The sequence below is a fragment of the Ziziphus jujuba genome, chromosome 4, assembly GCF_031755915.1.
Source record: "Ziziphus jujuba cultivar Dongzao chromosome 4, ASM3175591v1".
Classification (NCBI taxonomy): Eukaryota; Viridiplantae; Streptophyta; class Magnoliopsida; order Rosales; family Rhamnaceae; genus Ziziphus; species Ziziphus jujuba.
The window spans coordinates 6,798,786-6,865,127 of NC_083382.1; the positions used below are offsets into that span (position 1 = coordinate 6,798,786).

Genomic DNA, 66,342 nt, shown 5'->3' on the forward strand with positions numbered 1-66,342 from the left:
CACTTTTAACAAACTCTCTTTAGGACGGTACCCACATCTTTCGTATTGAAAACAAATAAATCTCCATCCGTATTTTTCAAACCCAATTAAAAATAAAAGAAAAACCAAGAAGGAGCGTGAGGAAGACGCGCTGGGAAGTAAAGAGTAGGGAAAATGAGGGAGTAGAATATTCGTTACACACGACGACCAGTTGACAATAACATGAAGATGAAACACTTTGCAGCATACAATCATAATAAAAAAAAAAATTAAAAAAAAATTATGAAAAAAAAATTATAAAAAAAAAAAAAAAAAAAGAAGAAGAAGAAGAAGAAGAAGAGGGTTGTGAAGGTCGTAGAGTGAGCGAGTGCGTAAGGTCATTTTAGCGTTTGGCTATGGGCTCTCATACGTCGCTTTCAGTCATAAATTAGGGGAAAGCAAAGTGCTGCTGTTTGCTGCTGAAAAACCGAAAACAAAAAAACAAAAAAAACGTAAAAAATAAAAAAAAATAAAAGAGCGAGCGGGAAAATAATGGGAAAACCCCAACAAGAATAATAAAAAAACAAACACATATATACTCTCTCTCTCTCTCTCTCTCTCTCTGTCTATCTCTTCTATCTATTTCTCTTTCTCTTTCTATCCTCTATCTCTCTCTCTCTCTCTCTCTCTATAACATGATTTTCCTTTCTCTTCCTCCTCCACCACCAGCATAGGGAGAGAAGAGAGGAAATCACCCTCTCTTCCTCATCTTCTTTCTTCCCCCAATTCCTTTCAAAACACCCTCACTCTCTTTGTCTGCTTTAGCTCTCTTTGGGAGAATAGCCTGGAGTTTTTCTTTCTTTTCTTTTTTTATTATTTATTTTTCGTTTTCTCTCTTTCGATGGTTTTTCTCGTCGGGAGGTAGTTGATTTTTAGTTACTGATTCTAACAACTCTTTCTGTAAGCTCTCTCTTTTCGCTTTCGCTAAGCAAGAGATATATATATATATAGAGAGAGAGAGAGAGATAGAGAGAGAACCACCATGGCGGTTGCTTTTGAGGGATTTTCGATCCGGTAAAAAAAGCTTTCTGACTACTGAAAATAAGAAATGTTTAGCTTTTTTGGTTTCATCTTGTGGAATTTTCTGTATTTTTTTTTTGTGTGATTTTGTTTTTGTTTTTTGGCAGAGAGTACGCGGCGAAGATGAGGAGCGTCGACGTGGTGAAATGCTGGCCGTTCTCGGAAGAGTTGTTGAAGAAGAGAGAAGCGGTAGAGGAATTGCTGCCTCCGATCGCCGTCGCCAAGTACAAGTGGTGGTCCCACGAGCTCAAACTCTTGCGATCCGACCAGACCAACATCGACGACAAGGAAAGCTCCAGAAATGAGAAATTGGTGGTGGTTGTGGAGGGAAAACAAGCTGGTGAGAAACTGGAGGAGAAATCCGAGATGGTTTGCCCGGTTTGCCGGGTTTTCGTGGCGGCGACGGTGAACGCTGTGAATGCTCACATCGATGATTGTCTCGCTCAGGCTTCGAAAGAAGAAAGGAGACAGATGAAGAAAGCCATGAAAGCCAAATCCAAAGCTCCCAAGAAGAGATCCATAACTGAGATTTTCGCTGTCGCGCCTCAGATCGATACAATTGAAGAGGATTTCAGCGATGGGAATGAAGGAAGTGAAGAAGGAGCAAATGAGAAAGATGAAGATGAAGATGCTAATAATGATGATGAACTGGCTGATGATTTCAACGTGCTGAGTGTGAGCACGAGTAGTAATGCTGCTTCTCAAATTATGAAGAACAAGAAGAAAACTACGAAGAAGAAGAAGAAGGAGAACAAAAGGGCATATGAGGAAATCAACAACAGGAAGTTGAACAGCAAGAAGAAGAAGATGAAGATGATGATGAAGAAGAAGAAAAGGAAGAACAATGTTGGGTCTATCACAAAGAAGGTATGCAATTTATACCATAAAATATTGATGAAATCTTGGTAGTTTTTTTTTTTTTTTCTCTCTATTTTCTCATGATGCACAATCGTAAAATCTGTTGTTGATTTTACTGTTGCCTTGTGATATTCTGAGAGAGTTTTTGATTTTTGCAACAATAATATTCTCCAATCTTCAATGGGTTTCTTTTTTACACTTTTTGTGCATAAAATTACTAGTGAAAAAGCTGATAAAAGACTGCAATAAGGGGGTTTAAGGACGACGGGGGTGGGGAGAGGGGTGGCCATTGTGTACGTTGTTTGTGTGAACAACGCGGCAATGAGGTTTCAGCATAAAGGGGGAAAAGTTAAAACAGTAAGGAGATTACGGGGTTGTTCATTTTTGGGACGGGAAGATTTTCAGCAGGCTGTTGGAAGAGAGAGAGAGAGAGAGAGAGAGAGAGAGAGGGGTTGGGGTTGTGTGGGGTGGTGCTCCAGCTGTACTGTACGGATTGGGCTGAAAAAAGCGGGTTCTATAAGGGGTGGGAGGTGTTTTTTGTCCTTGGTTTAGCGGAATGCATCCTAGGCTAATGATGCTGTCTTTTTCTCACTGTTTCAGTATATATTACTTTAGGGGAGAAGATCATAGTCATTTTAGGCAAAAATTTCGGGGCCTCTCTAATTTTTTTGATCAGATGGCTAGTATTTATCATATATTTGATCAAACTTGATCCTTAGAGATAAAAGTTCTAAAAGTTTCATTGTTTGTATTACTGGTGGTGATGTCCAAAAGCATCCATTTGGAAGGAGTGTGTGTATGTATATAAAAATGTACGAGGTTAACTTAGAATTGTGGACTACAAGTTTAGTGTGAGTTAGAATGGTTAATATTCTGGACATGCATGTAGGGGGATTGAACATATCGAACTAGCATGGAAATTGAAAAGTTTAAAAACGTCATTATCACATGTAAATTTTATGGCAAATGGAGTTTATTTCAGCTTCTTTGTTTTATACAGTGAAATGGGAGGATTAGTTTTTTAGGATCTTATTGATATTGTTCGATAGAGAGAAAAGTGAGTGGGAGTGAATTATTGGTGCTTGTCTTTCATTTTGGGGCTTTAGGCGACGTGGGAATGTCTGGATCTTGCCTGAATCGGAGACCTACCTTATGGCTTGTAGGAGAAAAGTGAAGACTAGCTATCATCATTCTCAAATTTTGTACTATGGTAGCTTGTATTTTTCAGTAATCTTAGCAACATATATTATAAATATCTGTTGTTACATATATCTAATTAGGATGACAAAGTTGGTCTGAATGTTTGGTATTGTGGGGCCGCGATTTGAAGCTCTTATCAACCAAAAGATAATAATATTTCATTCGTATATGTTTGGGAGGTTTATTGATTACGTTGTGTGGATGGTTTTCATTGAGAAATGATACTGTTCCTTTTGTGGTACTGTATCAATAATTTATGGATGTAATTTTTTTGGCCCCGTGGGGTCTGTGGGGTGCTATATGATTGTTAGGATATGATTTAGATTATATGAGGGTCGGTTGTGTGTGTGTGTGTGTGTGTGTGTGTGTGTGTGTTTGTGTATATATATATATATATATAGGTTGGTGGAACATGACTACTGGATATGGACATCAGAGAACCAATGTTTAATAACCAGTGGGATTTATATTATATGAAAAAGTAATTAATCTTTTAGAAGGACTATTGACATGGTATGGAGGGTTTGTTGACAAATTCTGTTGAAACTGGTTAGCCTTCGGATCATTTGAAATTTCAATGCCAGAAATGAAGAAAACTGGCATACTTCTGTGTTGGAGCCATTGAAATGCTAGGACTTAAAATAATAACCATCTTTATCATATGGACATTTATTATTGGAAAACAAATTTATGTTGCCTTCATAAACTGTTTGCGAAGGTATATAATCAATTTCTATGATCTTATTGGTATTATGTCTAAATGGAAAGTGGGTTCACGCAATTTGAAACTAGCATCTTCTTTATGTGACTTCATGCAGGCTGCCCTGATATTTTGGGAGATCTTTTTCCTTGAATACAAATATTTATATTGGAAGGAAGGATGCAACGTTAATATTGAAATGTTTTTATTTTTCTTGGGTGATTGATACATAAAAAATTTAAAGCTGGTGCATATATGGGATTAACAATTAGCTATAGATTTTCACTTAAGTCCACATTTCAGTTTTGCATGGTGTTATTTCTTTTGTTAAGGACATTACTCATCTAGAGAGATAGACATCAATTTTTATGGACTTAGTTTTTTGACTGTGTGCCTGAAGACTTCAATGTTTTGATTTTAGGCATGCAATTTGGAGGATGAAATTATCTTTGAAACTAGCTTCTGGTTGCTTTTGATGTGAAATTGATTCATCAGTGTTAAGTAGTGGGTGCTACCTATTAATGACTTTTAGTTTTACACTTTAGGTTGACTGACAATCTCAGTGAATAACATTAGTTTGTTAGTGTAGGTTTCATTTGAAGAGGAAATTTTGTGAGGTTATTTGCAAAGCTTGATTCAATCTGCATTGCATGAAAACAATGAATTATCATCCTAAATTACATTGACTAGGTTTGGAAAAAAAAAAAAAAAAAAAAGAAAAGAAAGCGCTGATGTTTGATCAGACAATTAATAAGAAAAAAATCTATGAAACCTGTCTTTCACTATGCTATTTGTATGCTAGTTTATATATTTTTTTAATTTTAATCATCACTTGTATGCTAGTTTGCAGTCACTTCATCTGGTGCTTTTTCCAAAGTCGGAAAGTCCTACCTTAAATTATTTTGTGAAGAAATAATTAATATTTATCAACTGTGATCATTTCATTCTCTTTACTATAGACTAAAAATATAAGTACCAAATTTGACCACTTGAAAAAAAATTACCAAGCCAATCCCTAATTCTTGATTAATGAAAGCACACTTGATCATGAAATAAAGTTGTGTCTGTCACCTCAATAAAGAAGATTTAAAATTAATATTTTAGATTAGAGAGGAAAGAAAGGAATACAAGATACCTGAAATTACTCACAACGAGCAGCTTAAAATACCTACAAAGTTACAATTATTGTGTCTACTACTTTTATATATCTTTAAATATGATTAGACTTTGTTCAGTGGGATAAATTAATAGCTTGGATGTCATAGGTCTCAGGTGTTTATTGTAAATACATAAACTTATAGGTTTGTTGTAATTGAACTAAGCAAAGAAAAGCAGAAGTTAAAATTTGTCGAAGCAAAATATTCTGACAAGTTATTAGTAACATTAGTTGTTCCCAATATTTTAAATACTTCTCTTTATGAATTATTATGATCATTTGTAAAGAAATCATCATTAATCATCCATCAATAATCCTTTGATATTGATCATCTCTCCTCAACCTCCCTATCCCTTCTCCCAATTATTTATGGGAAGTAAACAAAAGAGGTGAACAGTGATAAGCCTGATGATAAAATGGATTCTTTTTTGTCTTCTTAATTAATATGTCTCTGGGATGCTGTGGATTATTGAACTGCTGTTCGATATAATTTACTAGGCTTGAGCTGTATAATGCAAGTAGAAGGATTGATTCTCTAGTTCACACGGTAGCAACTTTATGTAAAATTGCTTAGTTCTAGGTTTCTATCTTAAACTTCCTTCTTATTTAGGATGCCATGTTAATTGTGATCAACACAAAGTATGGTATTTCTAATATTTATCACTGGGTGAAAAGCAAATTGACATTTTAGTTGACCTTATGCATGCTATTTTAGATAGAACTTATCAGATGCACCTGACCTTTCTAAATTGAAACTTATTATTAACCCTCTATATATGTATATATATGTAAATTTAAATATTTCTGATATACATGGTAATCCCAAGACGAATATTAAGTTGTGTTTGGTATGTTTTTATTGCCTCGTCAAGTATTTGTACATCTGAAATGTTAATTACTTAGAGATTTCCACATTCTTTCTAGTCTGTAAACCTAATATACTGTGTTAAATTATTATTATTACTGAGTTACATTAGTTTCGAAATTTTCTTAAATCAATGGGGAGAGAGGCTAAGTTCATGCTTCGGGTATATGGGTTCCATTTCTAACACTCTATAGTATTGAATTTCTAATGTCTTTCCACTTATCAACAGTTTTTTTCTATACATAATCCAAAACTAATCCCACTTGCCAGGCATAAAAGCAGTTAATATAGGTGTGGGAAATGGCAAGAAATACAATGAGAGAGTTATAACGTATACTTCTCATTTTGTAGTAGGCATGTTTAGCCATTTGAAAACATTTATGAAACTAAATATTTTTAACAGCTGAAGCAGCGAAAATGAGAGGATGAATTTTACTTGACATTTTCCCTTTGTCATGGTCTTTTCCTTTCAGCAATGAAGCAAAGTCCACGGTGTAACTGCATATATATGTTTCTTATTGTTTAGTTGCATGTATGCTTTTCTCCCATTTTAGTTAGCATGTAGTACAATTTTCTAATTTTTTGGCACTGAAACAAGCAATGAGAAAAGGATGTTTTACTTGAAACAAACTCCATGCCATGAGTCCATGAATTTACCAGTCCAATTAGATAATAACATATTTAGATATTGGGTGTATACCCCAACTATCGTACACATTTAATCCTACTTAAGACTTTATCACGTGAGTGTGAAATGTACACTTGATCCATGTAACATCATTTTGCACCAATGAAAATTTTAACCAGATTACATTGACAAACATCTGTGCTCATTGGTAATTGTAATTTGATGTCTTTCCTTGATCCACAGGTGAATTTTACGTCTAATACTTTGTAGGCTATTACTTGTTGTTCTATGCTGGATTTCTTCTACACTAAAATCTAGGATTTAGTCAATGTCTAGAAATTGCTCGTTTGACATGTCAGCTGTGTGAATATGCTCTATTTGAAGATGTATATGAGATGGTTTATTGTTCTCTGTTTCAGGGTGATACTCATATTTTCAAACTTCAAAATCCAGTCAACTTTGCCAAAAAGCTAACTAAGAGGTTTGCAGTGGATATCTTAAAGACTGCTCCAGTTTGTGAAAATAAACATACTTTGAAATGCTTATCTAAACACAAGATGCAAAAAGCTGTTGAAACATCCAAGTTGGTCAAACAGAGCCAAGAACCAGTCTTTCCTATTCGCAGCATTCTCAAGAATCATGCAATTTGTGGGCAGAACACCAATATGCAGTGTGATACTCAAGCAAATTCTTGTTGTATTCAACAATCAGAAAGGCATGTGAGGTTTTCAGGCAAGGATGACATACTCAGTCCAAGGAAGAAAGACTTTTTTCCATCTGAGCAGAGCACTGACAACTCACTTTCAGATGCCTTTGCTACTTCATCGGAAAAGGTACAATGCACTGATAAAACAGTAGCAGCTATGGAGGTAAATGGAAGTGATGATGATGTTTCCATTCGCATGGATTACGAGACTCAGATTCACACTGTGACTGGAAGGAAACAACCTGATATTTCTGAGGATGTTGATATACCAAGTTCTTTGAGGCCACATGTAACCAATCAAGGAAAAGTGAAGCATTTTGCTAAGAAAACTGTAGCCCAAAGTCAGGGTCCAATTGATGATAATAATTTTCAAAGGTATGATCAAGGTTGCCCTATTGCTTCTCATAGATCTGGATTTACCGGCATTCCTGGTTTCCTTTCTGAATTGGAGGGACCCTGCATAAATACTCAAGTAGGTAGCAATATCTCCAGAACTTTCAATTCCAGGGGAAAGCTGGCTAATCATGTCCTAGATCCTAGCCATAGAGTTTCTGAAATTGCTTCAATTGTGAATACAAGGGCATTTCCTGAGCCTTCATCTTGCTTCACTTTAAATGAAAATGCAAACTGCCAGAGGCTTCAGTTGCAGTCACAGTCAGCTGTGGAAAAAATTAATGGTCAAACTTTGCAGTACCAGCCATTTCGTTGCCCGTCTCCTAATGATCAATCTTTCCAGTACCAACCATTTCGTTGCCCGTCTCCAATGGACTTGATGGGTGGCATATCTCCATTTCCCGAGTGGAAACATAATACATTTTCCTGGAGAGAGAAGTGTATGGATCAAGACTTTTTTGGTTTACCTCTCAATTCACAAGGTGAGTTGATCCAGTCAAGTTCAAGGGGTAAAGGTGCAGTTAACCAGCTGAGGGAGACAAATACAGTTGCTGGGTCTCCCAGTAGCTTTCCTGCATGCGGTATTTCCCAACACAGAAGTACCAGGGATTATTTAAGTCTGAATAACAAACATTTTGTGGTAAGAGAACTTCCAATTATGGTAAGAGAACTTCCAAATGATCACTTAAATCTGTTTCCTGTGCAGAATTATGTTCATGAGAATCCTACTTTACATATACCAGCTAGGTTAGGTGTTACTTATTTGGAAAGTACAGGGAGAGCTGATAATCATCAGCTCGATTATGAGAGAGGAAGCGACCGGACTTTTCAACCAGTTGGTTCAGACCTGAACCTGATGAATATGTCTTTCAGTGGAAGCAGGCAATATGACCTGATGGAGAAGCAAAAGCCAAATGGAACACTTCATCCGAAGGAAACATCATCTAAGATGGTATCTAATACCAGCCAACCAACAATGCGTCTGATGGGTAAAGATGTTGCAATTGGTAAAAGTAGCAAAGAGATGCAAGGTTATGAGGATGAAAAGGTTTGGACTGATAAGGAAATGATTACAGAACATTGTCAATCTAACACTAGCCTGGATAATTCCTCATTGAACAGAACTTTTCAACACGAGTGGTTTCCTCAAACTGTGTCAGGAAAGTCAAAAGAAAGTATAGCCCCATGTTTGGAACTTAGCAGTGGACAAGCCCCGCAAAGTAATATACTGATGACATCTCCAGGGACAAGTTTTCCTCACCCTTACCTCAATTGGCAAACAAATGCATCATTTCCAAGCAGTAGCCTTGCTTCCACTGCTAGTCCTAGTTCTAATTTGCTCCCGTTTACTCAAATTCCTACTTCTCACACGATGTTAAATCAGGCATCGAATTTACAGGAGCTCTTCATATCTGGGGCTGAATCTATACGACTTGGTTCTCAATTACCAGTACTAGCTACTCCACAAGATACCTGCGAGCATGTGCATTGGAGACCATCTGAACTTCCTTACAAGCAGAATCTTCCTCATTTTACAAAACCAGGGTTTGACTTTCCATTCGTAGATCCAGATTCTAGAGTCAACGCCCAATCATCATGGTTTCAGAGCTGCACGAAAAGCCTGCCTTCTTGGTTGTTACATGCAACACAACAGGGGAATACACCTATTATCTCCTCTCAATCATTTTCCAGTGTGGGAAGCAAACACCATCAGCACATTTCCTCCGGAACAAACATTCTCAATAACCCATCTGTTTATCATCAAGCAGAAGGAAGTTATTCTCACAATTCCGTGCCTTCACATTCACAAGGGAAGAGCGCACTTGGTCCGTCACCTATAGTTCTCCCCCCACTTGTTCCGGTCATTCCTGGGGCAAAACAGGCTTCTTCAATCAATGTTGCCTATAGAAACAGAATGAAGGTCAAAGACAGATTGAAATCGAAAGCTTTAGGTGTCAAAGACCTTTATCCTTGCAAGAAAAGCAAGAAGAGACAGGCACATAAAGCACTTGATTCGATAAAATCCTCCAGAATACTTGACCAAGAAGCAAATTTGAGTGCAAGGAGCGGGTCCATAATAGAGAATCTTAGCAATGAAATGCAATACAATTGGAGAGCACATGACCCTGATTCAAACAGGAGCAGAGGAAGTATCAATGGAATCATAACCTCTGACAATGAGTCTCCTAAAGTGGATTATATGGCAAGATCAGGTCCTATTAAACTAAGTGCAGGAGCAAAGCATATCCTGAAGCCAAACCAAAATATGGATCAGGACAATTCCAGGCCAATCCATTCTACCATCCCTTTTGCTTCAGTAACTAATGGTAGTAGGGCACCGGAGTACCAGAACAAAGCAACTAAGATCTACAGGTTTTAGAAGTAAGTCTTATCTGCTACTTTCTTCAGTCTTTTTAGCCCTCTACTGTGCTCACGCTTAATAAACGCTATGTGTTATAAACATAACAGGAACAAACATCCTTGATATGGGAGAGACTCTTCATATCTGACCATTTGAGCTACTGGCTTCAAACAAAATCAAGCTCTCTGCACCTTTCAATACGAGGTTCAAACATATGGGTAATATATATGACCATGAAATGGTTTAGAGTCTATTAAAATATTGCCCAATTGTTTGTTCACTTGTTAGCGTTTGATTCCCGGCACCAGCTTTTGCAAGATGTAGCATTTGTAATGCTATGATAGTTGAATAGTGGCTTTAGCTTTTGTTATGCTTGGCTGACAACATAAGTTGTTCTTTTCTTTTCTTTCAGTTACATTTGATCCTATAATTGTATTGTATCTGAAGTTTGGTGATGGAGTTATAAGGATTATCCTGATTGTAAGAATCTATGAACAAAATATATATTTTCCACTGTAATGCTTAATTATGGGATGGATATGTAATTATTGCCAGTATTGAACATTAGTAATATATATTATCCCTTGAATGTTGCATGATTTACATTTTATCTTTAGAATAAAAAATTTGGTGTATACCTATAGATTTTACAAATGGTTCATGGAAGATGTTTGTGAAATTCAGGTATGGTGAAAAATAAGTATATTGGATGAGAATACAAAAGTCTAGTTTTTATTTTATTTTATTTTTTTTGGATTCCAAAAAGCATCTGAATTTTTATTTTCAGTTAGGTTGACTATGGATGAATCTCTAATTTTGTTGTAGTTGACTATGAAACCATGGTTGAAACTTTAGTTCATAAAGAATTAGATAGGGATTAAAAGTTTTTATTTCTAAAGAAATATTACTTCAAGCCAAAAAAAAAAAAAAATTATTTTGATTAAACCATTTTAACTTTCTTCAAATTGAATAAGAGGGCTAATAACACTACACATTTTCGAAGTTTTCTTTAATTACAATTGAATATCCTAATGTATGTGATAATTGCGAATCAATATCTGCCATTACCATATTGGTGTTAAAGTTGACGAAGGAGGGGCATAATAGTTATTTGATACAATTGTGATTTCTAAAACTTTGCCATTGCCATTCCATATGTCAAATGCTTGGTTAAATTGCAAAAACCAAACCTAGCAGTATGTAGAGTAATTTTGGAGGGAAAAAGGAAGGGATTTCCCTCCATTACTTTGTACACTAATTACATTTTCTTTATTGATGAAAGAAAATTTCTGGGGATTGTTCAAGCATTGGAAATACAGAGGTGATGAATAATATGTTTTTATTTTAACCTTAATGTGCCTCCTTTTTCCTTTCAAAATTACTCTACATACTGTTGGATTCGGTTTTTGCAATTTTACCAAGCATCTAACATATGGAATGGCAATGGTAGAGTTTTAGAGATCACAGTTGTGTCAAATGACTATTATGCATCTTTTTCGTCAACTTTAACACCAATGTGGTAACAGTAAGGATTGATTTACAATTATCACATACATCAGAGTATTCAATTATAATTAAGAAAAATTTTCTGAATAAAATTAAAAAAGATATGACTATTGTCATTTATCATTTTCTACTTTACCTTGGTTACTCTTATGTTGTTTTATTTTATTTTTTTGGGTGTTGATGTTTTTAATTAATTGTCATTTAACTGCAATATTTAGGGGAATTTAAAATTCATAATTTCTAGATCACCTTTGTTTTCCATATGCAATGGATTTCAGATAGAACTCATGAAGCTACATATCAACTTTGTCCAGTTAATGAGGTGAGATTTATTATTTTTCTTGTCTTGCAATTAAAAGACAAAAGTGAAAAGACACTTAATTAACTCTGGTTGGGGTAGGTTAATGTTAACATCGAAATTGGTTTTAGGAAGATCCAAAACTATATATGCTGTAATAATTAATGTGATTGAGATATATAAGCAGTAGGGTTTGGCTCTGTCTCTTTTTTCTTGCTTTCTTTCTTTCTTTATTTATTTATTTTTAAATAATATTATTTATTTTTTCTCGTCTTTATAGACTTCAGCTTTAGGCATCTTGATAGAGATATTTGGTAATAATTTGTATGACCAACTACCATATGCTATCATTCTTCTATTATTTACCACTCCTATTCAATTAATATAACCCTGGATGTGTCACTTTTGGCATGATTCAGGATATATATGTCCATCACCATCATCCCCTCTCACATTTACGAAACCCTACCTTATATATGATTTGTATATATATTGAAAATTCTCATATCCCGCATTTTGGATAAAAATTAAAATACATTAAAATACAAAGCAGTTTAGGTACGCTAAAAAGATGTTAGATTGCATCTTAAGTGTATGTAGATTGTTTTTGGAATTGAACTTTTGTCCAATATTGTGGATAAGGGAATTTCATATATATATATATATATATATTTATGTATACACACACACATATATATATATATATATATATAGAGAGAGAGAGAGAGAGAGAGTTATATATATTGTACTGTTAGCAAAATAACTTTTAGCACTTGCATAGGTTTTCAATTACAATATATTTAAAAGTCTTTATGGATATATCATTGCCACTGTTACTCCTTTATTTTTATTTTTATTTTTATTTTCTGATATTGCTCCTTAGTCAATGTTAATTGTCTTTGTATGTATTAATTAATTTCTAGCTACTCTGTGTACCTAATATATTTTAGTTTAATTACGGCGGAAGCACTGTTATTTGGACTCACCACTCCCAAAAATGGGAAAACAAAAAGAGGGACAACTAAAAGAGTGCACATAAACTGGCAGATTTGTGAAATGGTTAAAATAGATATTTAAATTATATATGTATAATATGCAAGAAGATCGAACCACTGTATTTTCATCTCAAGAACAAAGATTGTCATTTTTCATCATTAATTATAACCACATAAAGCAAATATATATATATATATATATACACACTTTGATCTCTCTTAATAATCATCATCAAATTCAAACAAAAGCACATGGGTATTCTTCCATTCAAGTCCTGGGCATATATGTAGCTCCTCTTAAATATTTCCAAGCAGTTAGCGTGTCTGATATATATATATATATGTATATATTGTCTCTGCATGTACTTCATGGGATTAGTGCTTCTTTGCTTCTCTTTCAGCCTGCAAAATAAAATCTCACAAAATCAGCTTAAAAAGTACCCCAGATCGATGAAAAACATGGAAATAATTAGTTATCATGTTGATAATATTATATAATAATGTCTTTAATTTTTTTATCAACCGTTGAATTTGATCGGTTTGACTGTTTAATTACCGCTTTGATGACGCGTTCGAAAGCATCGGCTCCATATTGATCAATATAACGTCCAACAGACTTTCTTGCATCAAAGCTCATCATCTGGAGGACTTTCTTTTGGCCGTCCGTATAAATACTTGAAGTGCTAGTCACGTATACATTACCAACCTTGACATACTTTCTCACAATATTCTCATAAATATAGGCTGCTCCATTGAATATCGGCAATACCAGCCACATGCAAAACAAGAGCTTTATGTACGGCCATATTGGAACCCTGCACGCATGCAATATTTGCATACCCATTTATAGATAATATCATTATACATATATATATATATATATATATATATATAAATAATTTTGTTCTGAAGGTGATTTTGTGTGACATAAACTAGACGACAAACATCTCACAAAATCTGATAGAGCATGTAAATCTCTACTTTTACATCTTATCAAATTTTATGAGACATTTATCATTTAGTATAAGTTATCCGATGTTGTCCAATAAAATTTTACTATGTATATATATTATATATGTATATATATATATATATGAATGAAATATTTAATTACCACGCAAGAACTTTCCAGCAGGAAAGCTCAAATAGTGTTATGAAAGAGTACAAAACCCAATAGGTCAGCCATTGTTGATCGTCTAGTGTTGAAGGGCTTTCGATTGCTCGCACTGACGCATACCTGTTCATGTTCATCCATATTTATATATATACACACACACAAAAATAATATTTCTATTAATATTTTGTTCTCTTTTGATGGAGTATGAAACCCAGAAAAAAATTTTAAGGTATTAATTCTTCACTTACAAAGGATATACAAGCATAATTGATGGCCTGTGGTCCGAAACAAAAAACAGAAATTCTATGTAAGAGAATATTGATCATCATGAAAATAATAAATAATAGGTATATAAGCGTACATATATATATATTCTTATATCTGTATAAGTCAAAATGTGCAAATGCGTGAATTGAGTAAAATGAATACATGAATTAGGACATGCATATAACAAACATGGAATATTAATCTCTATTCCTTGATAATGAAGATTGAAAAATATAAATTATTTTGGGTGATTTTAGTTTGTAAAGAAATTAATTAATACCCGATTATAGTATCCAAGAGCTTTGCGATGGCTCCAAGAACACCCATGTTGACGAATTCTTGTAATTGTCCTCCTCTCTGGTTGGCTATACAAACTAAAGCCCGAAGATAATATTAATTTCGATCAAGTTGAGATAAGTAGATATGAAAGAGACAATATTATTGAGAGCTATATATATGTATGTATATATATTGATTTGAGTATACTGAAGGCAAAGCAAAGAATTTTTGGCGCAAAAGTTTTCTTTTCTCTTAGGATTAGAGAAAGGAAAAGGAACATTTTTATACATGAAAACAGGAAGGAATAGTGAGTTGGGTTTGATGGATCTTTGTGCTTTTTGGAACATGATGATCACAGGCAGCAAAGGCAAAGGCAAAGGTATAGAATAGAAAAGATACCTTACCTTACTTTCTCTTGAGCCTACCCTTAATTAAATTTCACTTTTATATTTTGTCCTTTTGGTTAAATCTTAATTTTCAGACAGCATCTCATGAAACAAGGAATATTTTGTATATTTTATTTATTTATTTTTTATCGAGGAGTGAAAAAGGATTTGAATTCATATTATTGTGCAAAGAAATATACCATTGTCTCTATAAGAACTGTTCTCTTAAGTTATGAAGTGATGGTCATTTTTTTACTAGCTAATTTTATTTGCAAAAAGTAAACACTTTCTTCTTCTTTTATTTTTATTTTTTATTTTTTTTAGTTCTTTGATGTTAATTGGACTGAACTTATTTTTCAAAAGCATGCAAATCCAACAACCATGAAAGAGGTAATATATATGTATATATAACTAGTTTCACATGTGGTCGACTTTAGATTTGCCACCAAGGTTTTATAGGATTTTTTTATTAGTTTTTAAATTGTTTTAAAAGCTAAAATTTATTATTATATTTATAATTTGTTAGAATCTTACAAAATTTATTTTATCTAAATATTTAATTTTAATATGTTACTAAATCCATATTCGATTACTAATTGATTTCTAAATTTCAATATTTAAATATGATCTAAAAGCTAAAAACAAAAATATAATTTGAAGGAATAATTTCATCCACTTCTTTAGAAGTTTAACTTAAACATAATTTGATATGCTAGGTTTAAAAACTTCTTTTTAAATTTCAAAAAACCATCATCTTCTAACCCTATTATTTTATTTACATCTCAAAATAATATCTATCATCTGCAATTTTATAAGAATGATTAGTTGTAATTTTTAAAATTTAAAAATTAAATTGTAAACTCAAGATATTTAGATAGGATACATCTAACATTAAAACTATTAAGTTAATTTGATATGACACTAACTATATATATATATATATATATATATATATATATATATATATATATATATATATATATATATATATATATATATATATATATATATATATATATATATATATATATATATATATATGTATGTATATGTTACATTATAGACATAGAAAAGATCCATTTAATTAATATATTTCCTTGCTGCAAATAGAGCTTCCACATTAAGTTTTCTTAACTTTCTGAAAAGGCAGTCTTTGTAGTACGTGGTTACGAAGACTGTATTATAATAATAAAAATTCCTAGTCTTCCTAGATATATTGCCTGAGTTCATATCTTTTTTGTTTTTTTGGTATAAAAGTTGATTACACATGTATGCTGCAGCTCATTAGACATGACTGCTACACATACATATACACGTGTGAATAGATAGTTAATTAGAAAATACATTGCTATACTTATACATGTATAAATACATATACGTATAGTCATGCTTCTGTGTGTATGTATATATGTTATAGTTGTGTTTAAATTAATCAATAATTAATATTATAGACGTCATCATCTCAGTTACCATATAAAGATTCCGAAGAAATTAATTAAACCAACGTTTTGCATTGATGCTCTTTAAAGTGTAATTTCTTTGAAACTAATCATCAATTTCTAGTTTATATTTCACGTACATTCTCTCTCTCTCTCTCTCTCTCTCACACACACACACACACACACATATATATATTGGCCCTCAATCCACGATGTTGGACTAAAGTAAAAATCCATGATTTTAATCTTAACTGTGTCAAAATTAGATTTGAAATTAAAATAACTCATATGCTGATAAACTCTCTCACTCCATCGTGATATGTGGTGCTCCCTTTCCAAAGAAACCAACGATGGCTGCCCACTCTCTTTCACCATGATTGATATCTCACTAGAAATTAATCCCCATCACGGTTTGATTCTTGAGCTCCGATGTAGTGTGTTTCTGCCATGAACGGACAGAAAGACAATTAGCACAGTGATACAGGTTCTTTCTTGGTACATTAATGATGTTGTGAACCCATTGACAGAGAAGAACGCAGTAGTAATGCTTATTGTGGCCCTTAAGATTCAGGTTGGACCATGGAGTTTGATGATGAAGTCAGAAGGAAGGTAGTGGTTATGCAAAATTAGGAAGAGAAAAAAGGAATATTGCATATGATAGCGTCTTAAAATTTGGGGTTGGAGTCTAAGCCATAAGAAGAGCATACAATAAGTTTTTTAAAGCTCAAATATAATATTGGCATTTGTTGAAATATGATGGTTAAAATTAAAATCGGATAAAGTTAAAATCCTTGGACTTTTTAACTTTAGTTATATTGGCATAAGCGCGCACAATAAGGAGAAGATTAGCTCAAAAACATTTTCAAAGTTTTGTTGATGGAAAAAGAAAGGAAAGACCGTAAAAGATTAAACAAAAATAGAAAACACACACACAAACATATATATATATATACACACGCGAAGAAGAGTATCTGATCAGGTGTTGGAAGGGTAAGAAGAATTGATAGTGAAAGGGTAGAGGTGAAAAAAAGAAAATAATTAAAACAAAATATACATACATGTTTTTTTTGGTGAACATATATATATATATATATATATGGGGAGTGGCTAGAGAGAGAGAGAGAGAAATGGGTGATGGGCATGGGAGACAAGTAGCTTTATCTGGGTTGGGTTGAGGTGGCCCACTTACTTTAATTGTTGGTGTGGTCCCCAAAAAATGAATAGTATCCTTCCTTAATTATTCCAAAAGCTTTCATCATTACCATGTACTTGTTTATTTTCCAAATCACCATTTCCATAATTCTCTTCTCCCCACTTTCCCTTTTACTGCGTGCTCCACACTCACTTAATTCTTCTTCTTCTTCTTCTTCTTTTTAAACATCTTTTCTATTCTTTTTTTTTTTTTTTTTCATTTCAATTTGATGGAGGGTAGAATCTCATATCATCTAAAAGAAAATGGTAAAAGAAATAAAATAAACGGATAAAGAATATGTAAAAATGGCACACAATTTCATTATCCGAGTTAATTAAACATCTAATTTATATGTAACTCAAACATTTCTTATCTTCTCAATTAGTATTTTCTATTAATTAATATGTATATAATTTCTCCAATTAAAATTAATCAAAAAAATTTAAAAAAAAAACTAATTGAAAATACCAGGTTTATTATATATTATATATGTACATAACCAAAAATCCTACTATGGGCAATTATTATCACCATGAAATGTCCATTTTCTTAAATATGGAGGAAAAAAAGAACAAGAAGAAGAAGGAGATTCCTGTTTTTTTGGGCTAACATGAAAAAGATGAAAATGATTTATTATCTATAAATAATAAATATAGATGTTTCATGACATCAAGTATCAATTTTCTATTACTCTTTTTTTTTTTTTAATTTAATCAAAAAAACAGATGAAGTGGTCATTTCTATGAAAAATAAATCACCAAGTTGATACTTATATATGCATATACATATACGTACATATGTGGGTGCGCGTGAATTCAAATGAATTCACTATTTTATGTGTTGAATGATGATGTATATCTACACACAAATACATGATACATGAAACACATATGCGGTCCATGTAATGATATGGAAAAGGTGCATGCATTATGGGATGGTGAGTATGAATATGACAGGCAACGATGGACATGAGAGGTGTGAAAAAAGCTGCAAAAAAATATAAGCCATTCATGTGAAACACTCAGAGCCAACCAGATTAAGTTCACCCAAAATCCTATTTTCATTTTTTATATTTTTATCCCACTTGTTTATATTTTGTATCCGTCAAATTGTAAATTTTCACTTCAAATGTATTTTTATTTATTATTATTAGCTTTTTTTACTTTAAAAATTGGGATTCCATTGAAAATAAAAAAGAAGCCAGCACAAAACGGTCTAGACTCATAAACCTTTCATAGATATACTCTCCTGAGTCATACAAAAAATACAAGAGACGGGCAACCAACTTTGAAGTGCAGATCCACTGACATTTTGGGTTGCTGCCTATTGACAAATGTTATGAGCCAAGATATTAGTTAATCTAGAGGCCCAAACAAAATTGACAAAAGCAAAACCAGAACTACAAGACACTATATCATCAAACAAAACATTGGACGTCCAATGAAAAAGACTCTTGTCCTTTGTATGAAGGGCTTTGACAACTATGAGAGCATCCGATTCAATGATACTTTTGACCATCCTTGAGCTAAAGCTACCTGAATGGCCTTTCCTATTACTTCCAGTTCCGCTACTTCTGGGATTGTGATTTTGGATTGAAAAGCTTGAATTAACAGAAGCTGCCCCTCATTATCTCTCCCAACTACCGCAAGAAAACTTTTATCAGTTCTCATTGCTACGTCTACATTCAGTTTCAGAACCCCCGCAGGAGGGCTGCAAATCCTATTCCTCTCCACCACAGTAGCTTGATCTTCACCAACTTGGATTTCCTCTAAATGAGCTTTTGATATTTCGTTGAACCTGCTCCTTATTAAAGAAGGAGACAAATCAAAGTTCGTGACTTTGCTTTCGTGAAACACTTTTCGTAGCCACCACAAATGTTCCGGGGTGATGGCACTAAAAAGGAAAAACTTCTCTTTGTGCTTTTCATGAACCGGGAGGACTCCAACAGGGTTTGCTAAACACTTAAGAAAAAACATTAAATCATTGCAATCCACCGTATCCCACTTTAAATCCCAAGGATTGACAAACCAAATTTTCCTAACAACTTCACACTTGAAAAAGACATGAATTTCATTTTCCACACAGTTACAACCGTGAACACACCCATCATTTTGGATAGAAACAGCTCTGGCCACCAGATTTGAAAAAAATAGGTAAACCCCAGTGAGCTAATTTCCACAAAAACAGTTTTGTTCTTTCATGCAAATGACAATTCCATAAGTACTTCCACCAAAAGTCCCTATTTGGTTGCCATCCTCCTCCAAAGCATAAGCTGACTTCACACTAAACACTACTGATTTTGTCTTTGTCCAAATGATTGTATCCTTCCGGTCATTCCTGGCCCAAAAGATCTCTTTAATGTTTCTTACTATTTGTTGGTTAAACAACTGCTCTAACTTATCTTCATCCCACACACCATTAGCCAATTTCAAAGAATTGACCATGATTACAGAAACAGGGTGCTGATTTCTCGAATTTGGTAAATAATCGAGTCTAGTAGGGATCCAGGGGTCCTCCCACACATTCATCGAGTCTCCCACTCCAACTTTATAACATAGGCCTTTTGCAAGTAAGGGTCTCACGCTTCAGATTCCCCTCCACAGCCAAGAGCTTCCACTTCTTAATTTGCATTTCATAAAAGATGAATGAGGAAAATATTTTACTTTGAGAGCATGGACACAAAACTTGTTTTCTTTCCTTACCAGGCACTAACCAAGTTTGGCTTTTAGAGCTTTGTTGAAACTGTAAATGTATTTATACATAGTTTTTTCACAATTTATTACAAATTTTAAAACGACGAGACGCATTCAGCGGGGATAGCTCAGTTGGGAGAGCGTCAGACTGAAGATCTGAAGGTCACGTGTTCGATCCACGTTCACCGCACGTTTACTTCATTTTGTGTGTGTTATGTTTTATTTTCTACTTCATAAAAAAAAACAAATCATAAATAAAGAAAGAAAAAGACCATGAGAAAACCGTGCTAAAATCAATATTTATATGATGTGACACTTTTTTACTTTTTTTTTTTTTTTTTTTGGGGTGAATGTGGCACTTTTTTACTTGTTTATTCGTATTGCTGGAATTTATTTTTACCTTGGTTGCTAATGATGCCATATTATTTGGTATCAAAATAAAAATCTACATGATGAAGTAATAACTCGTTGCATCAAATATTATCAATAACATTTTTTTTTTTTTCTTATCATGAAAGGTTACTCAAGTTAAAATTTCATAAAGGAATGTGAATATTGATTTTAAATATTTTATCTTGGATTTTCTACATCAAGGCATTATCAATTTTTACTTTTGCATTTAAAAAAAAAAAAAGTGTATAGTTTTATTTTATTTTATTTTTTTGGCACCAATATACTTTGAACTTCATTGTAGCTATAAGTTATAATCATTAAACACAATTTTGGCCATTAAGAGGCACACATTTTTGCTTGTAAATGATTCAATTTAATTTGTATTTTTCGCCCAAAGTCTTTTTTTTTATACGCAAAAGATATCTCCAAACGGCCATAAATACATTATATCTGTTTAAGAGTCATAAAGCTTTAATGTTAAGAAAAAAAAAATTAAAACTACAAATATAAAATGATAAAGAATTTACAGACCATTTATGAGAAAAAAGAAAAAAAAAACTTTTGTCTTATAACCTGATTACTGTCTCACCTAATGTAAGCTTTTTTTCTTTTTTCTTTTTTATATGGAACATTTCTAGTAATACATTTTAGGGTAAATTTCAAAAATTACCTTCACTTTCATACATGTCTCAATTTAGTGCTTATACTTTTATTTATTTATTTTTTGCAACCTTATGCTCATTTTATCATTAATTCTCAAATAAATGCTTCAATCCATAATTAATTTTATTTATTTATTTTTTGCAACCTCATGCTCATTTTATCATTAATTCTCAAATAAATGCTTCAATCCATAATTTCGTAAAATGTGGACACAGAATTGCGCATACGATTTTTTTTTTTTTTTTTTAAGAATAGTAACAACTCATATCATGTGATTTTTTATTTTTTACTGGGATGATTTAGACATGCATTTTTAAAGATATTGTCTTTTACAAAACGCATTGTGAAACCAATCATCAATAAAAAAATAAAATCTTTTTTTTTTCAAAAAACAAAAATAACAAAATGAAATAACTATTTATTTATTAAAGAAGGCCTTTGTTCTAACATTTTGGGGATTTTAGGGTTGGAAGAATGTCCATATTGTGTGATTTGACTTGATGCTTTTGGATTTAAGTATGGTAATAGAAGATTGAGGATTGGAGTTTGGAATAAAGGAAGCATTAATTGAGGTTTAATTGAAGCTTGGCAAAGCTAAACCAATAAAAAACCTTCACTTAGAAAGCCCTAATTAAATTATAAATTATATATATATATATATATATATATTAAAAATATGTTTACTTAATGTATCAAAAGTTTGTTTAGAAGTATAAAATGAATGGGACTACACGAACACAATAGGTCAAAATTGGATACAAGACGGTGCAAACGGTGCTGTGTCGTGCACAAAGCACTTAATAGGCAATGCCCTGAGCCTTAAAAGTTGATCCATAGATTAAGCACAACAGAAGCCATCATAAACTGAATATGATATCGACACATAATAGGCACAACAAGACATGGGCTCATAATAGGCTACACATATAATACATATACTAACAGTTTAGGTACAACAAAATTATTAATTAATGCACTTAATACTATTTTTTTTTTTCTTTTTCCCCATCTTGCAGCAATTAAAAAGAGATAAGTCATGTTCACCAAAAAAATATTCTGAAATAATTAAAAATTATAAATTTAATTGATGGTCGTGTATTCAAGTTTATAAAAATAAGGTCTTTTTTTGTTTATTGTTATTATTTCACCTTTTCTTTTGCAAGGAAAGGAAATAAGAAGAAAAAATAAGTTAATCAAAAGATGAATTAGAAAATTATGAAGTAAAATAATCCTTCTTTAATGCTGTTTATTTATAAGTTGAAATTGAAATTGAAATTACTTGAAGCTTTTTTTTTTCTTTTTCTTTTCTCTATTTTTTGGGTTATAAAATAGCTTATATTTTAATGCGGTTTTTACTTTATAAAAAAGCAAAAGATGCAATGTAAGTGTAAATATTGGAATATTTTATTATGTTAAGTAGTGGAAACATTGGGCAACAATGACAAAGGTATCCCGACCACCGAAGGTAATAGCTTAGCAGAAATCAATCTTTATATCTAAATCTAGAAGTTAAGTATCTAAATCTAGAAGTTAAGGTTCGAATTTTAAAAAATTTTGTTATTGCCTTAAATTATCCCATGCCGTACCACATGGTGCAGGATTACAGCATACTATCTATCACACTACCAAGAAACATTTTTTTTTCTTTAGCCCAAAAAAAAAAAAAAAAAAAAGATCGAAGGTACCCTGGGTGGGGACAGTAATCTCGACATGCCAAAAGACTACCATTTATATATAATCGATACATACATATAAATAAATATATATATATATATATATATATATATATATATATATATATATAAGAAGGGATAAGTTTAAAGAAAAGAAAGGAAAGGAAAGGAAAACAAAAAAAGGAAAATATTTATTAATAATTGTTACTTGGACAATTAATAAATGAAAAGGAAAGGAAAAAAAAATTATTTATAATGATTGTTGCTTAGTAATGAAATAAAAAGGAAAAATATAATTAATGTAATTTATATTTTTTTACAAAAATATCCTACATACAAAATATCTTAACAATAAACTTTTAATTAATAATGATAATTATAGAATATTCAAAAAAAAAAAAATTTTTTTCATTGCCTATCAAATTTGAGTAGAAAATTATACTTATTAAAGTAAGCATAATCTACTTTTTTTTTTTTTTTCCTTTCATTTCTTTTCTACTAACTTTAACAACCCAACCAAATAAATTGAATCTTTTTTTTGTTTTTTCCTTCTTCATTTTTCCTCCTATTGACCAATCAAAATACAGAGACTATTATAGTCCAAGTGTGCCCAATAAAATAGGATTATATAGTGTGAGAGACTACTACAGCCCAAGTATGCCCAATAGAATATGATTATATAAAGTAATATGGTGTATCACATCCTGCATATTTAATTTCTAAAGGGAAAGTTTTTTTGTTTTTTTTTTTAAATGAAAGAAAATAATGAAAAAAACAACTGAAATAAACTCTTTCTCAACTAATTAAAAACGAAATAGCTAAAAACAAAGGCAAAACTTTTGAAACAACACCTCGCACCATTTAATTCTCCACTTTTGAAGTACATAAATATATAAAATGAAAAATGCAACCACAGCATAAGCAATAACCCCCACAGAAAAAATTAGAACAAATGTATATATGGCCATTGTCATTACTTATTTCATAATATAAGAAAGCATTAAGAATTAATATTTGTTCTCCCAATTGTTTTTGCATATCCTAGTAAATTTTCTTTATAAAATCTCTCAAAAAATTTTGTACTTTATACAAGTTTAATTGCTTTACATGTATAAGCCAAACAATTCAAATTTTATTTATATATATTTGTTTTTTTTTTTTCTGATGTAAATCACCTAAACAAGTTATTTCCCTTCCACATGAAATTTTCCACAGACCACTTAGTAATTAAAAATTTAATTTTAAACAAATGTTGATATATTACTATTTTATTGATTTGTATTTATTCTTTTAAATATTTAAATATTGATTTTTATTTTTTTTTTATTTTAATTAATCATCAACTTAACTATACCACTCTTTATTTTTATGTTTTTTTTTTTTTCTCATTATGAAATGCACGGTAAATTTGAAAATTACCATTGTATTCGTACACATGTCTCAAATAAGTCCCAGCTCCTATTATTTTTGACAGAGTCAAACCCTTCTATATAATGCTATATTTTAATTATGTCTCATATAAGTCATTTCATCTTATGATTTTTGTTAGGTACTCTGTAATATTACAATAATTAATTACGTGCTAAAAACACTGCCATTCTTTTCAAAATGAATTTCATTTTAAATTATATGCAATTTGTTGGGTAATATATATATATATTTAAGAAAGTAATAACATAAACTAGATTTCCAAATAATTTATTAATTTTAAAACTGAAAAAATAAAAAAATAATAAAAAAAAAATGAAAAATAACCCATGCCAAAACCAAAGCCAAAGCAAAATAAACACGAGCTCTCTGCTTGGCGTGAGGGGTATAGTGGTAATTTAACAGATTTTGGTGCCCTTCTTCCTTTGCGACCTTTGGTACCAAAATTTGCTTCTGATTTTCTTGTAATTTTATTTTTATTTTTTAACCTTCTCTCTCTCTCTCTCTCTCTCTCTCTCTCACAGTGGATAGCCTCTGAAACCCTAACGAAACCCTAAATTCCATTTGGCTCTCGATGCAATAACTTCCCAATTTCACATTCACTGTAAGAACACTCTAAAACCCTAATAGCTATTCGTGTTGTCTTTCTTTTTTTGTTTGGAAAATTTGGTTGAGAATTTTGTAAAGGTTCGCATTTTTTCCAAAGTTTTTTTTTTTTTTTTTTTTTCGCTCGGAGTCCGACTCCGACTCCGAAATCGTGGAGCAAATTTATTCAATTTATGTGTGTGTATGTGTGGATTATTTTAATTCTACATTCCGATTCCGATCCGATATCCATAAGACAGTTATAAAAGTTCGGCCCTTTAACCCGATCGCTTGTCGACCCGTTGGGTCGGTTCGGTCAGGCCGGGTCCTGGCCGGTCTTATCCGGTTACCGATCCGGCGAGAGCTTTGGAACTCGTCTTTTCATGACGAAATTTTCCTGTGTTTACTTGTCGACCCGAGCCCTTATACCAGGGTCCGGGTCGAAATTTTTCATACACAATTAACATGATACTGTGTTGGTGGCAAGGAATTGGGTTTTGTATAAATTTCAGTTTCGGCTAATAAGATGTATAATTTTGTGGGTTCTAATAATTTGATGTTGGAATTGTGTTGCTGTTTGATATTTTGAATTTTTTTTTTCCCTCTGTTTCCTTTAGAATTGATAGTCAGTCTTGTTTTTAGATTCTTTAAAGAGTTTATTTCATTTGTGCAAAAAGCAACTCAGTCTATGAAAGTCATGTAAGGGGAACTCGTAAGGGAGTTGGAAGAGGATATACAATGATTGTTGTTTTCTGGAAAGCATACAAAGAGTTTGAGATGTTCCTTTTTGCTTGTTTTTGTTTGTTGCCCTTCATTCACAATTACTTTAGATTTATGGCTTAAGAAAGAGTATTGCCAAAAGGGTTCAGTTTGACTGCCTTGCTCTTCTTCTCCCTTCCTTTGTTAACTGAGCACTGTATGTTTTTAGTTGTTTCATAGGAATGGGCATTCGTTGCTTTAACTGCTGTCTAAGGCTTTAATCAACAATTTTAGTTGCACATAAGAAGTGTCATTTTAGAGTTCTTGTCTTTTTTGATTTTTCAAAGTATGGTCGCAGATTATTGTCTAAATTGCTTCTGATAGTTTTACGGGGTCTAAGAGGTTAATTTTTCACTAATTTAAGGTTGCTTGACTGCTAAATTTTACAACCTGTACAAACATCTTATAATCATTTTAGCCTCTGTCTCTGTCTCTGTCTTTTGTTTTTGGTGCAATAATAACCCTAAGCCATTCTTGTAAGCTAGGATTCAGCTTGTCCTTTAGTTATGATGTTATTAATCTACCCCTCAAGTTCATTGTACAGTCTTCTGTAGCAACTTTAAGTTCCTTTCCTGGAATTTTATACACATGTCTGTTATAGTCCAAAATACGTGATAGATGTAACATTGTGCAAACAAGACAATCGAGAGTAATATCCCGTCAGGAATCCTCAATTGGGCACGTCTGGATTCAATTATTTCGTGGTGTTTCTTTCCTCATCTCAAGACAAACTTTTTTTGAAATTGTTTTTTAGAAATTGATCTTGCAATGGTGTCTTCTCCTTCTAAACTATGGAAAGATAGATCTTTTGTATTATAAGAGTGACATTGTCAGTGTAGAGCTTTGGGCCTCTAGAATTTAGTTTTACCTTAGTTTCAAGCTCAGGATGAGATTGAAATTTATACATTAAAACAAAGTATGATTTAATTGTGTACACTTGCAGTAATATATTAAGAAACTCAAATATGATTTAATTGTGTACACTTGCTGTAATATATTAAGAAACTCAAAAGACAATTTACAAGTTTAGATTCTAGACTTGGAGTTTCAGCAGTTTTATTATGGCTTTGTATGTTTGCACATCATGCAATAGTAGAGTTCATATTAGTCATACATTAAGTTAACTAAATTCCTTGAACCTTCCTTATTAGTTGATAGCATACCCTTCTTCCCATCTTAGTGTTGGTCCCATATCTACACTACAGTAAAAAATGTGAATTGTCTGATGTCCTTTCATAATTGGGCGGTATGTTTCTTTTTTCCTACTCATAAATGAAAAAGAATAATTTTTAAGAAACCATTTTTGGTTTGTGTTCTGATAGATACTTTCTAATTTTCGCAATAAGGTCTTGTGAGTAGATCTGTTTTCGAGTAACATGTTACTTAAATGCCTTTTGGTGATTATGGGATTTTTGTTTGTGAATTTATTTATTTTACTTTGAAGTCTTAGCAAAGCTCTGGCATTATTGCCAAGATTAGTGGCAGCATTGTGGTTTCAGTTGCTGTTGCCAGATTCAGATCACGAATCTCTGAGCACTTTTAGGAATCACATTGTGGTTTCAGTTTCTGTTGTCAGATTCAGATCAGGAATCTCTAAGCACTTTCAGGAATCACATTTCTTTTAAAATCCCTGCTCTCATTATCTCCTTCTGTCTGTCTATCTGTCTATCTCTATGCTTGTCCTCTTGAAGCTCTGTTTTTATTTATATCTCTTACCTCTAAACAATTTTAATTATTTTCTGAATTCACTGAAGATTATCTTTGTTTTATCAACTAAAGGGGGCAAGATTTCATCTTTGAAATAGTTTCCGCTATAACAAAAGTGAATGGGCTTTCTTTGAACCCCAGTTTTCCTATAAACTTCTGATTAATATAAACTTTACAATTAATTTCATTGTTAAAATATTTTGCTTTTTATCAATCAATGTTTTTGTGACTTGTTAAGCTCATAACCAGTAATCTTTGTAAATTAGGATTAAAGAAATTTGTTATTCTTCCCGAGTTGGTAGTCATATCATTGAAGAGATATTGTTAGTTTTATCTTGCTTTTTGTTTATTTTCAAATCAACTGCAATATTTGCATCTATAACATTCTCTGGACTACCCATGCCTTCCATTTGAGACATTTCTGAATTGTCTTAAAGCATACTCTTCATCTGCAAATTTTCTTGGGGATGATTCTAATAATGCATTCACATATGTTCTTGATATACAGATAACTGTGCAGCATTAGGTTAATGCAATGGATATGTCAGATGCAGTAATTGTCAAATCAACGCGATTAAAATCGGTGGTATGGAATGACTTTGATAGGATTAAAAAAGGTGATACTTGTGTGGCTGTTTGTAGGCATTGCAAAAAGAAACTCAGTGGATCAAGTACTAGCGGAACATCACATTTGAGGAATCACTTAATTAGGTGTCAAAGAAGATCTTCACATGGCATAACTCAATTATATGCTGCAAGAGAAAAGAAAAAGGAAGGAACTCTTAGCCTTACAAATTTCAATTTAGATCAAGAACAGAAGAAGGATGAAGTCCTTAACCTTGTGAACATAAGGTTTGAGCAGGACCAGATGAAAGAAGAAAACATTAATTATGTGAATACTAACTTTGATCAAAGGCGAAGTAGATTTGATCTTGCTCGTATGATCATTCTACATGGCTACCCATTGGCTATGGTTGAGCATGTTGGATTCAAAGTGTTTGTCAAAAATCTACAGCCATTGTTTGAGCTTGTCACGAGTGAGAGAGTTGAGGCTGACTGTATGGAAATCTACATGAAAGAGAAACAAAAGGTTAATGAAGTGTTGGATAAATTGCCTGGCAAAATCTGCCTTAGTGCTGACATGTGGGCTACTGTGGACAATGCTGAGTACTTGTGCTTAACGGCAAACTACATTGATGAATCATGGCGGCTAAATAAGAAGATATTAAATTTTATTAGGGTTGATCCTTCTCATACAGAAGACATGCATTCAGAAGTTATCATGACTTGCCTAATGGATTGGGATATTGACCGAAAATTGTTTTCGATGACATTTGATAATGGTTCTGCCAATGACAACATTGTTGCTAGAATCAGAGATCGGCTGTCACAAAATAGATTCCTCTACTGTGAGGGTCAGCTTTTTGATGTACGCTGTGCTGTTAGCGTACTGGTAGTGTTGGCTCAGGATGTATTAGCAGCACTGAGTGAGGTTGTCCATAAGGTTAGAGAAAGCATTCGGTATGTAAAAAGCTCACAATCGGTACAATCAAAGTTTAGTGACATAGCTCAAGAACTTGGAATTCAGAGTCAGAAATCCTTATGCCTGGATAATCCGTTGCGTTGGGACTCAACATATGTCATGCTTGAAACTGCCTTAGAGTACCGGGAGGCATTTTCTGCTTTGCAAGAAAGTGATCCTCTATACAGCATGTGCCCATCCGATGTAGAGTGGGACAGAACTAATATCATCAATGGCTATTTGAAGCTCTTTGTGGAGGTTACTAATGTTTTCACAAGAAACAAGTTGGCAACTGCAAATGTGTATTTTCCCGAGATCTGTGATGTATACTTGCAGCTGAATGAATGGTGCAAGAATTCAGATGACTACATTAGTTCCTTAGCATCAAGGATGAAAAGCAAATTTGAAGAATATTGGGAGAGATGTAGCTTGGGTTTAGCTGTTGCAGCAATTCTAGATCCTCGATTCAAGATGAAACTGGTTGAGTATTACTATAAACATATTTACGATAATAGCGCTCCAAACCGCATCGATGATGTTTTTGAGTCTGTCAAGGCACTTTACAATGAACACTCCATATGCTTAGCTTCTCTTGATCAAGGACTGGCATGGCAAGTGGGTGGTAGTGCTGGCTGCTTACCTAGTTCCGGAAGGGACTCTAGGGATAGGCTGATGGGTTTCGACAAATTTCTCCATGAAACTTCTCAGAGTGAAGGATCAAAGTCAGACTTGGACAAGTATTTGGAGGAACCTCTGTTTCCTCGAAATGCAGAATTCAACATACTGAATTGGTGGAAAGTTCATACTCCTAGGTATCCAATACTATCAATGATGGCCCGAAATGTGTTGGGAATTCCCATGTCAAAAGTTGTATCAGATTCAGCATTCAATACTGGAGCAAGAGTGATTGATCGTGATTGGAGTTCACTCAACCCGGTCACCATCCAAGCTTTGATGTGTGCACAGGACTGGATAAGGAGTGAATTGGAAAGTTGACCTGTTTTTATACTTTTTATTTATTTATTTTTGTTGAGATTCTGCTTATTTTTTGCTGTTACTTTTTGGTTTTTCATTGTTCTCTGGCTAGTTAGGATTGTGATGAAAATTATGGCATCAGAGTATACTGTTTCTTATTTACCCAAAAAAAAAAAAAAAAAAAAATGTGTATAGTATTTCTTCTCAGTTCCTGTTATGTTCATCTAGGTGGGTTCAAACACGGCTGGCTCAAAGGGAAAAGCTCAGTAAGTTCTTTTTTCTTGGGGCTTCTAATGGTCTGATAAACAATATCATATTAAATACCCATTTTTCATATCAAATAAATTTTTATCTGTTCTTGAATTTTACAAACTTGACAAAGCAAAATTTAATTTTTACCTTTTTATCATAATTATGAAAAAAAAAAACATTGATTTAAATAATAAAAGGTCGTGTTATAATATCTTCTCCAAAATAATTCTAGCTCTGTTCTGCAACTGTAGTAGAATTTCTCGCCAAACTCTTTTTTTTTTTTGCTTCTATAATCTATTCTTTTGAATGCTTGTTATCAACTTTCGGAATCTAATTTTATAGTTTAAGATATACAAATTTATATGTTAGTTAGAACAAGCAAAAAATTATATCAAAGCCGACATGATTTGTAAAATAAATTCTACTTATAATACGCAATTAATTGTGCATGTGCTATGTGTATTTTCATGCAAGTCAAGAATTAGCTTACCATAATATGATTGGTTTCCTTCTCAGAAACAGACCATGATGGGTGTCCAATTTCCTTGCATTCTTAAATCCAATTAGATATTATGTTACTATTTTAGTTTAATTAAATTCAATTTCCACTATGTGGTTTCAAAAATATCATGTATATTTTAATGGAATCAAAAAAATTTCATATATCTCTCTTATTATTACATGTAAGTCTCTTTAATTTTTCGTCATTTACATCCCCGTAGGAGTATAACTAACCTTTTCAAACGAAAATGGATTTGGTAATGAAGACAAACTTCAAACTTTAGGGGACATGGAGAAGATTATCCCTAGTTCTTAACCATAAAACATGGTGCATAAATTGTGGGTGTTATTTCTTTCTCATGCTAAAAATAGCATGAAGAGTTGATCAGCTAATAAGCCACATGGTTGTAGTACCCAAAATAGTAAAAGATGGGGAGAGTAACTAAAGCTGATTTTAAATCCAGGAAAAAAGATTTTAGTCCGAATGAAGTTTTCTGATAATTCTTTCTTTTTTCTTTGGTCCAGATTATTGTTTTCATTTAAGGTTAAACAGATTAGTTTTTTCATACTTTAGTTTATAGTAGTTTAAAGTATAAAAATTTAACAACTTATAACACATAGCATTCTTGTAGTACTTCTTTTTATGCTTATTCTTGATAAAGTTGAACCTAAAATTTACTCCACCTCCATTCTAATCTTTATCAACTAGGTTAAAAGTTTTTACCAGCTAAGAAGTAAAAAGAAAAGTAAATTGCCTCTTTTGGCACTAATAATTGCCATTAACTTCACCATCAACATCTATTTTCGGTGAGTTGCCATTACCCTACTTAATTACTCTCACAAACATACTTTTAACCTGGAAAAAGTTTCATATCAATGAACATAAAAACATCAGTCATCATCTTCACCACTACTATACCCCTCCAACCCCCACAAATAAATAAGTACATGAAAATTGTTACTTTTCTGCTCCATGATAAATGAAACTAATTCAATTGCATTTGTGTAGGGTCATGATTTGCTAAAAAAAACATATAAATACAATTTGATATATTTGAAATAAATTTCCATTTTACAGTCCAAAATCACGTATGATAACAAATGCCAATTAAAAATTATCACTTCATCTTCTAAATTTTTAATTTTTAATTATTAATCTATGTGATACTATTTAAAATGTCTAATATACATCAATACAATTCCGAACATATATAAGTGGAGAATATTTTCCTAACACATAGACTATAACTTTATATATATATATATATATATATATGTATATATACAAGAATTTCTAGGCATAGAATTTTAATTTTATTAAACTAGGGATTCTTATGTGCAAGTATTAAAGGTTGCCACATCTCATCTAGCATTTTAAATTTAAATTCAAATATATTAATTATTATTTTATTTAATTGTTAAAATTTTAATACGTAATCATCTCTAATTTAATTAAATTAGGAGTTTTCTAATAAGAGACTTACTCTCTCTCTCTCTCTCTCTCTCTATATATATATATATATATGTATATATATTCATGTAAAGTGAACCAAATTATATATTTATTTTACAAGAAAAATGTCATTTACATTATTTAATTGAAAAAAAAAACTTTACGTTATTAATCTATATGACACTATTTAAAATGTCTAATATACATCAATACAATTCCGAACATACATAAGTGGAGAATATGTTCCTAACACATAGACTATAACTTTATATATATATATATATATATAAATATATATATATATATATAAATGTATATATACAAGAATTTCTAGGCATAGAATTTTTATTTTATTAAACTAGGGATTCTTATGTGACAAGTATTAAAGGTTGCCACATCTTATCCAGCATTTTAAATTTAAATTCAAATATTAATTATTATTTTATTTAATTGTTAAAACTTTAATATGTAAGCATATCTAATTTAATTAAATTAAGAGTTTTCTAATAAGAAATTTACTCTCTCTCTCTCTCTCTATATATATATATATATATATATATGCATGTAAAGTGAACCAAATTATATATTTATTTTACAAGAAAAATGCCATTTACATTATTTAATTGAAAAAAAAACTTATTTTTTTATTTGGTAAAAAAAATTATTGGAGAAATAGAGGTTGGTGTACTCTTAAAATTTCCTAGTAGTAAACCCACCCTTGTCAACTAGGTAATCTGCATACCATATCGAGTTTTATAGTTCTGGAAGTATAATTGAGCCTTCAACCTAAATGATGGTGAGACTTCAAATTTGCCCTTTTGGTCAAAGTTTAAACTTCTTACCAACCTATTTATTAGCACTTGGGTAAATAAACTTAATAGATTAATCGCACTTTGGAATCCTTGACTTATAGAGTTTTGCAATTTAAATCCCAAACTTTCAAAAGTAGCAAATTAAGTTTTCAATTTTCAACTTGTTGCAAATTGATCTAATCTCCAATTTAGTTAAATAAATTGATAACAATTTCATCTAAACACTAGTAGCAAAGTGTATGAAAAAAGATATTGTGTTGACTAATGACAAGAAAGCAGCGATATAGATAAAACTAGTACCAATTTATGGGGTCAAAATAGAAATCGGGTTAATCTGCAACAAGTTTAAAATTTAAAAGCTTAAATTGCTACTTTTAAAAGCTAATTGCCTAAATTGTATAATCTTAAGAGCCAAAAATACCAAAGTGCAATTAAATCTATGTATATATATATATATATATATATATATATATATATATATGTATGTATGTATATATAGAGTTCAATTTTGAATGTATTTATGAATATAGGGATGGTTGCATTTTTATACTCTTGACTTTTAAGATCTTGCAATCTAAATCTTTAACTTTTGACTTCAGCAATTTAAACTTTTAATTTTTTCAATTTATTGTAATTTAAGCCTTTTTTATTTTTGATAGAATTTAACAACTATCTCACATTATTGGTACTAAATTATAAATTTAAAGCTACTAAAAATGCCAAATTTTAAAACTACTTCTGAAAATATACATTTTTAATATATTAGAAATTGAAATTTTGTATAGTTTAAAATTAATTAAGTGGCCTACACCAACTTTTTTAAAAAAATAAAGGATATTAGGGTAAAATTTTAAAAATAGTTTTAATATTTTGTACTTAATTAACTTCTAGTTTAAAAATTAATATAGTTTAATACTAATCATTTAAGATAATTTAAGCATTATAGTCAAAAATCAAATAAGGTTTAAATTATAATGAATTGAAAAATCGAGGATTTAGATTACTAAGTTGAAAAGTTAAAGGTCTAAATTATAAAATTTTGAAAGTTAAAAATACTAAAGTATAATTTATTCATATGAATAGATATATATAAATATAGGGCGAGACTATGGTGCGGACGGCCCGTATGGGGATCAGCATCAAAGCTGACGTTTTAAAAAAAAAAAAAACGTTGGCTTTGCTGTGTATGTGTAACAGCAAAACCAGTGCTTCTTTGAAAAAACATCGAGTTCAATGTTAATCCACATGCGGATTGTCTGCACCGTCGCCTTACCATATATATATATATATATATATATGAAGAGAATACATATAAATAAGAGTTAATTACACTTTGACGTCCATGAATAGGATTTTACAATTTAGACCCTCATTTTCAAAAGTGACAATTTAGCCTTTTAATTTTTAAATTTGTTGTAAACTAGTTCAAATCCCAATTTTCATCAAATAAAGTAATAATAGTTCTGCTTTCTTTTCATTGTCAATATCCTAATATTTTTCCTCACAAATTTTGTTGCAAATTTATGGAGAAAAGTGTTACCGATTTATTGGATCCAAATTATGAATTGAACCAATTGGCAATAAATTTAAAAATTAAATATCTAAATCACTATATTTTAAAATTGAATACCTAAATTAAAGCCTTAAAAATTTAGAGTATCAAAATGTAGTTACCCCGGTAAATAATTATATCAAGTCCTTTTAGATTTCTTGTAACGTATGCATAGATATTCTCAATGCCTTTCAATTCCTCTTATGTAGGACCGTGACAGGTTATTTGGCATTTATATAATTAGGTATAGCATTGAAAACTGGCATCTTTCACCATCATTTTGAAGTTCCAATATATATAAACATAATACTGGTTTTTCGCAGTTGTGGTCCCTCAGCTAGGTTGATCACATTGAATATATTAGTTTCTACAATGAATTATGGCTTCGTACTTTGGATTGGTTTCTCTCTCTTTCTTTCACAGATGTAAAGGAAAGCAAAAGCTCATTCCATTTATAATGTATATATCTCATTCAAATCGTGGTATCAACTTTTACTTTTTGCCCACAACTTACACATAAATTGATATTCTGGGCAAATGATAATTGTCTGCTTGTAATATATACAATATAATATTTTTCTTCAAATTGCTTATTTCTTCAACCAAAAAATATCCACATTGAAGGAATTTCAGGACACCAAGATTCGCTCCCCCATTACATATGCTGGTCAAAAAATCATCCAACTTTAACAATTTAGTTAGGTTCTGGGCCAATGCCAGTACTACAGCCTAATACAATATGTTTAGGCTTATTCACCGTTTACAATATCGTCCAGAAGTTTAATTTCAGATCATTTACCATTTTGGTATTTCGGTTTTCCACGACATGTTTATATGTTTACATTCCGAAATTACAAAATCCGTTTCTTTTGATTTAATTATAACGAGTATCATTACCTGTAATTTATATTAGGATTAATGGATATACTATTTGCATGTCATTGGTTAGTGCCTTGAACTTAATTTAGTTTGATATGATAATTAAGAACAAATATTAGATAATAAATTAGGCTAGGACTGGAGTTCAAATCCTTCTCTTGTTCACTACGAAGTCAATTAACAAAATGCTCTTATTTTATTTTATTTTTTCAGTCTTGGAGTTGGCGTGCACACACACACACACACACCCATATATATAGTATTAATTTTCTGAGAATATAATTCTCATCGTATATTTAATGATATAAATCGTATATTTAATGATATAAGAAGCACTAAATATTGCTATATTTTAATATCAAATCATTAATTGAGATAGCTCCTTCATCATTTAACACATCAACATATTCCCACCTCATATTGAGAATATTCTTTACAGATAATTACTCTATCTATGTATGATTTTGATATTAAGAACCATATATACAATACAATGTAGCAAAAATTATTGTCAATTGTCTTATTAGACTTTTAAATTTCAATAATTAATAAATTATTTTAAACTAAAAACATAATTGGATATCTAACAATCATTAACAATTCCTATTATCATATTTCCACAACATCATGAGGTGGTAATTTTTAGGACTTCCCACGTCAACAAATTTCCATCATAAGGGAATAATATGTTCCTAATATACCAAAATTGTATATACATCATAAGGGAATAATATGTTCCTAATATACCAAAATTGTATGTACATACATACGAAAATAATATGTTCCTAATCTACCAAAATTGTTATTAATGTTATTGTGTCTTTTAATCCTTTACATATATTAATATGTAGAAATGTTCCTCGAAGCATATTGATAAATAAGTACCCTCTAAAATGATCTTGTAATTAGAGTGTTACACATAAGCATGCGCATCTATTAGTGATTTAATATGAGGGTTTTCCGAATAATATCTGCATATCCTCTTTTGAATTATTGTTATTAGTATTGCGTGGCAAATTTTAGTGGTTATATATGTCGTTATAGTGTGAATAGTAATTTGAAAAGTACACATGCATATACGATTACAATTTTGTATCATATATAGGGCAAGAAGGCATTTATATGATGTTTGTCTGCTTTAATATCTCCCTAGAGTTTTGGATTTAGCAATGTCGTTCAGGGTGACATTACAAGAACTAATTGAACTTTTAAGGGACATTACACATTGAAACATATTTGAACACATATAGTATATATAAAGACGTGCGTGAAAAAGCATATGAATAAAAGCAGTTATATAAGTTTTTATAACAAAGGCAATTCTTTTTCAAATCAATTTTAAATGTGAATTTTGTGTACGGGAGTGTCATAGGAAATAAAAATTAGATAAAAGATCTAATGTAAAAATATAAGAGTAATGATTAGACTCCACATCATCCTATTGGAGAGTTAAAATGTCTTGAATGCAAATGTATGTATGTACATATATAATGTACTTTTTACATACATAATCTTTTCTCTTGTATATATGTATATTAATTTACCTAACCAAGCAATTGGCCAGAACGCTAGCTTGAGAGGACTTAAATTTGTGGGCATAAGTCATTTCTAGCTTGTAATTGGTTGTTTTTCCTATCAATATATATATAGTCGTGTTATAGTACACCTACAGTGGACTTTTAACCGCATTCTAAATGCATAAAAAGGTTTATTTGGACTTGGAAGTATATATAAAAGCTTTTATTGGGTGCCTAATTTGCATTCAAGCACTAATAGGCACCTATTAGATGTTGAAACTGGTAAGACAAGCAACATATGCTACCCGATTATGTAATTGGATTAAAAGCTATATTCATATACACATTTGCATACATAATTGTTTTCTTGGGAGATAATTTGCAACTTTTGTTGTGAGACTAAAATGATACTAAAATGAAACCTGCATGTTCTTATAGAAATTTAATTAATTACCCTTAAAGGTTCACTTATAAAAAAAAATTAAAGAATTAACATGTAAAATCAAATTGATTAATTAAAATAGATCCCATTTTTATTGTTAGCATTATCATGTTTTTCAAGATAAATTGAAAAAAAAAATTCCATGAAGATCAATCATGTAGAGATATATATATTTAGAATTTTGATAATGTAAAAATTTTGTAAAGGCCTTATGGTAAAGATATTGTATAGGGCAATCTACATCATCTATTATTAATTGCCACATAAGAAATAATGTTTTCAATCAAGTCTAAAAAATCCAATCAACGATATATAATAATTGGTTAAATGCAATTGGATACCGTTACTAAAAGGGAAAAAAAAAAGTTAAAAAACATTTAAATTGATGGGGAAATTTTCTTCTTTTCCTCAAGGTTTGATGAAAAATTATCACCAACCCCCCGTTGAATCCACCACACAAATTGATTTTTGACTAAATTGACTTATGCTATATATATATATTGCCCCTCTATATTAACATAATATAAATTTATTATTCTCTCATTTACTTTATCATAATTTACTAAAAAATTATCATCACTAGAAATTCCATTTTTATGGTGAATTAACAATATGAATATAACAGATAAATTGTATTTTTTTAATATATATTGCTAAATAAAAAAAATGATAAAATGAAGTTTTGAAGTTTATGTTGACATAGAAGGGTAAAATAAATTTATCATAAATAAATTAAGTTAAAAATCAACTTTTATAGTGGTAAATGATGATTTTTAAAACTTCAGGTCTAAATGATTTTTCATAAATCTAAAAAACAAAAATGAAAAATGATGCGATGATGAGAGTTAGCACGTATAATTAGTGTCCTTATCATTAGAATCTTATGTACTTCTTACCATATCAAATCTCTCTATGTAAATATTTGTATATATATTTTAAAAAATGCATTGTTTAATAACCTGTCCTTGCATTCAGCTTGCTATATGGTACAAAGTTTTCATAATTCTAAAAGGTAGAAAGAGAAGAGCTATAATTGCGAATGTAGTACTTCGTGTCCTCAGCAATGTGGTCCTGATGGCAGAAACTTCAAGGATTTTCCTTTTATGATGAAGAACAACTTTGGCGAAATATGTAAGTAAGCGCACAAATAGGTTCAAAATTAGAATTTGAAGGTCCTTCAGATCTGAAGCTCTGAAGGCCATATGCATAATGCAGGAAATGCAGTGGTTGGAGTGTAGGAGAGTAAATAAATATTATACATATAGAAGGACAAAAACCAACTAATATATATATATATATATATTATACATATAGAAGGACAAAAACCAACTAATCCATCATCAAACTCAGAGTTGGTCTTCAACAAATTAAACAAAATTCGAACTTGTTAGACAAAGACCATTCGTATGGCAATATATCCTTATACTTCCCTAGCCCTGTTACAAATTAACCTCCTGCTACCTCTTTTATGCCCTTTTCCTTGAGCATCCAATAATGCCTTTGTACCTCAATTTATGATTAGGGGCCTCGTGCTTGTGGAGTTCTTTGTTTTCTTTTCTTTTTATTTATTTATTTATTTATTTTAGAATTTTGAGGTAGATGGATTTCAAGATCTGTCCAATAATGATAATAATAATAATAATAATGATGACTCTTCTCACCGAACTTTGCGGTTTAGATTGAGGACTTGACGGATTATTTGCCCCACAATATTCTAACTAAACTACAAATTATACATGTTTTGTCACCAAATGGTGGGATCTATTCGAAAGAGGATGAGTGAATTAAATTATTGAGAAATGATAAATTATTGATCCATGTAAACCCCTTTAATTTGTTCATTAATTTTTTTGCCAATGTGAATCATGGTGCATCAAATTTCTACAGTCAATAATAATATTGTCCCAAACTCGCGCATACAGTACCGGGCTTAGACAGACACAATCATTGGAGTTTAGACGGTCGAAAATTCACGTTTATGGTTTGGCATATATTCAATTGGAGTAATAAGAACTCAAAATTAATGTGTATGTAATTTTAATAAACATATATATCATTAATTTACTACCTTTTCTAGCTAATTAAATAATTAATCAACATGTGCAGCTTGATGTAGGACAAAGTCTTCAGATTTAATGATTATAAATGAAATTAGAATTATTTGGATCTCTCTCCTCTGGGGTCAGCCTATAGGTTGGGAGTTTGGATTTTTCCATTCTTAATATAAAAAAAAAAATTAAAATAATACCCGATCAAATTATACAGATAAAAAATAATAAATTTCTCTTATCCACTTAATTAAGTATCAGATTTTTGTATATTCACAAACTAAATGACCTCGAAATATGTACCTTAGATAGGTAGGTTTTGGCACATAGATCTATTCTCTTAATTAATTATAGTTTTTGACCTCCATAAGAAAAATATACAATATATATTGACCAAATGATGATTGACTGCTATATGTATGTATAGAATTGCATCATGCAAAATGTTCATGTTTCGCAGTATTAACGGTCTTTTTATTTGGAAGTCGTACAATTTTTTGAATGAAACGTAAATAGGACCTGCGTCACTGGATTGAGGGACATTGATTAATGCGATGGAATTGAGATTATTAGTTTATCCTTTATTTTAATTGAAAAAATTAAAAAAAAAAAAAAAAGAGAAAAAAGAAAGAAATAAAGAAAGAAAAAAGGAGAGAGACTAGAAAGTAATATCTGATATGTCAATTGCCTTCTGGCCTAACTATAATGACATTGACTTCCTTGATAGAACATTTACTGGTTATTAAGGGTCAAAAATGTTAAAGTCTTATTGAGAAATTAATACCCTTGTCGTATTTTTTTTTATTTTTTTTATTTTTTGGTTTGAAAAAAGAAATTCCATTAAATTCCATTAAACAAATCATCAAAAGATCTCAATTGGGTGGCTAAATTACCAATGAGCGATGTCTTTGCAATCCAATCTGCAGCCTGTCATATTCATATAGCTGGCAGATATATATAAGTGATGATTTGTTGGTGGGTTATAGTTGGCTATATAGAGATAGAATTTACATTTAATTTACACTATTTTATATTTATATATGAATTTATTTTTGGTCTAACTGTGACTACAAGCCAAGTATTTCTATATGAACTTATAGCACATCTTAGTAATATTACATATATCAAAATATTTATTAAATTTATTTATCAAAAAATATGTATTAAAATATTATAAATTAGTATATTCAAACATAAATCCTTAAATGAGTTAATAAATTAAAAATATAACCAATTAAATATTATTACATTATTTACCACATATTTGTTAAATAAATTTCATGAATATTTTGATAATTATAGCATTCTTGTAATATATATATAAGGATCTTAAAATAAAAATATCCTAGTCATGTCATCTATATGTGTTAATTGCTACTTAGAAAAAACAAATTATTAATCAATCTAATTTTAAAAAACCCAATCAACTTTTTATAAAAACTATTGGTGAATATCATGTAAATTTAAAAGGTTGATATTTTTTTAATTAAGGATTATTAAATAGCAATCAAAACACATTTTTAAATGAGGTGACATATTATTTAAATAATATATTTTATCAAATAGGATATCTTTACTATAAGGGTTATTATCACGTGTGCATGTGTGTGTGTGGAAAAAAAAATATTAAAAAATAATAAAAATAAAGGTGAATACCACTTCTTAATTCTAATAATTATTACTATTTTAACACCCCTACCCTGCTAAATATCAAGTTACTATTTGTTCCAGAAACGCAAAATAATTAATATTTCACCCAAAAAAAAAAAGAAAAAAGAAAAAAACAACAACAACAACAACGTAGGAACATACTAACATGCATTGTTGCCTCGAGTTTAGCGTCAACATTACTCTACTGCTTTATTGTTTAACAGTCTCCATTGAAAAATTTTCAAACCTTTGTACAAACTTTGCATTCTTATATGATAAACAGTAAGTACCCTTTTTTTTTTTTTTACCAATATATATATATATATATATATGTAAGCACTCTATTTCTGCTTCATTAGAATTATTTTAAGATTTTTTTTCCCTTTAAATCAGTTCTCAAAAGTGGGAGAGTAAATATATTGATTTTTTATTAAGAAAACTTATGCCTATTATTTTGTTTAAATACTTCTATTATTTTTGTCTATCACTATGTAATAAGTAAAAGAAAAACCTAATAAAAAATGAGGTTAATTTAGTTATATTTCCTTATGACCTTTCTTGAGGTCATTTGTTGACTTGAGAGTTTAAACATGGTATTTGTCAGAAAAAAAAAAAAGAATTAATAGTTGTTTGGTAAAAACAAAAGAAAAAGAATAATTGTATTGGCAAGACTCCAATTAAATCCAAAATTCAATTTAATAAGAATTCTTATTTCAATGGAAAAGGACAGTATAGGGAAAAAAAAAATGCCATCAACATACATCTTCTAATTACAGAAGGGCAATGTTGGCATTTAAATTCCGCGGTAGGGACTTTATAATCGTATGAATAATTATTATTATTATTATTATTATTATTATTGTTATTATTATTATTATTATTTATGGGCATTCATCTTGTTTACTGAATGTGGTTTATTTCTTTCTTTTTTTTTTCTTTTTTTTTTTTTGGTTTTTTGTTCCTCTAGTATTCTTTTTTTTGTTGGAAGTTTCCACTACTGTAGTTTCTATTCTTTCATGTTTTAATGAAGCTAGGGATGACTGGTTAGGGTCTTGAGGGATGAATATTGGTTCGTAATTACTTTTGTTATTATTTTATTTGTGCTTTATGCTTAATTGAGTTTGGATTTTTAAGGGATGTCAATTTAGTTGGAATATCCTTTTTTCCTTTTTCTTTTTCAAGTATTCTCTATTTTGATTATTATACCTGTAAGTTATTATTGTATTTATATTATTTTAACTATAAGATAATGGAGTATTGCATTTTGTGTTTTCAGTCTTCCATTCTAGTTTAGATGAGAGCTATATATGATATATCCAAATTATTCTAATGATTCAGTTTATTGTGATGATCAATAAACTTTAACTAACAAAGCGTTATTATCATTTTACCCCCCTAAATTATGAGACTTTTTTTCTTACCTCTCTAAAGTATAAAAATTCTTACATTGCCTCCAAAGTATTGTTTTCTTGTCGGTTTGATTTAATTATATATCTTTATAGATAAATTTGATGAATTTATACTGTACCAACCCATGTAGCTAGGTTTGAAAACTTTTTTATTTTTATTTTTACTTTTCTATATGTACTTAATTAATCTGCCTAATTTGTCCAAATTCATTAAAGGAAATGGATTGTTGAGCTATACTAATAAGAAAATGATAGTTTGAAAGAAAATTTGTGAATTCTTGTTGTTCTGAGTGCAAAATGAAAAAAAAATATATAGATAGATATCATAATTTGAAAAGGTAAAAAAAAATGTTAACCCATTGACTAATAACATTACATTTTGTCAATACGTAAAGTTGATGTTTTTAATTCTTGCTGCAAATACTATATGCATATATATATATAAAAATCATGTCTCTGGTTGATTAAAGAAACTTCTAAACTTTAAGATTGAAAAAGAAAATAAAAATGTTGAGTTTATTTATTTATTTATTTATTGGTGAATAAAACTTTGAGTTCATTTGTGTAACAGTATTTAAAAAAAATTATCTATTTGATAATTACTAATAACATTCTAGGCACACACATTCACATATGTATACATAAATTCATCTCTAATTAATAAATACAAACCCAAAGTTACTCTGTATATATGAATCACACTAATTTTTTTTTTTTTTTCTTTTGAGGTTACAATAATATTCTTAATTAAAGGAAAAAATTGTGACTCAAATACACAACTTTAAATGTATAGATACGAGGCCTATGATTGGGCCAGCTAAACTTGTCTATGAATCTCTCATTTAGCTTTCCAAGAGCAAATCACCATGGAAAACCAATTCTATGTCCAAATTGGTTTCTAAGGGAGAAAAGAACAACTATATACTAAAGGGGAAAAACAAATTGAGCATAAAAAAAAATAAAAAGAAATTGCAGAATGGGTAAAGAGTACCTAGTGATGGATATATGTGGGTTTGATCACAACAAAGAAAATGCCTTCTTCTTTTTTTGGGGTAAATACAAAAAAGAAAATGTTAGTGATAATAGGAATATATTAGCCCCTAGGAGGATTCCCATTCCATGTTCCTCAAATGAAAGAGTAACATAATGCATCCAAAAATATTAAAAAGAGAGTCACTTCCATTCTTACCGTAAATGAACTCAAAGAATGGCAAAGATTTTTGAAAACCACAATTCACATGGGGGGGGAGAGAGAGAGATAAGGTTAGAGATGGTGGTGAAAACTTTCAACCGCAGTAGAGTGAGTGAAGTCAGAAAAACAAATCTAGAATAAAGTCCAAACTCAAAATCCAAGAAGCAAAATAACATGAAGATCTACTCCTTATTTTTGTATCCAAGCCCTTGAGTGCAACTTAGCAAAAGGTCTTATTCAAAGAGTCTCTTCCCATTATATTGTCACTTTCCCAAACACCCTTTTTATGAGTACCTTCCCTTTTTCCCATACATGAAGAAATGGATGGTTAATGGGCCATGAAAGTGAACTCCACCTTTCCTCTCCTATATATCCTTTTTTTTTTTTTCTTTTTCTTTTTTTTTTTAATCCTCCTGTACCAATTTACTAAAGTATATATATTATTTTATACACATATATATGGTATATTAGACCCTAACTGATAAAAAAAGTAAAAAGTTATAGAGTTTGTAGAGTGAGTTGGGGGATGGTTGATGGGTCTATTTTTGTGTCCTAAAATACCCATCTGCTAGACCAACCCAACTTCCATTTTCTGCAACTCTCCTCCTTCGTTTCTCAAAAAATTATATCAAAGAAAAACTAAAAAGACTAGTGATTGAACTTCAAGAAAGAAAGAAATCCTTAGCCTTTTTTTTGAATCCTTATTCATAATTTTCTGCCTTTTGCCCCAAGGTAATTAGTACTGGGCATAACATTTTTTTCTATATATATATATATATATATATATATATATATATATATATATATATATATATATATATTTTTTTTTTTTTTGCTCTATTTGGCTTTCTCAGAATTTTTTTTTTTTTTAAATTCTTATATAGAATTTTTGCAATCAGGGAAAGAGAGAAAGGGGGATATGATGGAGTTCCGTAATCATCAAGCACCGGAAAGCTCATCCCATAGAAAAATGGGAAGAGGGAAAATCGAAATTAAACGAATCGAAAACACTACGAATCGACAAGTTACATTCTGCAAGAGACGCAATGGGCTGCTTAAGAAAGCCTATGAATTGTCTGTGCTTTGTGATGCTGAAGTTGCCCTCATCGTCTTCTCTAGCCGCGGCCGCCTCTATGAGTATGCTAACAACAGGCCAGTCATTCTTCTTCTTCTTCTTCTTCTTCTTCTTTAATTCTATATTTCAAATTATATATATATATATATATATATATATATGTATGTATGTATGTATGTGTGTGTGTGTGTGTGTGTTGATGTTCTTTGTGTCAAAGATTTTAAATGGGGATTTAAGCAAAGAGTCACTTGGTCTTTCTCTTCTTACCTTTTGTTTGTTTTCCTTTATGAGCTTTATATATGTTATCTATATAAATATAAATATAACCTATATATATATTTTTTTTATTGTTTGTGTAATAGAAATTGAAGATTCATTGAAAACAGATACTAATTGTATGAGAAGTAGTGGTGGTGTATATAATAGTAACAGCAGTGGTAAACAGAGAGAAATAACTTAGGGTTTACAAAGATTTTTTTGCAGAGTCTCTCTCTCTTTCTCTCTGATATTACTTCTCTCCCTATACACGTCATCATCATCATCATGAACAAAAGCTGTCATTCATTTTAACTCACTCACTTCCTTTCATTTCTTGACGATTCTTCAAAAATATGTGTCAGCTAGCCAAATAATGAAAAAAAAGTACCTATTTTGGATATTAGATGTTATGGTTTTTTTTTTTTTTCTTTTTCTTTTTCTTATATGTAATTGGAAATTATAGCTTTTTTTCCTACTTTTTTAAACAATTTGAATGGTTATTCTTTAATAATGATTAAAACCCATTAAAATCAGTTTATCTATTAGAGAAAATTAAGGAGTTTTTCATGTAGAGCTGAAAAAAATGAGGATGGAAGAATTTTTTTTATTTTTTATTTTTGGGCAGAGTTTGGATTTTGTGATCTAAGAATTCTATGCGTTCTCTGGTTTTTAGTGTTCAGAAAGAGAAAAAAAAAAAAAGAAAAAAGAAAAAAAAGGAAGTCAATAGGTAGAATAGTAGTACACCTTAATGATGCACACATTTCCAAACTTGAAAATGGGTCTAGTCATTTTCTTTAATCATACAATATTATTTTTAAAAAAAGAAAAATTCCCCTTCATTAATTGTCTAAATCTTGTAACACCTTATTTATATATATATATATATATATATTTTGACCAATTTCTGGAAAATAAGGTTAATTTTCATAATTGATTTAGTACTCTCTTATTATTTATTTTTGTTGACTATTGTACCTCTTTTTTTTTTTTTTTTAAATTTAAAGATCATGAACCGTTTTTTTTTTTTTTTTTTTAAAGATCATGTTACATGGCAAAAAAAAGGGTGGTGCATGTGGTTAGGGTTTTTGCTAGTGTGAGCTGTATTTTGTCTTAAGTTACAACATACGAATCTTTGGTCACGTCAGATATGATTTTTCAGTTTTTCAGTCCGGACAAGAAGCTATTGTCATGATTCTTTTACTTGGTGCTTGCTCCTGTTTTCTTTTTTTTTTTTTTTTTTTATTTCAATTTTTCTTATTTCCATATTAAAACTTCGGCCAAAAGTTAAAAATAATATTTGCCCCCTTTATCTTTTATTTCTTTTATTTTAAATTTTTCTAATTAGTTGAAGATATATATTAAGAAGATTAAAAGGATTTTCATATTTTTGTTGAAAATAAATCTTATTCCCAACCCGAATATCCATGAATTTATTAGATCTGAACCAATGGGTGTAAAGTGTGTTTGAGAGGAAGAGAGAAGAGGAAATAAAGTTGAGATGACAGAAGGGAAGGAGTGGGAAGGAAAACGAAAAAAGGGTACGAGCCAATGAAAAGCTTTATATATATATATATATATATATATATATATATTTATATATTAATGTACATACTACATATTATTTTATATATATATATATATATATATATATAAAATTAAGCTCTTTTGGTGCATGGGGATCATAAGCATGCAACAAGGGCTGCCACAACAGACTTCTCTGATCATCAGTCCCACAACCATTTGATCAGACACATCCTAAGCTATAGCTCCAGCTATAAGCTATATCATAGGACATAAACCAGCTTCTTTTTCAGTCTCTTCAAATTCTTACTTTATTATTATTATTATTATTATTTTTCAAAAACAGCCATAGACTTTGGAAATATTCAAAGCAATTTTTTAGATTTTTGATGGGTTTAAAGGAGTATTTTGTCATGGTTATTACACTTTGTGTGATATGGGTTTTTGACACGTTGCATAGATCTAGTGGTTAAGGTAGTTGAGCCAATCATATTGTGCAATTTTCTGCCAGATTGGCAGATAGAACCAATCACTGGCTCGACAAAATTAAGGTAACAGCCTTTCAATGTCAGAGGGCTTATTGCTTTAATTCTTTTTATTTTTAATAATTTTTTAAGTTTTAATGTTTTTTATTTTTAATAATTTTTCTAATTTTCAGATTGTACGTGATTAGAAAAACTTAAACATTTAGCCCTCAAAAAGATGAAGGGTTAAAAAAAAAAAAAATTGTAACAAAAAGATTTATAAAGTGATATTTAGTAAATCATTTAGGTTTAAAGATTGCATCTAAAAGTCACAAATTTTTTATTATCCTCAATTTTGTATAAGATTAAAGATGAAGTATAATATTCTAACTGATGTTAGTCTTTTAGAATTAAAGTTATATTGGATTGGAAACATCATGTTCTATTATAAATATAATGTCTTCAATATGTTGATATGTTAAATATTGACACTCTAATACTATAATTTAAAACTATATAATAGCAACTTTAGGTTTTTAATACAAAGAGTGTTAAAAGGTTATAGAAGCTAGTTGTTTCTGAAAATTTTGTTGATTATGAAAATTTAATTTAATTAACTATAAGAAATTAAATGGTTGTTACCTCCAGTAACTTCTTTTTATATAGGATTCTCTATCTTGAGTTCAGTTAAGAATTAATTAAAATGATATAAATTATTTGCTTTATATGAGGAAGATACTTATTATTCCGTTGGTCTTTATTTAATAAATACTTTTTTTTGGGCTCAAAATTATTTGATAAATACTTATATAAAGTAGTCTTGTATATTCACCTCAGTGTCAGCTTTTTATCAGAGAATGGATAAACATGAGGTAAGGGTAAATATGTGTGTTTTCTTTTTCTTTTTTCTTTTTTTTTTCTTTTTTTTTTAACTTTTTTTATTTTTATTTTTTTGTTTTTAAAATTTTGACTTATCCCATATGAATGTGCATGTTTATAGTCTACGGTTGTAGCAAAAGGGTGTCACGTTATAGGCTTAATAACAACGTTGCTTAGAAGATCATTTTATATATATATATATATATATATAATATATTAACTACTCACTAACTCAAGAAATTCATACAAATATATATGACTCCACATGGTAAAATTCTATCTCCATTATTTATTTGCAGTGTTAGAGCAACGATTGAAAGGTACAAGAAAGCCTGCTCGGATACATCTAACACTGGATCTATTACTGAAGCTAATACTCAGGTGATTAAACGTCATGAACTTTCATTAATTTGATATAATACTTTTCTATTTTTTCCATCAGAAATAATTATATGAAAATTTGGATTTTGTAATGTTAATAGAACCTATACCTCAGTATGTTAGATGGTAAGTTTATTGTTTATTCGAAGTCACAATATATGACAATATATTTGTTTAGTTTCTTGCAATTAAGGAATTGTAGAATGGTTATAAGTCATCAGTGAATAATTTATAAAGTAGATATAAATATAAAGATATATAGTATTAAGTACCAAGCCTTCCAAAAAGGGAATGGCCCTTTATTAATTTTCTTTTTTATATTCATTTTTATATATAAAGTTTAATTCATTTTCAATGCATATATTTACCTCTCTCTCTCTCTCTCTCGCTCTCAATGTCACTAAAATATAAGAGGTTGGTGAGTACATTAACTATAAATGCAATCGAGAAAATGAAATATCTGAAAATTTTTTCACAGAGAGAGAGAGGGAGAGAGAGAGAGAGAGATGACCATGATGAGGTATAGAAAATTTGTGCTCTATTTGACATCTAATGGAAGTGTGTACGTATAAAGAGAAGATTTGCCAAATCTCTATATCACATGCCTAACATACTAATTATCGTACCAAAATTGAGGCATGGGACCTCGAAAAACTTAAATACGTTGAAAAATGCTATGATATGTCGAATTATTGTCCATCACGACCATATGTGCTATGTGGTCCTTAGTAATTAATTGTCTAGGTGATAATTATGCAACATATAAATATAGTTTTGAGATGGAGTTCTTCTATATGCCTTTCTCTTTTTTTTCTTTTTTTTACCTCGTTCATGTCTGACCAATGATAGAATTCCTTCTCATTTTAAAAAGTAATTTTTTTCCACTTAAGTTTATTTTATTTTTTTAATAACGTTTTTCAACGAGGTGGTATCGTGTCATTAAGGGACAAGATATGAACACAAAAAAAGGATAGAAGATCATTATTCATATAGGTTGCACAATATTATTCTTCTTTCAAAAGGTATACGTTAATGGAGGTCATATATACCTAGAATGGTATCAAATCTACATCTTGTTTCTTTTTGGTGATTAATTAATTATTTTTCTTTGATCATAAATTAATTAAAGTCATAAAAGAATTAGTTGGAAAAGTCAAAGTAGGGCCTAGAGTTGGAAGAAAGTAGTGAGGGGCTTTAATACGACTTGATAAAATTATTGGAAATCATTATTAGAAGCTGCAGATACACAGAAGGAAGACTGTGATTTAGTGGTTTTAGCTTTGCAAAATGATTTCAATAAAGGTTTTCCTCATTTAAATTGTAAATATTTATATATATATATATATATATATGTGTGTGTGTGTGTGAAAGCACATGGGGACCTGATATTAGTGGTCGTAATCAAATTGTGTAGACTGTTTCTGAATTTATTTTGGCATTCAATCGTATTAGGAAAAGGGTATAATCTTTCTCATCCATACCTAAATTTATAAACAAGCATGAAATGGTAAAAACGAACTTCTTTCCGTCATAGTTGTATCATCTTCAAATGCCATATTTCTACAATTTTATAACAAACTCCAAGACCTCCTGCATATTCTGGTCATTTAAGATATTCCATGGTTAGAAGGAGAATTGAAAATAAATAAAATCTTCAGAAACACTAACATATTTTTACTAATAGTTAGCTTTCTGATTTTTTATTTATTTTTTTTTTTTAAAAGTATGCATCAATAAATTTATCTCTTCACCCATCTGATTTTCATTTGTTAATAGTAAGAACAATTAGTAGGGGGTGAGTACATTGAGAGTTCCTGTGTTCCCATCATTATTTGGATATGTGAAAAAGGAAAAAGAACAAACGCCCCCGTTTTTTGGGTAAATTCTTTTTGATTTTCTGGTTAAATATTTAGTTAAAGACAATTTCTTTTCTTTCTTTTTTTTTAATGAAAATGAAAGTAATTTGATATTCCGTGGTTGATCTGAAATTTACAGTGATATAGAATTCTAACAGCTATGTAAATTTCATTTTATATACTTGAATCTGATCCAGATTCATTGAAAGATACTGATCACATTGGCTGAATATATACAATATAATATATATATATACACACACACACATAGCCTCAAATCACAGCTTGTGGCGAAAAGTTCTTGACATGAAAAAAAATTGAACTAACAGAGAATAGAATTGAAGAATGTACATAGTACTGTTACAATTTTTAACCAACAAAGATTTCTTGATTGTTGGAGAATAAATATATATATATATATATATTAACTTGTTAATATGCTCAGTTTCACTTTGTCTTGTTATAATTAATGTTGACAATTATCTTCATCCTTATATTTCTATAGCTAGGTAAGAAGTAAATTATATATATATATATATATATTCTCTTGTTTTATGTTGTAGGCACTCCTTTCCTTTGCAACTTCATTTTTGTGGCTAAATTTCTTATGATTATGTGAAATTATACTACAACTAGTGCAAAAGAACAAAAACTCTGGCTCTTCTTGTTCCCTCCATATTCCTCCCTCCAAGTTTACTAGGAAATGAAATTTAAATTTCTTTGTGTAATTACCATTATCGGCCTGCTTAAGTTAAATATTTCAATAAGATTATCTAACTCTTATTGCCAAACATATACACCGTCAATCAGTTTTACCAACAGGAGGCCTCAAAACTAAGAAGACAGATCCGCGAAATTCAGAATCTTAATAGGTAATTATTCCACTAGAGAATATGATCAAGAAGCAAATCAATTTGCATATAACCAAAACTATATCCATTTTAATATCCATGGTAATAATGATGTGGCAGGCATATATTGGGTGAAGCTCTTAGTACTTTGAACTATAAAGAACTCAAGAATCTGGAAGGAAGATTGGAGAAAGGAATCAGCAGAATAAGATCCAAGAAGGTATATAAAGAATCATCAATTCCATACTTGGTTGTTAGTTAAAAAATCTGCTGGATAAATGTGTATTTTTTTACTTTGATTTTACTCATATAATCTCAACGAAAGTGCTTAAACTCTGGCAGAATGAAATGCTGTTTGCTGAAATAGAGTTTATGCAAAAGAGGGTAAGTATAGATCTATTGCTTTACCATTTTTGTCATTCTTTCTCTGCTGTTTCTTGAAATCTTTTTTATGCATATATCTATGAAAAATACAAGATTTTGGGCAATCAATGCATATAAAGCTAGTGGATTAAGACTGCTTTAGGTCAAAGAGGGAAAAAAATAATAATAATAAGTAACCTAAAGTTCAAATCCGAAATATAAAGATAAATGTGCTCACACTACTTAACATGAATATTTATGAATTATACTTTGGTCTTTTTCAAAATGTTTTAACATTCATTATCACCTTTGATTGAATATTCTATTAAACCATGTTTTGGAGTTACACAAGACCTTTATGTGATGTCAACTGTAGTATAGATGACAGTCAAATATATCTGTGTAGTTAACTGGTAATTATTTTATCTTTACTCTAAAGAATATATTTTCTCCAGTATATATAAAACTTAAATCATTATAAAACAGAGTATAATTTTGATATTTTGTCTGATCCTAATAGTGCTCGCTATTGTTTTTATTGCCATATTGTATTGCAATATTATAATGGATATTCAAACCAAGACAACTTATCCAATAATTGGCATGTAGACAAAGTTTCCAAGTAAAATATCACTAAATAATTAAACTGAACAAAAAATAGAATCCCTCAAACTGATTCCATTGAACAAAGTTTGAAATACAAATAATGTACATTGAGGTTGGGGATGTTATAAATTAAATGTGCATGCATACATTCAAGGTTGCCTCTCCATAAATTTGGCACTCTAATTCACATGACAAACAACATGGTACACTTGCATATCACGTGCAGGAGATGGAGTTGCAAAACCATAACAATTATCTGAGAGCAAAGGTTTGATTCTCTTTCTCTTTTTCTCAATCTCATATATAAAGTTACAAAGAAAAAGATTTTGACAGTTCTAGAGCGGGCTGATGTGTATGTATATATATATATATATATAAACATAAACCAGGCAGTCTATGATGGACCTACTCATTGTAAGCTACCTGATTGCACCATGGTTTCTATATATTATATATATATATATATATTGAGTAATAGGAATAGGAAGGAATGAATGTTTGTTTGTTGGATGGTGCAGATTGCAGAAAATGAAAGGGCAGAGCAACAGCAAACCAATTTGATGACAGAAACAGCGTATCATGACTCCATTAATAATCCTTCACAATCCTTTGATCGACACTTCCTCCCTGTAAACCTCTTGAACTCCAACCACCACTACTCTCGCCAAGACCAGCAGACAGCTCTCCAACTTGTGTAAGATACAATAATTAACAAATAAAATCATATATAGATGTAAATATAATACTTCTCTCATTGAATATCTGGGATCGTCCAAAAATACATCACATCAATGTTGGTGGAAAATGTATCTAAACGATCCTAGAATTTATTTTCTGGATGATAGAATTTATACAATAACTTAGATGAGAGTTCTAACTTGAGGATAGATGTCGCGCAATATGTTGCAAGATATGTACCTATGCAATATCCTCAAGTTTGCATCCTCACCTAACTATGGTTATATACATATATATGGTGTTTTTCTTTCTTTTTTTTTTTTTTCTTTTTTTTTTCTTTTTTTTTTCTTTTTTTCTGTGCTTGATTTTGATTGTTGGGTGCAGTTGAAAAAGGCAACAAGCTAGAGCATTTGGTTTTGAAGGCTTATGATCGGTTCCTTTTCCCCTGCAGTTTTTCTTATTTTTATGTAATATTTTGTTAGTTTTTGAATTAATATGTATAGCTAGGTGAGAAAGAGTGGGTCACAATGAGGGCCATTAGAATTTTCTCTCTTAGCTACTCTCTCTTCAAGTCGAACTGTACTACACCATATAAACTATGCCACCCAAATTCTAAAATATCGTGCCAACATATTTAATTTCTCCAATCCAAAATTATATCTCCACCTCCCTATTCGTTTTTTCGCTTATGCCATGCATGCTCCCATATAAAATATATATATATATATATATATATATATATATATATATATATATATATATATATATATATATATATATATATATATATATATATATATATATATATATGCATATATACAGGCGAAGTGGTATCAGTTGTTTTGAGGCTTTTCAAATTTCATGCTAATTGGCTCATAAACTGTATCTATATATCTTATATATATGTGTGTGCTATTACAAAAAATGTGTGTGTGTGTGTGTGTGTGTGTGTGTGTGTGTGTGTGTGTGTGCATGCTTATATATATATATATATATATATATATATATATATATATATTCATAGAAAATTGACTTTAGAAATATATCAACTGAACCTTAACTATACGACCTATTCGACAAATCCTCAAGTGTATAGAAGTAACGTGATAAACTGTGACAACAAATTATTAAGTAAACTTTGTGTGTGAGAATATTTTTGATAAATTAAAGTCCTAACCAACTCCGATCATGAAATTTCATAGCTGTATTGAACTTGTGTCTTTTGACATACAGATCTTATTTAGCTTAGATTGTTATGTATTCTATTATTCACTCTGAACAGGAAGTGTGTACTGCCAGAAGACAATGTTGTAGCCACACCACACACACAAAAAAAAAAAAAAAAAAAAAAAAGACAATGATGTGGACCCCATGTGTGGGTCCCACATGATGGTTGTGACAACTTGTGAGTTGCAAGCTTGTACTCCCAGAACTACTTGGAAATTGGCTTCTAATTCTATATTAGATTTTTTTGATAGAAGGCTTCTATCTCCGTAGAGTAGTCAAATGTGAATGTCAGATTTAATGTCATCCCAAATGTTCCTCTTAAGGATAGATTAAACAAAAAAAAAAATTGATTTCAGCAACACCACCTCGATTGCTTTAGTCATGCTCAACAGAAGTTCAATTCACCTTTCAGGAAAGCCTCGTTTGTTTTTTTGGGTCTTTTCCCTCCCTTCGTTGTTGTTGTAATATAAGGAGGCTCGCAGCAGCCCAATTCTACACAAATATAGGCCACCTGAATAGAAAATTGATCCTCTGTGGCAATCCTCATTAATCTACTACTCTTTCTTTTTCTTTTTTTTGGGTAAAAGTCAACATGCTCCAACTCGTGATGACCAAACAACCAAACAATCTACACCACATCAATCAAAATATATGCATACATCTATGCTTAATCCTGGCTACTACCGAGTAAATACGATGATTAGAATAAAATGGTGATAAAATAATTCATAAATATGAAATATTATTTTATATAAAATAAATACAGTATTTCTTAATATCCATATATTATAAATTTTACCAATTAAATATGCATTTAAAATTTTAAATAAATCAATTATGCAATATTATCTAAAACTGATAACATACATATATATATATATATATATAATTTATTCTTATGCCATAATTATTGTACTAACTATGATGATGTTAAAGTGTTATTATTTTAATTACACACCAGAATACTTGATCAATCATTATTATAAATTTTAAATCTTAATTAAAAAATAATAGTTATGTGTTATCCTTTTTTTTTAATACAATTTAGAGAGGGATGTTCTCCCAAATTGAAGTTTGAAACTTGAAAAATACAATAAATATTATTTAAAATACATAAATTCTTAACTAAGTGATTAACCATTTAATTTTTATCAATAATTGTCGCCGTCATCGACAATTACTATCAAATTCACTATTTCCATCAAGATAGATGGCAAATAAATTTTAACCCCTTGCCAGTATCAAATAAGTCAATATATATTTTTTAAGTCGATGGATATTTATTTTTTCACCTTTATCCATGTCCAATGAAATAATATGGAAATATTGACGGAGATGCTGACAATATCATGAATATTTACATCCATGATTAAATCCCTCTGTAAAGTCACAATTTGATCTCAAATTATTGCTCCAACATGGTATCGAATCTAAGTTTTGTTTGATCACACTGACCTGAGGAAGAACAAGCATCATTCGAGTGGAAGTCGCAAAAATATAAAAGTGAATCAACCAGAAAAACCTTGATTATGTGCAATGTGATGCGTAACACCCTCCAGCAATTTCTTAAACAGGAACAACAGAAATTGGTAATCAAGTAGAACTGGAAAGGTAGATAAATATATGAACAAATAAATAAGAACTCTGAAACCAGTTCCAGAATAAGTAATTTTACTTGCTCGACAAACTTTACAATATTGTTAGAGAGCTACAATCATGATCATTATATATCTCTTCGACGGTTGAAGATCTTTTACTCTATCGTGTATTCCATGGTACCTTCATCTATTTTTCTACTATGGACATGAAAATAACCCATATTATATATGTCCAGAGCCTAGTGTGAGCAGAGACTGAAGGCAAAACCTTCTTCCCTCTGGTCCCAAACTGTGCCCATGGTTTTTGCCCCAAAATGAATATGTGAGAATGAGAGAACTTTGTCCCCTTCACCCCATGATTCTACATTTTTTTATAAACTTGTTCGAAGAATTTACATGTTTATTCCATAACACACGTACCTCTGGAAGCGCAATTTCAAGCCATGGTTTTGCAGGACCGCTGAAATGTATAACTGTAGCAGCTTCCAAAAGTTCCCTGTCAACTTCTGGGTTTCGATAACCTAAGCCATCAACATGGAATGATGGACCAATAGGATGCACATGACCCTCAAATGCCATCAAGGATGGTGCAATTACTCCTGGATACCATAATGCCAACCCAGCTTGAAGGCTCTGCAGATTAAGAAAATCTAACATGATAAAAGAACAAAAGACAAACAAAACAAAACATATTTACATTGTGATAATCTTGATACTCCAGAAATTTAAGTCGTTTTTCGTTTCTAAATTGTCATGCTGAGTTGCCAGACTTCAATAATAATGAACAATTGCAGAATGTGTATATTTGTTTGAGGACACATTTTAAGAACCAAGGAACTTGAAATTAAACATCAAAATACAATTGAATTAATATCCAAATATTTGAATAGACAAGAAATACTTACAAGCTTTAACCAATGACGGTAACTTGCAGTTATATTGGACCCCCTCCAAGCTTCAAGATCAAAGACGTTCATGCCATACAGCCACGCACAACGGTCAGGATCAAAGTTGGATGATATAATAGGATATGAAAAATTCAAGTAGTCTTTATATTTTCTTCCTGGGCAACAGTCATTTCCACACAATGAATTAACTGCACCAATAACTTTCCCCTCGAGATCCAAATCCCATAAAGGTGATATGTCACGCTGTACTACGGTATCATCGTCCAAGAAAACTATTTTGTTGAGATCTGGAAACAGCTGTGTGGCCCATGAAAATCAGATGACATCATTACAAATTTAAATTCAAGATCATCGATTTGATGAGGAACGAGTCTGTGAAAACAATAGAGCGATTACCTCAGGAATATAGATTCGGAGATGATTCATGAGGGAAAGACAACTGGGACTTAATGCCTCTAAGTATCTTTTAGGTTCTCCATTATATTCAAAGTCCTGTTCTTTCAAATTATTATAGTAATAGCTCCAAATTAAACGATGAATCTCCAACATCTCTTTAACTCCAACATTAACATCCTGAGACCAATCATATTGATGCAATCCCTTGACTTCCACAGCTGCTGATTTAATAGAATTAATTGCAAACCAAGCATGCATTGGAGTATAAGTTTTCTTGTCAGTGACAATGTGAAACACCAATTTCTCAGGGTTGGCAGAGTTTTGGACAGTAGAAGAGACAGCAACAGAAGCAGCAAGGACATTATCAGTTAGAAGAACAAGATGATGAAAGGATGGGTCAGAAAGGCGAGAAACATATTCAGGAGGCGGTAAACGAGATCGAGCCACAGCATTTACAGCATACTCTTCAGCCAATTTGAGGCAAAGACAATGTACGCTCTTGGGGACACCATGTGAAGCTAAATGCCAGTAAATCGATTCACGCTGCCTGGCTGACTGGACCTTCTGCTCCATTCTTGAAAGCTGCATGATAAAGAAATGAGCTTAACAAAGTAAGAAGGTCAACGTTAGCATATGATCTACAAAATGAACGATTATTGCAGAAAATGAATGTTTTGGCTCGGTGCAGGAATTTAGCATAAAGTAATGGTATTCAGTTGGATTATTTATAATCTAATTTTTATATTTGACATGGTAAACTTATCATACATACATAAATCTTGCTAAAATGTTTTCATCAAGGAAGAATGTGTTTTGGTACCATATCTAATTTTATCATGTTTTAGAACTAATTTAATTGCTTCTTGTGAAGCCTCAGCAGCATAACATAAATATATGCTGATTCATCTCTTTTTCTTATATAGCTGTATAATGTTTTCTTATTAGAATTCTTTCATCAAAACACAAATCCAAACTAGCTCAAACCTCATTCACATAACTGTGCTCCGACCATTTTCCATCCAGCGAAAAGCAAAATTACAATATGGGCATGCTCACGAACAAGTGCATGCAACAAATGGAAAGGACAGAGAAACACACACAGAGGCAGCATCATGGTTCAAAAGAATTATAATATGACGAATTTTTTCTTTGTTTTTTTTTTTTTGAGCCATGGCGAAAGAAGGCAGTTGCAGATTCAGTTGCACCAAAAAAGCTGGTGAGATACAAGAAGCACATGTAACAAAATATGTACTACCGTGGGGTTGTTTGAATACAATTTCCTCCTATATAACTCATCATACGTTAGCTTCTTCTTCTTTTTTTCAGATGAAAAAGCTTATCATACATTAATTGTATCAATTGTTGTTAGGAGTTAAATGCTTCCTAGTGAATGTAAAAATTAATTTAGAGGCTCCAAAGATAAATCTAGACCCTAAATCTAAACAGGACAAGATTCCATCATTAGAAAACTGAAGCTTTATATCAAATTTTATATTCCAATATTTTCTGAGATTATCATTGCCTCTAGCTATACCACCAATATCTAATATTGTCCCTGTCATTGTCTATCTACTGAAGTAACTAAACCTCATACTTGCACCGACAAGTGTAAATGGAAATCCTACTCTCATTTCATTATTGTGAGAGTTTCAAAATCTATTTTGCTTACTGGTATCAGGCACTCAAAGTTTGTATATTGCAGTTGCCTACCCTTGTCCATAACCATGAAAAATAGATGAACTATCCAAGACGTCAACCATTGGGTCTTTTGTCTCCAGCAACCTCATATTCTTTTTGAAGGCTCAAATCCTTGGACTTGTGTAAAACTGAGACGTGATTAACTCTGATTCTCTATACCTATCAACTATTAAAGTCTTAAATGGTAGCGGCATGCAAATTATGGAAAATGTTTCAGACAATGATTGATCCAATCACTTTGAAAATTTTCAATATTCAAGCCTAGTGGTCCTGGCTACTCGGCACCATAGAAAGGACATGGAGCATCACAGCAGGGAGTAACGGGTGAAGCCATTCCAGTAAATAATGCTCAATCACTCCAAGCTTAAAAACAATATTATAGAGAAGAATAACAGAAATAAATATGATGGCAACATGCCACAAGAAAAGGACACTTTGTTGTAAATAATGCCACCCACGAAAGACTTGCTTTTGGACAAACAGCCAAATGAGTTTGGTCCGTTGGCCACGTCAAGGAAGTGGTGTGGAACACGCAATTTCCATGTGAATTAATATATTTCTATGAACAAAATCTAAAGAAGGAAAGTGCACATTAGTATTCAACAAATAATTTAACAAGGAAAAGATATTGAGTTTGTTTGAAAAAGCGAATACAATTTACTACCTGAGTTTTTAGACCTGCTCTAAGACATTTTTTCTGCTCATATTACCTAGATCAGTCAGCCATTTACCCTTTAAGTTCTTCATCTTTAATTTATACCACATCTATTAAAAGTAATCCACATATGTTTATTAATATTAGACATAGACCAATAAGTAAAATCAATGAAAAAAGTCGGGAAAGTAGACTGGCCCAGGCCAAACCCAATAAACACAAACGGGCAGGTGGAGGGGTTGGAAAATGGGAGTCTTTTTTTGTATTTTTGCTATTAAGGGGTCAGAACTTAGGAGTTAGGACCTTGCATTGCCAACTCAAAAGTAGTAGACCAGAAATGTCATAATGTTTCACCTTGGCAATACACGGAACAATGGAAAAACGACAAAAAAAGAAAAACAGAGAGCTAATCTATAGAAAAAGAAACGAAAATTAGCAAAATTGTAAAACAAATAGAACATTCATAGACGGCAATGTATTTATATTACCATAGCCTTTGTCTTGAAAGCGAAAGCCTTGAGGTCTTGGCGTTTTGACGTCATATCTTTCACAAGCTCGTTGAATGAATCATTCACTTCCTCATTATTAACGTTGCCTTCAGTTGCTTCTGCTAGTGCCCTTGTCAGCTCGTCCCTGAGCTTCTTTACAATAATACATGCAACACCACCATAGAGATAAATTAAAAATTAAATAAATAAAAAAACTTTAAAAAAAAAAAAAATATATATATATATATATATATATGTATATATATAAGGCTGTGTTGACGTGGGATGACGTCATTTACATAGAAGTGCTATTGCCAGCTGCGTTTTGATTACCTAACGATAAGGACGTAGTGGATATAGTCAGGTGGTCCTGGAAATAGTGATTCCTATTCCCAATTATTGCATTGCATTTGTAGATTTTGTAGTTTTCTCATTTTTCAATTTTTTTCCTTTTTTGATTCCTGTTATTTAGCGTTTAAATAAAACCTATGCTCAAGTGGACGAGAATAATATGACTGCAGGACAACTGTCCACGTGTCCAGAAAGCTACACTAGGAAGTGAAATACCGACAATTCCTCAAAATGCGCTTATCCATTAAACTCTATCGTGTATTTTGTTTGGACGAAAATGCCATCGGAATTATCAAGTTCCGCGAAAATGCCGCATCTATCTCAAGGGGAATGGAAAATTTGCAAAATATTTTATTGTCACCAAACATTCATAAAAATTTTAGGAATTTTGTCAAAGAATGGGGTAAAAAAATAAAACAAATTAGGCACATAAAGATAAATTTCGTCTAAAAATAAAAAATAATTTCGTCCAACACTCCATTTTCTATATCGAATAAAAATTCAGGATATATGCATTGCATTCATTCTCAGTATACAAAACTCAGAATTAATATTAGTTTTATTTCACTTGAGTTATCTATTTAAATTTTTCATTTAGTTTTATTTCAATTGAGATATCTATTTTCAATTTTCAATTTTAATTCCCCCCTGCTTATAAATTATTTTACTTAGAGGCAAATTTTTTATCAAATGAATCATCCGTAGCCACTTCAACACACAATTTAAAATTTAAAATCTTGATAATATAGTAACTCAAAAATTTGTCATGTAATTTGAAAAAGAATTAGAATTAAGTATTGCTAACGTAAGGAATTCAAATATGCATTTTTCGTATTCAAAAGTAATATATATAATCATATACATTTAAGAAATTGCGTAATGTTCTTTAGCCACTAGCTTCTAATATTTTTAAGTTCACAAAAAAAAAAAAAAAATCATTTTTGCGATAACGAAAAAGAAATAAGCTCATTAAATAATAAAAATAAAATGTTATTTAATGCAATGACAAAGATATTTTTTCACATGACAAGTACATCACCTGTCAATCCAAGTTAAATAGGTATATATATTCACAAAAAAATAAATAAATAAATAAAAATAAGTTAAATAGGTATATCATTACCAAAAAAAAAAGGTTAAATAGGTATACAATAACTCTCGCATATCTGAGAAAGTTTTCAGCATAACTGAAAAAAAAAAAAAAAAATTTTCCCTTGAAGCATATCTGAAAAAGTTAAACGTACTAAGAAAAAGATAAATTATAATACTCCTTCACGTAAACAGTGTCAATTTATAGTTATTAAATTTCTTTTTGACCAATGTCAAGTTGTCAACACTCTAAAGTTCAACAAATTTTGGGAAGTTAAATTATATATTAAATTTGACGAAAATGACGAAGCTACAAAAAAGAGAAAATTAAAGAAAATTATATGTTAAATTTGAAGAAACTGACGAAACTACAAAAAAGAGAAAATTACAGAAAATAGTTATTGATGCTACAATAATAAAGTTATAATTAAAAAATTTTGTATTTTTTTTTCTATAACGGGATACAATTTGATAACATAATTTTCTTAAATATGTTTTGTTTAACAATAAACTTTTTATTTACTACATAATTAGTTAGACAAATACTTAAATGTTACCCTAATAAAAGCCGAGTTCATTAAAAGAACAAAATCGAGAACTAAATGACATTAGAATCAAATTTGAGAAGAAAAAATTTAATACTTTTCTTAAGACACAATAATAATAATAATAATAATTGCATCTCATCCCGCGACACTACACCTAGAACATTGCTTTTGCCATAAATAATTGAATAATTTTTTCTTTTTTCTTTTTAATTTTATATGTAAATAAAAAGTTTAAGAAAAAAGCAAAATAAAGGGTATTTTCGTCAATAGAGTTGCAACACTTACCAAAGACGAATCGCTCCCTCTGAAAAACCTCCATCCTATACAATCTGCACATACCAACAACAAAAATAATAATAAATAAAAACAATAATGGGTTTTTTTTTTTTTTTTCAACAATAATAAGTATTTTGAGCAAAACTGTAGTGGATAGAAAACCTGTTTGGGAATAGTTGTAAGTTATTCTTTTTTTATTTTGGTTAAGAGTACGTTATTCCGGTTTTAGCTAAGTCCACCGTATAGAAAAAGCCAATTTTGGCCGACAGCAGCACTACGTATTCGCGGACGTATGCGATCCTAAACTTCTTTTGCTATTGAATCCCATGTTTTTCTAATTTATTTCTTCTTTTTTTTAATTTTCTAAAATATATAAATGAAATAATAATAATAATAATAAAAGAGGAGAAGAAAAAAATACCGATAGTGGAAGAACAAGCAGTGGCAGATTCAAGCACCAAAAACGCAATTCTAACGAAAAGGAAGGGCAAAAGAATCCCCAGAACCAGAACCACCGGCAAAAATGTCCGGCTAGAAACCCGACGAGACGCCGTTGCCGGAGCTCCTTTACCGGAGCTCGATATCGTCACCTTCTTAATCCCCGAAGTCGATATATAAAACTTCATATTCCTAATCCGTCCTTGCAAAGTTCCATTTATACCATTCCTCAAAAAAGCCAGCACTCACTCTCTCTCTCCAACTCCGATCTCTGTCCGTCCTTCTTCTTCTTTCTTCTACCACTACGCTCTCATTTTCATTAGCAACTGAGATCTGTCCGTACATAAAGAGTTTTCAGAGGAAAAGGGAAGGGGATCGAAATACAAAACACTGCGGATTTGAGAGAGAGAGAGAGGAAATGAATTTTTTTCGTATTTCATTGATTGATTTGAATTTGACGGAAAGAAGAACATACCTGGATTGAAACTCACGGGAGGTTCAATTTTTGTTTGGGAGCACACAACCTGTTCGTGAAAAGGCTTCGCAGAGAGATTCACTCTCTCTCTCTCTCTCTCTCTCTCTCTCTCTCCCCTACTGCACTCGCTCTTTATATTTTACTCACATAAAAAAAAAAAGGAAAAAAAATTAATAAATTATTAATTGAAATATATTACACTTTAATTAAAAAATTGTAATTATCAAAAAAGAGAGAGAGAAGAGTGGAAAAGCCAAAACCAAAGCCGCGTTGAAAGCCGAGGAAATCTATTTATAGATAGGAATAGCTCTAATTACAGATTTGGCCTTTGCTTTTAGAGCTCAATTATACTTTTGACCTTGTTTATTCCACTAATATCACCGACAGATTTCGCGTCTCACACGTGTCCCTCTTTTTTCCTTCGCTTTCTTCTACTGGGCTGGAGCATGCTGCAATCGATCTCATTCTCATCATGCCACTCACAAATTTATATTTTTTTTAATAAAATATAAAAATAGTAGCGTGAAAAACGCATATATTTTTGTTCCCCTTTCAAGTCTAGATAAATAGAAGGGAATTTCAAATAATAATAATATTCCAGTGGATTCAAGCAAATAATAATAATAATAATATTCTAGTGGATAAATCATAATCCTCATAAAACTATATCACATGAGAGTAATTCTTCAATTTGCTCCCCAAAAAAAAAAAAAAAATTGTAATTCTACAAATAACACCAAGATATTTATCTATTAATTTATGAAAAATAATATTTTTGGAGACAGTTTAATTGGTAATGAGTATTAACATGGAATCAACTTCTGTTACTAAAATTTTCCTCAACAATTTGTTAAAAAAAAAAATAAAAAAAAGAAGAAAAAATAGTATTTACCACCACAAATTATCATTATCAATGGGGAAAAATTATTCAATATACCATGTATACACATCCTCTTTATCATATATAATGTGAATCCTATATGATAGAATCCACATCCTAATTTTATGTGAAAATAAGGATGTGTAATCATGTTGTACTAAATAATCTTTCATCAATAGAACTTATATACATATAGAAATTTAATTGGATGTCCAAAAAGTTTATTTTCTTCTATTGACTGTGTATATAAAACTCAAAATACAATTAAAAAAACATTTAATTAGCATGTTATATCAACAATTCAAACTACGATGTTTTAAGCGATAACAAATAGTAAAATTTTTATTAATTCATTGATTTGTATTATATTTTACTTATCCTTTAAGTTTTAGATTCACTTATTTATATTTAATTTGTATTAAATTTTCAATCAATAAAATAAAATAATAACAAATTTGTTAATGAGATAAATCATGGACTTCATCTGGTAAATAACAAAATAAATGGTAAGATAACACTGACCTTACATTATTAGGATTAGGTGAAAAAAGAAATCAATATCTTCTCCAAAATGTTCCTAGGACTATTTGGTAATGTATTTTCCCAAGAAAACTCAAAATGAGTCCAAAACTATTTTTCCTACTTGAAAATGAGTGTTCACAAGTGATGGATAGAATAATTCTGTATGGACTTTCATCAAAAAACAATTTTTATTTATTTATTTTTTTTTTTCGCTGAAATCATCAAAAATAAAAATTATGTATGGACAAGTTGAGCAAAGACAAATACATGACAGGACAATTTGCAATCATAATTTTTGATTCACAGCTTCACGTTCCTATCACCTTCAGTGGATCACAAAATTCTTTTGCTATCTTCTTCAACTTTACATCAGCTTGTTATATTTTGGAATTTTCAGCTTAAAGATTCCAACCTTTTTTTTTTTCATTAATTTATTTTGCACACCAAATTTTAACTTAGTTACTATTTAACCACAGGTGTTTTTCAGGAGATTTACAGCTAAAATTCTGTGGATACCCTTTGTTGAAATCGACTTGTTTCAATTTTATATTTTTGTCCATGGAAAGTAGATAATTAATGATTCAAAATGACTCTCACTTATTATTATTATTATTATTATTATGAGAAAATTATTAATGATTTTATCCTTGAATGTTATTAATAATGCTCATGAGAAAATTATTATTTTAATTTAGTTACTATTTAATCACGGGTGTTTTTCAGGAGATTATTGTTATTATTATTATTATGAGAAAATAATCAATGATTTTATCCTTGAATGTTATTAATGCTCATGAGAAAATTATTATTTTAATCTAGTTACTATTTAATCACAGGTGTTTTTCAGGAGATTTACAGCTAAAATTCTGTAGATACCTTTGCTGAAATCGAGTTGTTTCAATTTTATATTTTTTTTCATGGTAAGTCGAGAATTAATGATTCAAAATGACTTTCATTTATTATTAGTGTTATTGTTATTATGAGAAAATTTTAAGGCGCATGCAGTATCATGAGCATTTATTGTTACATTCTATGCGAATTCATTTTTCAAAATACTTCAAAATAATACAGCATTTAATTTGTTCACATGGGAATTTTTTTATTATTATTTGTTTTGTATATATATATATATATATATATATATATATATATATAATTAGGTTATACATTACTATCGAATATTTTTCTATAAATCCTTAGGTTATTTCAAAATTTTAAATTTAAAAATGAAAAATAAATATATTAATTTAAATTTAGCAATATATTATAATTTTTTTAAGAAATTTGTTTTATTAAGATCCAAAAAATCATAAATATATTTTTAAATTTTACCTTTTAAAGTAGTTTAAAAATTAAAAAAATAAATAAATTCTTATGATAAATTATTAAAACTTAATCTGATTGTATATATATAATATATTTTTGTAATGATATTTTTTGCCTATATGTATAACCTTCAAACACTGACCGACAAAGTTTTTATTTTCTATATCAATAATTTTGAATTCAAATCCTTTCACTCCCAATATCGGTTTAAAAAAAAAAAAAAAACAAATGAAAGATATTTTTTTTTGCTCCAAACTGTTAATTGAGATCACCTACCAACGAAAAAAATGAAACATGAACATAATTGAGTAGAATTACCAAAATAAAAGCCAATTGGCAACTGACAGCATAATTTTTTTCTACTAGACATCATCAGACAAGATAAGTTGACTGACCATACGTACTCAATTGCTTATATGCAGTAAGTCAAGCAGCATAACCATAAAAGCATACGTGTTTTTATATGAAAATGGAAGCATTTGAATTCAAATCATAAATCAATAAAAAAGTAGTTTTTACCATCACATTAGAAAATATAAGATGGAGAAATGGCCGAGTAGAAAAGTTTTGTACATATATAAGTACACATACATACACAAATAAATGTATTTATTTAAATATAGTTTTCTTTCAATATATATTTATAAATTTGCAAATGGAATTGTACTTCCCTGTGGAAAACTAATAATTGCCTTAATGCACCTAACGGATTTTAAAGTGTCTTTGGAAAAATTTCATAAATTGAGAATGTTTTCACATGTATATATGGTTGGTTGAATTAGCATTAATAATAATATGTGGTTTCCCAAAAACGAAGGTGTTCGAAAAATATTACCCTCAAATATATGAGTTTTTGGTCAAGATTCTTTGATGATCATATTGAAATAGTCTAAGAGATTTTTTTCTAATTTGTTTAGGTACATGTGGTTTTTTCTGTTTTTACCAATTGGCTTTCTATATATTAATAATTGGTTGTATGCTTTTTTCTGTGTGCATTAATATAGACCCTCTCAGCTGCATGACTATTATTTTTTATTTTATTTTT

At 30.4% G+C, this 66,342-nt stretch overlaps 5 protein-coding genes and 1 non-coding gene across 10 annotated transcripts; 4 read left to right on the plus strand and 2 right to left on the minus strand.

Moving 5' to 3' along the window:
- Positions 1-566: 566 nt before the first annotated feature.
- On the plus strand, positions 567-10,505 carry LOC107405635 (uncharacterized). The gene is made up of 4 exons (XM_048471409.2): positions 567-1,032; positions 1,146-1,905; positions 6,865-9,926; positions 10,014-10,505. Exons 1-3 carry the CDS (start codon positions 1,001-1,003, stop codon positions 9,922-9,924), a joined length of 3,852 nt encoding a protein of 1,283 aa, XP_048327366.2. The 5' UTR covers positions 567-1,000; the 3' UTR covers positions 9,925-9,926; positions 10,014-10,505.
- A 2,303-nt stretch (positions 10,506-12,808) lies between these two features.
- On the minus strand, positions 12,809-14,503 carry LOC125421956 (HVA22-like protein f). Its single transcript, XM_048472215.2, has 5 exons — positions 14,370-14,503; positions 14,071-14,097; positions 13,820-13,942; positions 13,262-13,520; positions 12,809-13,107 (listed from the first exon to the last, which is right to left on the minus strand). Exons 1-5 carry the CDS (start codon positions 14,414-14,416, stop codon positions 13,081-13,083), a joined length of 483 nt encoding a protein of 160 aa, XP_048328172.1. The 5' UTR covers positions 14,417-14,503; the 3' UTR covers positions 12,809-13,080.
- A 5,692-nt stretch (positions 14,504-20,195) lies between these two features.
- TRNAF-GAA (transfer RNA phenylalanine (anticodon GAA)) lies at positions 20,196-20,268 on the plus strand. Its single transcript has one exon. It is a non-coding gene; the product is annotated as a tRNA-Phe (tRNA).
- A 4,397-nt stretch (positions 20,269-24,665) lies between these two features.
- On the plus strand, positions 24,666-30,000 carry LOC107416349 (zinc finger BED domain-containing protein RICESLEEPER 1). The gene is made up of 2 exons (XM_048471938.2): positions 24,666-24,839; positions 27,795-30,000. The coding sequence occupies exon 2, from the start codon at positions 27,822-27,824 to the stop codon at positions 29,802-29,804; it is 1,983 nt and encodes a 660-aa protein (XP_048327895.2). The 5' UTR covers positions 24,666-24,839; positions 27,795-27,821; the 3' UTR covers positions 29,805-30,000.
- A 13,956-nt stretch (positions 30,001-43,956) lies between these two features.
- On the plus strand, positions 43,957-53,087 carry LOC107416339 (agamous-like MADS-box protein MADS1). 3 transcript variants are annotated; one of them, XM_048472017.2, is made up of 9 exons: positions 43,960-44,222; positions 44,375-44,642; positions 47,987-48,068; positions 50,735-50,796; positions 50,896-50,995; positions 51,118-51,159; positions 51,971-52,012; positions 52,263-52,438; positions 52,807-53,087. In XM_048472017.2, exons 2-9 carry the CDS (start codon positions 44,410-44,412, stop codon positions 52,808-52,810), a joined length of 741 nt encoding a protein of 246 aa, XP_048327974.1. In that variant the 5' UTR covers positions 43,960-44,222; positions 44,375-44,409; the 3' UTR covers positions 52,811-53,087. The 3 variants fall into 3 exon arrangements, with proteins under 3 accessions (XP_048327975.1, XP_048327974.1, XP_048327973.1); XM_048472016.2 differs by having other exon boundaries at positions 43,961-44,222; positions 44,390-44,642; XM_048472018.2 differs by lacking the exon at positions 52,807-53,087 and having other exon boundaries at positions 43,957-44,222; positions 44,390-44,642; positions 52,263-52,442.
- A 2,216-nt stretch (positions 53,088-55,303) lies between these two features.
- Positions 55,304-62,823, minus strand: LOC107416340 (probable galacturonosyltransferase 15). 3 transcript variants are annotated; one of them, XM_048471847.2, is made up of 7 exons: positions 62,570-62,823; positions 62,078-62,427; positions 61,666-61,709; positions 59,393-59,542; positions 56,552-57,133; positions 56,153-56,452; positions 55,304-55,880 (listed from the first exon to the last, which is right to left on the minus strand). In XM_048471847.2, the coding sequence occupies exons 2-7, from the start codon at positions 62,280-62,282 to the stop codon at positions 55,596-55,598; spliced, it is 1,566 nt and encodes a 521-aa protein (XP_048327804.1). In that variant the 5' UTR covers positions 62,283-62,427; positions 62,570-62,823; the 3' UTR covers positions 55,304-55,595. The 3 variants fall into 3 exon arrangements, with proteins under 3 accessions (XP_048327804.1, XP_048327801.1, XP_048327802.1); XM_048471844.2 differs by having other exon boundaries at positions 59,393-59,545; XM_048471845.2 differs by having other exon boundaries at positions 59,393-59,545; positions 62,078-62,484.
- Between the last annotated feature and the right edge of the window lie 3,519 nt (positions 62,824-66,342).

What these genes read in the sequence shown, in the direction of transcription:
- LOC107416340 (XM_048471844.2), bottom strand. Translation starts at nt 62,282, where the DNA reads ATGAAGTTTTATATATCGACTTCGGGGATTAAGAAGGTGACGATATCG. An exon ending in GAGGGAGCGATTCGTCTTTG is followed by an intron (nt 59,546 to 61,665) that starts GTAAGTGTTGCA and finishes ATTATTGTAAAG; the next exon opens with AAGCTCAGGGACGAGCTGAC. An exon ending in TCCGAATCTATATTCCTGAG is followed by an intron (nt 56,453 to 56,551) that starts GTAATCGCTCTA and finishes TGGGCCACACAG; the next exon opens with CTGTTTCCAGATCTCAACAA.
- LOC107405635 (XM_048471409.2), top strand. Translation starts at nt 1,001, where the DNA reads ATGGCGGTTGCTTTTGAGGGATTTTCGATCCG. An exon ending in TTTGAGGGATTTTCGATCCG is followed by an intron (nt 1,033 to 1,145) that starts GTAAAAAAAGCT and finishes GTTTTTTGGCAG; the next exon opens with AGAGTACGCGGCGAAGATGA. An exon ending in TTGGGTCTATCACAAAGAAG is followed by an intron (nt 1,906 to 6,864) that starts GTATGCAATTTA and finishes TCTCTGTTTCAG; the next exon opens with GGTGATACTCATATTTTCAA.
- LOC125421956 (XM_048472215.2), bottom strand. Translation starts at nt 14,416, where the DNA reads ATGGGTGTTCTTGGAGCCATCGCAAAGCTCTTGGATACTATAATCGG. An exon ending in ATTATGCTTGTATATCCTTT is followed by an intron (nt 13,943 to 14,070) that starts GTAAGTGAAGAA and finishes GAACATGAACAG; the next exon opens with GTATGCGTCAGTGCGAGCAA. An exon ending in TGCTGGAAAGTTCTTGCGTG is followed by an intron (nt 13,521 to 13,819) that starts GTAATTAAATAT and finishes GCATGCGTGCAG; the next exon opens with GGTTCCAATATGGCCGTACA.
- LOC107416339 (XM_048472018.2), top strand. Translation starts at nt 44,410, where the DNA reads ATGATGGAGTTCCGTAATCATCAAGCACCGGAAAGCTCATCCCATAGA. An exon ending in GAAATTCAGAATCTTAATAG is followed by an intron (nt 50,797 to 50,895) that starts GTAATTATTCCA and finishes ATGATGTGGCAG; the next exon opens with GCATATATTGGGTGAAGCTC. An exon ending in TAGAGTTTATGCAAAAGAGG is followed by an intron (nt 51,160 to 51,970) that starts GTAAGTATAGAT and finishes TATCACGTGCAG; the next exon opens with GAGATGGAGTTGCAAAACCA.
- LOC107416349 (XM_048471938.2), top strand. Translation starts at nt 27,822, where the DNA reads ATGGATATGTCAGATGCAGTAATTGTCAAATCAACGCGATTAAAATCG.